This window comes from Pristiophorus japonicus, chromosome 14 (genome assembly GCF_044704955.1).
Source record: "Pristiophorus japonicus isolate sPriJap1 chromosome 14, sPriJap1.hap1, whole genome shotgun sequence".
Lineage (NCBI taxonomy): Eukaryota > Metazoa > Chordata > Chondrichthyes > Pristiophoridae > Pristiophorus > Pristiophorus japonicus.
This window is the reverse complement of record NC_091990.1, coordinates 136,731,573-136,803,661: the sequence shown is the minus strand read 5'-3', so window position 1 is coordinate 136,803,661 and position 72,089 is coordinate 136,731,573.

Below are 72,089 nucleotides of genomic sequence, written 5' to 3'. Positions count from 1 at the left end.
CTCCCCCCCCCACCCCGGGACCCACGCTCCCCCGAGCCATTGCGCAGGTGCACATGCTCCAACGCGCCTGAGCAAGGCTGCCGGCACTGAGAAGAAGGCATGATCCCTAGCCCCGCCCCCCTGCAGGCTGCGATCGGCTTGCTCCTCCCCAGGGAGACTACGCTGTGCCACGCCACGCTCCAGGAGGACCGGAGAATTGCTGCAGAATATTCCGGCGCACCTTCGAGCCCAGGCAGGTCACGTAAGTCTCGGAGGTGTGCCGTTTTCATCAGATGCCGAAACTTGGGCCCTCAGTCTCAAAATAAGGGGCCGCCTATTTAAAACTGAGATGAGGAGGAATTTCTTCTTGTAAATCTGTGGAAATCTCTGCCCCAGAGAGCTGAGGAGGCTGGGTCATTTAATATATTAAAGGTGGAGATAAACAGATTTTTGAGCGTTACGGGAATAAAGGATTATGGGAAGCAGGCAGGGAAGTGGAGCTGACTCCATGATCAGATCAGACATGATATTATTAAATGGCGGAGCAGGCTCGAGGGGTCAAATGGCCTACTCCTGTTCCTATTTCTTAGGTTCTTATGTTCTTTTGACGCTTTGAAAGAGCTATCCAATTAGTGCCATTTCCCTGCTCTTTCCCATATCCCAGAAAATGTCTTCTTTTCAAGTTTATATTTGATTCCTTTTTGTAAGTTACTGTTGAATCTGCTGCCACCACCTTTTTAGGCAGTGCTTTCCAGATCATAACAATTTGCTGCATAAAAAAATAAATTCTCCTCAACTTCCCTCCACCCCCTGGCCTTTTTGCCAATTATCTTTAATCTGTGTCTTCCAGTTACCAACCCTCCTGCCAGTGGAAACAGATTCTCCCCACTTACTCCATCAAAACCCATCATACCAGCCATGGATATAGGATCAGAAGTGGTAACAATTCAGGTATTAAATAAAAATGGTATTGGAGGTCTTGACAAGGTCATTTGACCTCATTTTGAAAATGCTCGCTAGGCCGCTCCCCCCCACTTGTTTAAAGCAGGAGCTCGGGCCAGCTAAATCTCGATCCACTCAAAAATGGAAATGGGCAGAGAACTACTACTAAATTAGATCCCACTGCCTCTCCATTTTGAAGCACAAATGAGATGGAGGTCCCAATATGTTTCAACCACACATAGAATAGAAAGGTGCCTCCTTTTTCAGTATAGTTCTATAATGGGAACATTTTAGACGAATGTCATCATTCTGTAAATCGCAGTGAACAATAAAAGGAATGCAATGGATGTACTATCCGGTTTATAGAATTTGACGAAGTCTCAGCTCGTATTTTGTATTTTGTAGTCACAAATATATGCCTGTAGACAGTAGCCTTCAGCAGTTCACATTGTATGCTCTTATTAATTTAACATCACTCAGGCGTAGTCCAAAGCAAAAGCATTTAATATACAGGGTCAACAATATTCATACCTGACAGCTCGCAATGACTACATAAAAAGCAAACAGAATTGTGGCCTCTGTTTTTCGGTGTGGATTACTGCACATTTGCAAAATTGCCTAAAGTGTCAGTCAATCAGTGTTGTGTATGCAATAACTGTTAGACTGAGTACTGTTTAACTCCAAGAGGTATAACCTTGGCTCTGCTTTATTAAGGCCCAAAGTGACTAATATACAAAATGGCTGGCCTTTTATACATGGGCTGCACACATGTGCATGCAGCCCAATGGCTTTCAACAGTGACTCCATCTAATGGCTAGTGATCCCAAAAGTACATACATGACAAGATCCCCCTCTGAGATATTAACACAGTCTTTTACAAATTGAGAAGGTCCTGGGTTGACCGGCTCAGTTCAACTCCAGCCTTGGGTGAGTGTTCAGAGTCTGCTGTGACTGGTGGCTGGGTGGCTGACCTGGTGGGAGTGGCAATGGCCATGTCAGGGATTGAAAATCTATTTTTATTGAACATGTCAGTGATTGAAAGTCCCAATTCACTGATGACCACTGAGTCCTCTGATGAGTAGGGGTAGGTTGGTTGGTCATCAATTGTCTCTTCCTCCAACTGTTCCAGTTCGTCTGTGTGCCGCAGGTTTGTCTGATCCATATGTTTCCTGCATGTTTGCCCATTTTTGAGCTTGACAATAAATATTCTGTTGCCCTCCTTGGCCATGACAGTACCAGCGATCAACTTGGGACCATGATCATAATTCAGAACATATACAGTATCATTTACAGAAATATCATGTGACACAGCTGTGCGATTATGGTACCCTTGCTGACTTTGTCTTCTATAGTCAATATGATTATTCAAGTCAGGGTGTACAAGAGATAGCTTGCTCGTAAGACCTCTATACAGCATTAGTTCAGCAGGCGAGACTCTGGTAAGTGTGTGTGGTCTTTTCCTGTAACTAAGCAGTATGCATGACAGGCAGATCTGCAGTGATCCCTGGGTTACATGCTTCATATTCTGCTTTATGAATTGGACAGCACATTCTGCTTGCCCATTGGATGCAAGTTTGAACGGTGCTGACCTTACATGTTTGATACCATTGAGTTTCATGAACTCTTGAAACTCCTGACTGGTGAAGCACGATCCGTTGTCGCTAACAACGATGTCAGGCAAACCATGTGTCACGAACATGACACTGAGATTCTCAATGGTAGCTGTGGATGTGCTGGATGACATGATTATACACTCTATCCACTTCAAATATGCACCCAACACAACTAAAAACATCTTCCCCAGGAAGGGACCTGCAAAGTCTTTCTTGAGCATAACAACATGATTGCCCCACAGTATACAATCCAACTGAATAGACAGTTCATCTTTGCGACGAATGTAAGGTTTGGTCTCCTCGCACATTTGATTGGGTATGGCAGACCAATCACCTTTGAGGATGCAACTCTTCACCACTGATAAAATCGGGTCCTGGCTGGTCCAGGTTTTAACTTGTTGAGCCAATGCAGGGGTTCCTTCACTCAAAAGCATCCATAACTAACAATAGGTCCGCCGATTGTGGCGTTTCCACCTCCAGTGTGGGCAACGGCAGGCGGCTCAAAGCATCGGCACAATTCTCGGTGCCAGGTCTATGGCGAATGATATAATCATAAGTGAATAATGTCAGCACCCACCTCTGGATGCAGGATGAAGCATTGGTGTTGATACCTTTGTTTTCAGAGAACAGTGAAATGAGCGGCTTGTGATCTGTCCCCAGTTCAAACCGAAGACCAAACATGTGCTGATGCATCTTTTTAACCCCATACACACAGGCTAGTGCTTCTTTCTCTAACATGCGGTAGGCTCTTTCCGCTTTAGACAAACTTTTTGAAGCATACGCGACTGGTTGAAGTTTAACCAACGCATTAGCTTGTTGGAGTATGCAAGCAATTCCATACGACGAAGCATCACAGGCCAATACTAAACATTTACATTGGTCATAATGTACCAGCAGCTTATTAGAGCAAAGCAGATTAGAGGCTTTCTCAAAAGCTCTGTCTTGAGATGCACCCCAAATCCAGTCGCCTTTTCTTAGCAGCATGTGCAGTGGTTCTAATAAGGTGCTCAATTTCGGTAGGAAGTTACCGAAGTAGTTGAGTAGACCCAGGAACGAATGCAGCTCCGTCACATTCTATGGCTTGGGTGCATTCTTGATGACCTTGGTTTTCGCGTTCGTGGGCCTGATGCCATCAGCAGCAATTTTCCTCTCCAGGAATTCGACCTCTGGTGCCATGAAGACGCACTGCGAGCGTTTCAGTCTGAGTCCCACTTTGTCCAGACAATGTAGAACCTCTTCCAGGTTGTTCAGATGTTCCTCGGAGTCATGACCTGTGATCAGGATGTCACCTTGGAATACGACGGTTCTGGGAACGGATGTCAGTAGACTCTCCATGTTCTTCTGAAATATTGCTGCAGCCGAGCGAATTGCAAAAGGGCACCTGCAATAAATAAACAGCTCTTTATGCGTGTTAATGCACGTAAGTCTCTTTGACGTCTCGACCAGCTCCTGTGTCATGTAGGCCAATATCAAGTCCAGTTTGGTGAACGACATCCCCCTGGCTAGCATTGCAAACAAATCATCAGCCTTCGGTAACGGGTACTGATCCTGTTTCGAAACCCTGTTGATCGTAGTCTTGTAGTCTCCACAGATTCTCACAGTGCCATCACTTTTCAGCACAGCAACAACGGGGCTGGCCCATTCATTAAATTCAACTGGTGATATGATCCCTTCATGCTGGAGTCGGTCCAGTTTATTTCGACCTTCTCCCCCATCATATATGGAACTGCCTGAGCTTTATGATGGACGGGTCTTGCATCCGAGTCCACGTGGATCTGCACCTTGGCTTCCGTGAAGTTGCCGATGCATGGTTCGAACAGCGAGGGGAACTTGCTCAGTACTTGGGCACATGTATCTTCCTCCGACGACAACGCCTTCATGTCGTTCCAATCGCATCTGATTTTTTCAAGCCAGTTCCTGCCGAACAGCGTTTGGCCATTGCCTAGGATAATCCATAGTGGTAACTCGTGAACCACACCATCATATGACACTTTAATTGTGGCACTGCCAATCACCATTATGAGTTCTTTGGTGTACGTGCGCAACTTGGCATTGACTGGACTCAGCCTGGGCCTCACAGCCTTAGTATCCCACAGCTAGTCGAATGCCCTCTGGCTCATTATCGATTTTCTCGCCCCCGTGTCGAGTTCCATCGATACCGACACGCCATTAAATTTCCGGTTGTTCATTATCGGTTTGCTCTTAGTTAGGAATGTGTACAATCCATACACTTTTTCCTGTGGTATCTCGGATTGCGTATCTAGATCCACACTAGTCTGACCATCATCCGCCACATGGTGTGTCGCAGCACACTTGCTCATCTCCGGACACTTGCGCTGGAGATGCCCCACTCTCAGACAGCCTTTGCAACTATATTGCTTAAATCAGCACTGCTGGCACCGGTGATTTCCCCCAAAACATCAACACAGAGAAATTGGATCCATTCCCGCTGGCGGACTTTGGGCAGCCATAGGTTTTGCGTATGCAGTCAGGAAGACCCTACCATGTGTCACTCTGCCGAACGCCGAATCAATCATATTTACAGTACTTGCCAAGTTTCGATCTTTCACTGATATCTGCTTGAGACTTCTATCCGTCGTCATGCATGACTGAACGATCATGATGGCCCTATTCAAGTCCAACGTCTCCACCGCCAGTAGCTTATGCAGGATCACCTCGTGGTTGATGCCAATTACAAAGAAGTCCCGCAGCATGTTTGCCAACACAGCCCCGAACTTACACGATCCTGCTAGATGTCTCAGGTCGGCAACGAATTCCACCACATTCTGGCCCTATGAGCGAACGTGTGTATAAAATCTGTATCTCGAGATGATGATGCACTTCGTCTGGCTTAAGGTGGTCCTGTACACAATTCTTCATACGTCTTCTCTGTTGGACTCACAGGCAGAAGTAGATTCTTTATCGGACCATCAATTTTTGGACCGCAAACCGTGAGGAACACCACCCGGCGCCAATCTGCATCGCCGACCTCCTCCATTTTGTTGGCCATGAAGAACTGGCTCAAACAGCTCAAAAAGGCTTCCCAATCTTTTCCTTCCACAAATCGCTCCAACAATCCATTTGTGTTCATTTTTGCATGCAAAGGTTCTTGTTGCTTCGTCGCCAAATGTTGTGTATGCAATAACTATTAGATTAAGTACTGTTTAACTCCAAGAGGTATAACCTTGGCTCTGCTTTATTAATGCCCAAAGTGACTAATATACAAACTGGCTGGCCTTTTATACTTGGGCTGCACACATGTGCTTGCAGCCCCATGGCCTCCAATAGTGACTCCATTTAGTGGTTAGTGATCCCAAAAGTACATACATGACAATCAGTATCCAGCTGAAACCTCTGAACATTAAGAATCGCAAAACTAGCATGGCTTCCTCCCCATAATCTCACACAAACCAATGAAGTCTAAGTTAAATGGACTAAACTACAAAAGGACTAAACTTTATTGCTGGAATAATGGCTGATAAATATGATGGTGTTGCGCCCATTTTTCAGGTGTCAAACAGGTGCCTAAGCCTCTAATATGGCAGGCAGGAAGCGTGCACTCATTTCAAGCCAGAAATACACCACCTGCCATATTGGATCAGGCTTCTCTGTGGATGTCCAGAGCACAGGTCAGAACTATTTAAAGTAATGAATAATCTATTCAAACTAGGGTCCTGGGTTTCTTGGAGGACCCTTTTCTGATTTTGGTCTGCCCCTGGTTATGGTCCAACTAGGTCATCAAGTTTCAGGCTGGCGACTGGGCGACAGGGATATCTCCTCCAGACATGGCTCATGACTTCTGTCTGTAACCCGGGCACAACTACAGAGCTGGCTTACAATGTGAGCCATGCCACCATAAGAAAAGACATCGAACAATCGGCAGACTCGAGCAATGCTTCCGCTGCGCGGACCACTCCAGAGAAGCTTAGCAATACAGCCCTGAGCTGGGAGCCAGATTTGTGGTCATTTTCTGCATGTCCCATAACTTTGCCATCATGACGGACCAGCCCTTACCACCACTTGGGCAGCAAGAAATACAGCAGGAGGAGGAGGAGCATGAAAAGGAACTGCAGCATTGACCATCAGTTCCCTTAGCTGCCGAACTCTCAGTGAGCAGCTCATCCAAGAGCACATCACTTACCCATCCTTCCCATCCCCAATACACTAACAGTCCCACATTCCTTATCACCACCATCCCATTTCCTTTCTTTCAAACCAGCCTTATGGGTCTTATCCTCACTTAGCTACAAATATGAACACCAACACCAAATCCAGAAGAAAAAACAATTCCATTTCATCTGTAGCTAATCTTGAACAGAAATAATGATAAATCATCTTCATGCAAGCCCTTAGTGCCTGTTCTCTTCATGCTCCTGGGAAGTGTTTCCCCAGCTGCCACAGCTTATGAGGTGGAAGAATGTTGAGGTCACGTTAAATGGCCATGGAGGGTGACCTCAAGCAGCTGTGGGCCTTCAGTGCCCGGCTGCAGACTGCAGCATCTCGGCGTGGGCCAGAGAACTTTGACCCAGCTGGCTGTGTGGCACTAACAAGGGCACTGCTGGAGTGGGTGCTGGGGGATCAAGCATGCTGTCATCCTCAGAGAGGATAACAGGTGGCTCTCCCGTAGACCCAGGCCAGTCTCCCGGCATTGCACCTCAGCACTCTAGTGGCTCTGTAGAATAGAGTGCAGAAGTGAGATGACGCTCTGGAAGCTAATGTCAACAGTGGCCCCCGAAAGCCAAGATGGCAGTTGTCTGAGCTTCCATGGCAGCTGTTGGAGCTGTCAGGAGAGGCTCCAGGAAGTGGGGGGTCACTGTCATGTTGATTGAGCTGACCGCACAGTCCATGCTCTGTGCATAGCTTTAAAAAAACTGGAGCTGGAGTACTGCTTGTTAAGTGACATTGGGCAAAAGCTCGCTGTCAGTTTGCACAGTGCTCTTGGCATATCCTGGTATATTTCCATCAGCCATCTTTGGTAGCCTGGGCCTTCAGAGTCAGCAGCCGAGTCCTCTGCAGCAGAGCTAGTATGCGATCTTGCCCTCCAGTGAGCTGGCACCTGTGGTGCCTTATCCCTCTGCCCGAGCTGCAGCACACTTGCGGCTGGTGATTCACCACCAGAACCCCTCCACTGGCCTACTTTCTAAAGTACACATGATGTCAGTATAGAAACATAGAAACATAGAAAATAGGTGCAGGAGTAGGCCATTCGTTCCTTCGAGCCTGCACCACCATCCAATAAGATCATGGCTGATCATTACCTCAGTACCCCTTTCCTGCTTTCTCTCCATACCCCTTGATCCCCTTAGCCGTAAGGGCCATATCTAACTCCCACTTGAATATATCCAATGAACTGGCATCAACAACTCTCTGCGACAGGGAATTCCACAGGTTAACAACTCTCTGAGTGAAGAAGTTTCTCCTCATCTCAGTCCTAAATGGCCTACCCTTTATCCTAAGACTGTGTCCCCTGGTTCTGGACTTCCCCAACATCAGGAACATTCTTCCCGCATCTAACTTGTCAAGTCCCGTCAGAATCTTGTAGGTTTCTATGAGATCCCCTCTCATCCTTCTAAACTCAAGTGTATAAAGGCCCAGTTGATCCAGTCTCTCCTCATATGTCAGTCCTGACATCCCAGGAATCAGTCTGGTGAACCTTCGCTGCACTCTCGCAATAGCAAGAACGTCCTTCCTCAGATTAGGAGACCAAAACTGAACACAATATTCCAGGTGAGGCCTCGCCAAGGCCCTATACAACTGCAGTAAGACCTCCCTGCTCCTATACTCAAATCCACAGCTATGAAGGCTAACATACCAGTTGCCTTCTTCACCGCCTGCTGTACCTGCATGCCAACTTTCTGATGAACCATGACACCCAGGTCTCATTGCACCTCCCCTTTTCCTAATCTGCCGTCATTCAGATAATATTCTGCCTTCGTGTTTTTGCCCCCAAAGTGGATAACCTCACATTTATCCATATTATACTGCATCTGCCATGCATTTGCCCACTCAACCTAACCTGTCCCGGTCACCCTGCAGCCTCTTAGCGTCCTCCTCACAGCTCACACCGCCACCCAGTTTAGTGTCGTCTGCAAACTTGAAGATATTATACTCATTTCCTTCATCTAAATCATTAATATATATTTTAAAGAGCTGGGCTCCTAGCACTGAGCTCTGCGGCACTCCACTAGTCACTGTCTGCCATTCTGAAAAGGACCCGTTTATCCCGACTCTCTACTTCCTGTCTGCCAACCAGTTCTCTATCCACATCAGTACATTACCCCCAACACCATGTGCTTTGATTTTGCACACCAATCTTTTGTGTGGGACCTTGTCAAAAACCTTTTGAAAGCCTAAATACACCACATCCACTGGTTCTCTCTTGTCCACTCTATTAGTTACATCCTCAAAAAATTCCAGAAGATTTGTCAAGCATGATTTATCCTTCATAAATCCATGCTGACTTGGACCGATCCTGTCACTGCTTTCCAAATGCGCTGCTATTTCATCCTTAATAATTGATTCCAACATTTTCCCCACTACTGATGTCAGGCTAACTGGTCTATAATTATCCGTTTTCTCTCTCCCTCCCTTTTTAAAAAGTGGTGTTACATTAGCTACCCTCCAGTCCATAGGAACTGATCCAGAGTCGATAGACTGTTGGAAAATGATCACCAATGAATCCACTATTTCTAGGGCCACTTCCTTAAGTACTCTGGGATGCAGACTATCAGGCGCTGGGGATTTATCGGCCTTCAATTCCATCAATTTCCCTAACACCATTTCCCGCCTAATAAGGATATCCTTCAGTTCCTCCTTCTCACTAGACCCTTGGACCACCTAGTACTTCCAGAAGGTTATTTGTGTCTTCCGTAGTGCAGACAGAACCAAAGTATTTGTTCAATTTGTCTGCCATTTCTTTGTACCTCATTATAAATTCACCTGAATCCGACTGCAAGGGACCTACGTTTGTCTTCACTAATCTTTTTCTCTTCGCATATCTATAGAAGCTTTTGCAGTCAGTTTTTAAGTATCTAAGGTGGTGATTGCGAGGGTGAGATCAATTTGCATGGCATCTAAACAAAGGTAGGCCTTCTCTTCCTCCACTGGCAGAAGGGTGTATACTCAGCTAATGACATGAAAGAGTGAGACAAGGGTTGGTGTAAAGGGAGAGCAGAAAAAGAAGTGGCTGGGGAAAGTATCTGCAGTTTGTCATGCAGAGTGGGTAGGGTGAGATAGAAGTAAGAAAAGAGGATACGGTGTGAAGAAGCCCTGCACAACATCTCCTCCAATGTTGCCAATAGCCATGGCCATGACTTGCCCCTTACCTGTAATGGCAGGCACATTTTGTTCAAGGGGGAGAGGCTGTGCAGGCACGCCAAGCCTCCTCTGTGGCATCTTCCTTTCTGGAGTTGTGCGTGATCTTCTCTTGGTGAGCCAACTTCTTGACAACTGAGTGGCTTGCTAGGCCATTGCAGAGGGCATTTAAGAGTCAACCACATTGATGTGGGCCTGGAGTCACATTTGGCCAGACCAGGTGAGGATGGCAGATTTCCTTCTCTAAAGGACATTAAAAGAAAACAGGGTTTTATGACAATCTGATAGATTCATGGTCACCATTACTGACACTACCTTTATATTCCAGATTTATTTGATTAACTGATTTTAAATTCCCCAGCTCCTGTGGTGGGATTTGAATTCAAGTCTTCAATTCATTAACATAGGCATCTGGATTATTAGTTCATTAACATAACCACTGTGCTACCATTCCACTTCAGCAGCCTCTGCTCAATGGTGACAGAGTTGTTGCCTGGACGTTTTCTCCCCGTGAGGTGGAAGAGAATCTCACTTGTCCTGACCTCTGCCTGCAACCTGGGTCTCCAAGTCAGCATCATAGAATTTTGGTGTCATCTCAATGCTTTCTGCAGCCGCTTCTGACATTATAACAGTCACAACATTTCAAAAAGTATTTCATTGACTGTAAAGTGCTTTGGGACATCCTGAGGTCATGAAATGAACTATATAAATGCATTTGCTTCCTTCCTATTTCTCTTCCTCCAAGTGTTTGCGTGGTGTCTGCAGCTCCCCTTTAAGCGGTGCTGGCCGCCTTTAGGTTGCATCAGAGACGCCCGATATCTGGCCTCCCAAATAGGCGTGCATCCTAGGAATAGCATGGGTAGCCATGATAATTAGCAGGCTACACAAATATGTGCTGCCTGGGACAACAGTAACAGGCGTGTGCAGAGTTATGCTCCACCTCTGCATGCTGCCCTCCATTGCATCTCTCACAGATGTCTCTACATTTAATGCAATGACTTTTCTCACCTATTTTCTTTTAATTCCTCTGGCTGAAGTACATGATTATCATATAAGTTTGCTGAAGATAAAAAGATGGGAGGAAAAGCAATGTGTGAGGAGGACACAAAAAATCTGCAAAAGCACATAGACAGGCTAAGTGAGTGGGCAAAAATTTGGCAGATGGAGTATAATGTTGGAAAGTGTGAGGTCATGCACTTTGGCAGAAAAAAATAAAAGAGCAAGTTATTATTTAAATGGAGGAAGATTGCAAAGTGCCGCAGAACAGTGGGACCTGGGGGTACTTGTGCATGGAACACAAAAGGATGATATGCAGGTACAGCAAGTGATCAGGAAGGCCAATAGTATCTTGGCCTTTATTGCAAAGGGGATGGAGTATAAAAGCAGGGAAGTCTTGCTACAGCTATACAAGGTATTGGTGAGGCCACATCTGGAATACTGCGTGCAGTTTTAGTTTCCATTTTTACGAAAGGATATACATGCTTTGGAGGCAGTTCCGAGAAGGTTCACTAGATTCATTCCGGGGATGAGGGGGTTGACTTATGAGGAAAGATTGAGTAGGTTGGGCCTCTACTCATTGGAGTTCAGAAGAATGAGAGGTGATCTTATCGAAACGTATAAGATTATGAGGGGGCTTGACAAGGTGGATGCAGAGAGGATGTTTCCACTGATGGGGAAACTAGAACTAGAGGGCAGGATCTTAGAATAAGGGGCCACCCATTTAAAACAGAGATGAGGAGGAATTTCTTCTCTCAGAGGGTTGTAAATCTGTGGAATTTGCTGCCTCAGAGAGCTGTGGAAGCTGGGACATTGAATAAATTTAAGACAGAAATTGACAGTTTCTTGAGCGATGAGGGAATGAGGGGTTATGGGGAGCGGGCGGGGAAGTGGAGCTGAGTCCATGATCAGATGAGCCATGATCTTATTGAATGGCGGAGCAGGCTCGAGGGGCCGTATGGCCCACTCCTGTTCCTATTTCTTATGTTCTTGTGTTCTATCACATATTTATATAATTATCTCTCTATTAGCAAAACCAACTAATGCATGTGGAATATTTACACAGGAGCGATCGGTCTTCAATTAAAATCTGTTACCCATATTTATTAGGAAGGGAGTTGGAATAACAAACCAAGGGACCTATATTAATGAGTGCAAGAAGAATTTAAAATAATCTTGGTAATGAACTCTTATTGTGCCATGGATGAGTTGTCTCATCCCGACATAATCCAGTTTCTGGCAGTGCGAACGGCATAACTCATCCTGAAACAGCTTTCCTGTTTAAGGAACATAGGAACAGGTGTAGGCTGCTCGAGACTTTTCCGCCATTCAGTTAGATCATGGCTGATCTGTATCTGGACTTGAGCACAAAAAATCTAGGCTGACACTCCAGTGTAGTCCTGAGGGAGCGCTGCACTATTGGACATCTTTCAGATGAGACGTTAAACCTATCCATTCTCTTAGGTGGACGTAGAAGATCCCATGACACTATTTCGAAGAAGAGCATGCGAGTTATCCCTGATGTCCTGGCCAATATTTATCCCTCAATCAACATAGCAAAAACAGATTATCTGATCATTATTACATTGCTGTTTGTGGGAGTTTGTTTGTGCACAAATTGGCTGCCGCGTTTCCCACATTGCAACAGTGACTACACTCCAAAAGTACTCCATTGGCTGTAAAGAATTTTGAGAAATCCGGTGGTCGTGAAAGGCGCTATATAAATCCAAGTCTTTCTTTTTTTCCTCTTTTTATCTCAAATCCAATTATCTGCCGTTAATTCATATCCCTTGATATCTTTACCCAACACAAATCTATCAATCTCAGTCTTCAAAATTTTGATTGACCCAATCTTGAAAGCCTCTTGGAGGAGAAAGTTCCAGCAATCTATTACCCTTTGTGTAAAACAGTGCATCCAGTTTTCACTCATGAATGGCCTATCTCTAATTTGACAGATCCGTCACTGATCCTTGTGACACAACCTGCTCAGCTTTTAAGTTCTAATACTCGATTGGCTGAAAAACTGTTGAAACTGTGTTTCAACCAATTATGGACTAAATAGGGTAGATCTCGACTTCGGGGATTGTTTAAAATGGGCAATAGTGAGTCAGGTGTCCATTTTTTCTCTCACGATTTTTATTTCCATTGAAGTCAAGTTAGCAACGGGCCGACTTTGGTTTGCTCTCCGCTGGCAGGCTCCAGCCGCCAGTCAGGCTTAATGTTAATGAGGCCTGAGTGCCAATATCACGGGATCCTCTGACCTCACCATTTCAGGTATAAGGACCATACCCTGCGCTCCACCCCGCAACACACCCCACCCCGTGTGCTGATAAATGGAAGTCCCTGAATTTCTAGGCCAAGGTCTTAGGCTTGTAAGTGACTATTGAAGTATTATTTCATTGACTCCAGCATTCTGCAGATTCTTATCCATTGATTTAAATTCATTGCCATTGCACACCAGAGTTCTATTGTTCCAGAATGTGAAAGCATGTTTTACCAGCCCAATAACATTCGCCTACAATATGTGATTGGAGGCACTTTAATTGCTGCTGCCTCATACCTAGTACAGAGTAGATGGATTGCACTCATTTAAGAACATGAGTAAGCCTAGAACATGACAAGGCCATTTGAGTACCAGGCGCAGACCCTCTGCAAACCATGAATAATCTATTGCATCACTGTCCCGAAGTCATCTATTTATTTGCCTGAAGGAAAATATTTCCAAGATAAACAAATTCCAGAATGTTTGTCCATTTTTAGATTTCCACTCTTCAACTTTTCCCTACATCCCTTCAGAGGCAATATTCACACACCTGGTCTTAGCAACTGCGGAGTGTCCTATTGAGCTTTTGGTCATCTCTACTCCTATAACCTCTAATCTAATTTTCAAATATTTATCCATTTTTAGAAGGAATTAGATAACAGTATTATCTGATTTTGCTATTCCACATAGCAGATATTCTGTGTGTGTGTGGTTGGGGGGGGGGGGGGTGCGCGCAGGGGGGTAGGGGGGTGGGACTGCCAAATCCATAGCATTGGTTGAGGTTTGTTAATTTTAAGTATGTGGTTTCTGGTTCCATGCTTACAGTCAAAGCCTGCTTACATGTATATCACCTGTGTTTGTATTACTTCGTTATTGGATACTCTAATGTATTTGCTTCATGGGTTCTTTGCTACTAAGAACTAGTTAGTTTATTAACAAAGGTTATACAATACTTTTAAGTCTTTATCCAACCCAGGCCAATAAACAAAACTTTGGGCCACCGCTTTCATGCCTATGATTCCAGTATGCTCACCGTGAAGTTTCGTCAAGACTTTGGCCCGTAGTAAACTGGGTATGACTACTATCAGGCCCCATTTTAGACATGCATGTACACATGATAATTCATGCCGACGATGATAACAGTGCTTTATCACCTCTGTTATATATGTAAATTTGCATTTACTCTGTACAGCCACCAGTGGTCTCATCCCCTGGAGTCCCAAGGGATCCCATAATCCCTCAGGAGCACAGGTATTTAAAAGGCCTCACAGGTCAGAGAGGCACTCTGGAGATCTGCAATAAAAGATTAAGATCACACTTTACTTTGAGCTCACAGTGTTCAGACTGACTCTTTCTCCATACATAACAACTGGCGATGAGATACAGATAGCGAACTCAAAGATTCAGAGAACAGTGGGCATCCTGGAGAAATTCTCGGAGGGAGGTGATTGGGAAACTTTTGTGGAGCGACTCGACCAATACTTCGTGGCCATCGAGCTAGATGGGGAAGAGAATGCTGCCAAACAAAGGGCGATCCTCCTCACTGTATGTGGGACACCATTGTATGTACTCATGAAGAACCTGCTCACTCCAGCGAAACCCACGGAGAAATCATACGATGACTTGTGCACACTGATCCAAGAGCATTTGAACCCGAAGGAAAGCGTTCTGATAGCGAGGTACCGGTTCTACACCTACAAAGGGTCTGAAGGCCAGGAAGTGGCGAGTTATGTCGCCGAGCTAAGACACCTTGCAGGACATTGCGAATTTGAAGGACATTTGGAGCACATGCTCAGGGACTTTTTTGTTCTTGGCATTGGCCACGAAACCATACTTCGCAAACTTTTGACTGTAGAGACCCCAACCTTGAGTAAGGCCATAGCGATAGCCCAGGCGTTCACTGCCACCAGTGACAATACGAAGCAAATCTCTCAGCACACAAGTGCTGCTACAAGTACTGTGAACAAAGTGATGTTGTTTTCGAATCATAACGTACAGGGCAGGTCACACATATCTGCAGCTGCACGTCTGCAGATGTCTCAGAGTCCACCATCAAGGGTGATGAATGCGAGGCCATTAACACCTTGTTGGCGCTGCGGGAGTGATCATCGTTTCCATTCATGCCCATTCAAAGGGTATGTTTGCAAAGGCTGTGGAACAATGGGAAACCTCCAACGAGTGTGCCAGCGAGCTGCTAATCTTGTTAAACCTGCAAACCACCATGTTGGAGAGGAGGATCACGACGAACCAGAGCCTCAGACCGAGGAGGCAGAGGTACATGGGGTGCATACATTCACCATGAATTGTCCCCCGATAATGCTGAATGTTGAACTCAATGGACTCCCGGTGTCAATGGAGCTGGACACGGGCGCATCATGGGCAAAAAGACTTTCGAATGATTGTGGTGCAACAAGGTCTCAAGGCCAGTCTTAACTCCAGTTCGCACGAAACTAAGAACTTACACTAAAGAATTAATTTCTGTAATCGTCAGTGCTACCGTAAAGGTCTCCTATGATGGAGCGGTACACAAGCTACCACTTTGGGTGGTACCAGGCAAATGGTCCTACGCTGCTCAGCAGGAGCTGGCTGGGACAGATACGTTGGAACTGGGATGACCTCCGAGCGCTATCGCCCACTGACGACGCTTCGTGTGCCCAGGTCTTAAACAAATTTCCTTTGCTGTTTGAACCAGGCATCGGGAAATTCCAAGGAGCAAAAGTGCAGATCCACCTAATACTGGGGGCATGACCCATCCATCACAAGGCGAGAACAGTACCGTACATGATGAGAGAAAGTGTAGAGATCGAGCTAGACCGGCTGCAAAGAGAGGACATCATTTCACCGATCGAATTCAACGAGTGGGCCAGTCCTATCGTCCCAGTCTTCAAGGGAGACAGCACCATCCGAATCTGTGGCGATTACAAAGTAACTATCAATCGTTTCTCCCTGCAGGACCAATACCCACTACCAAAGATAAACAACCTCTTTGCAATGCTGGCGGGAGGAAAGACGTTCATGAAGCTGGATCTGACTTCAGCCTACATGACGCAGGAACTGGAGGAATCATCGAAGGCCCTCATCTGCATCAACATGCACAAAGGTCTTTTTGTTTATAACAGATGCGCATTTGGAATCCGATCAGCGGTGGCAGAAAAACATGGAAAGCTTACTGAAGCCGGTCCCGCACACTGTGGTCTTCGAGGACAACATTTTGGTCACAGGTCGGAACACAGTCGAGCATCTGGAGGAGGTTCTTAGTTGACTCAGCCACGTGGGGCTCAGGTTAAAACGCTCGAGGAGCGTTTTCCTGGCACCTGAAGTGGAGTTCTTGGGAAGGAGGATTGCGGCGGATGGCATCAGGCCCACCAATGCGAAGACAGAGGCAATCGAGAATGCACCGAGGCCACAGAATGTGACGGAGCTTCTGGGACTCCTGAACTACTTTGGTAACTTCTTACTGAGTCTTAGCACACTGTTAGAACCACTGCATGTCTTACTATGAAAAGGGGGCAAATAGGTTTGGGGCAAAAGCAAAGAAGATGCCTTTGGAAAAGCGAGAAAATTGTTATGCTCAAACAAATTGCTTGTGTTGTATGATCCACATAAGCATTTGGTACTAGCAAGTGATGCGTCGTCATATGGCGTCGGGTGTGTATTGCAATAAGCTAATAATTTCGGGAAACTGCAACCGGTTGCTTATGCATCCAGGAGTCTGTCTAAGGCTGAGAGAGCCTACAGCATGATTGAAAAAGAAGCGTTAGCATGTGTCTATGGGGTAAAGAAAATGCATCAATACCTATTTGGGCTAAAATTCGAATTGGAAACTGAGCATAAGCCACTTATATCCCTGTTTTCTGTGAGTAAAGGGATAAATACCAACGCATCGACCCGCATCCAGAGATGGCCGCTCACGTTGTCCACATACAGCTATGCCATCCGCAACAGGTCAGGCACAGAAAACTGCGCTGATGCTCTCAGTAGGCTGCCATTGCCCACCACGGGGGTGGAAATAGTGCAGCCCACAGATCTAGCCATGGTTATGGAAGCATTTGAGAGTGAGCAATCACCCATAACTGCTCGGCAGATCAAAACCTGGACAAGCCAGGACCCCTTATTATCTCTGGTCAAAAGCTGTGTGCTTCACGGGAGCTGGTCCGGTGTCCCAGTGGAAGTGCAGGAAGAGATAAAGCCGTTCCAGTGGCGCAAAGATGAAATGTCTATACCAGCAGACTGCCTTCTGTGGGGCAATCGAGTAGTGGTCCCCAAGAAGGGCAGAGACACCTTCATCAATGACCTCCACAGTACCCACCCAGGCATCGTAATGATGAAAGCGATAGCCAGATCCCACGTGTGATGGCCCGGTATCGATGTGGACTTAGAGTCCTGCATTCACAGATGTAATACATGCTCGCGGTTAAGCAATGCACCCAGGGAGGCGCCGCTAAGTTTATGGTCTTGACCCTCCAAACCGTGGTCCAGGGTATATGTCTACTATGCAGACCCGTTCTTGGGTAAAATGTTCCTTGTGGTTGTAGACGCGTATTCCAAGTGGATTGAATGTGAGATAATGTCGGCTGGCACATCCGCTGCCACCACTGAAAGCCTGCGCACCACGTTTGCCACTCACGGCTTACCCGATGTCCTGGTGAGCGACAACAGGCCATGTTTTATTAGTGCTGAGTTCAAAGAATTCATGACCCGTAACGGGACCAAACATGTCACATCTGCACCATTTAAACCAGCGTCCAATGGTCAGGCAGAAAGAGCAGTGCAAACCTTCAAGCAAGGCTTGAAGAGGGTAACTGAAGGCTCACTGCAGACTCGCCTATCCCGAGTCCTGCTTAGCTATCACACAGGACCCCACTCGCTCACTGGGATCCCCCCTGCTGAATTGCTCATGAAAAGAGCACTTAAGACAAGGCTCTCATTAGTTCACCCTGATCTACATGAACAGGTAGAGAGCAGGCGGCTTCAACAAAGTGCATACCATGATAGCGCAAATGTGTCCCACGAGATTGAAATCAATGATCCTGTATTTGTATTGAATTATGGACAAGGTCCCAAGTGGCTTCCCAGCACTGTCGTGGCCAAAGAGAGGAGCAGGGTGTTTTGGGTCAAACTTTCAAATGGACTCATTCACCATAAACACTTGGACCAAATCAAACTCAGATTTAAGGACTGCCCTGAGCAACCTACCTTGGACCCTACCTTTTTTGATCCCCCAACAGACACACCAATGGCAACCGGCAGCACGGTTGACCACGAAGTAGAACCCATCATCCACAGCAGCCCAGCAGAAGCAACACACCAGGCAGCCCTGCAAGACCAGCTGCACAGCATCCTAGCGAGGGCCCAACAAATGATTCAACAACACCAGCTTTCACATTGAGACGATCAACCAGGGCCAGAAGGGGCCCCAAATCGTCTCACATTGTAAATAGTTACACTATTGACTTGGGGCGGGGGGGGGCGGGGTGGGGGGGCGGTGGAGTGCTGCGAGGGAGGGGGTGGATATGTAACCTTGTACAGCCACCAGAGGGCTCATCCCCTGGAGTCCCAAGGGATCCCATAATCCCTTGGAAGCACAGGTATTTAAGAAGGCCTCACAGGTTGGAGAGGCACTCTGGAGACCTGCAATCAAAGACTAAGGTCAAACGTTACTTTGCGCTCACAGTGTTCAGTCTGACTCTGTCTCCATACTTAACACCCTCTAAATGCGTCTGATCTTGAGACCATCCTCACAGCGTGTGCTCATAGGCCCGCTGTAATGTGGCATCTTTCTGTGTGTGCTCTGCAATAACAGAGGCGGTGACTGGAATGTCCTGATCAACGACATCTAGAGTGAAGATTGACTGTTTGTTGCCAATTTCAGAAACTTCCTGAGGCAACCTTGAAAGGGCATCTGCCACTGCATTCTGCATCACTGTACGATACTTGATTTTGCAATCATACTGAGACAATAAAATAGCCCATCTTTGCATCCTGGAAGCCAGCATAGATGGAATTGCCACATTTAGGCCGAGGATAGCTAGTAACGGTTTGTGATTAGTTACTAGCGTGAATTGGCATCCTAAAAGAAACTGATTAAACTTCTTAATACCAAATATAATTGCCAAAGCCTCTTTCACAATCTGGGCATAATTTTCTATGCTGTTGTTAAGTGTACGCAATGCAAAGGCAACCGTTTTTTCCTGCCCATCATTCATAATATAGCTGATCACTGCTCCAACACAATGCCCAGAGGCTGATCACTGTTCCCACATTATACCCAAAGGCATCACATGCTAGTCTTAGTTCACGAGCCAGATTATAATGGACGAGAAGAGCACTATTACTCAAGCATCGCTTGCATGTGTCATATGCATTCTGTTCCTTTTTGTCCTATATCCAACGCACACCTTTCTTTAATAAAATAAAACAATGAGCACCATTGCTAGTCCAGGAAGGAAATGAGCATAATATTGGACCATGTCTAAAAAAGATCGTAATTCAGTAACGTTTTTCGGTTCCAGAGCCATCATTATGGCTTAGACTTTCTCCTTAACTGATTGGAGATCATTTTCATCAATCCGTTATCCTAAATAAACCACCTCACACAGTATGAATGCACATTTACTCCTCTCCAGCTTCAGATTATGGTCATTGAACCGTCTGAATACTTCTTCTAAGATTTCCAGGTTTTCCCTCTCTGTGCCGATGGCTGTCAACACATCATCTTGATTTCACAAACAGTGATTTATTCCCTGTAAGATCGAGCAGCGCGGGTCCGGGGTCGGAGGCCAGCTGGTGCAGCTGCAGCAGGGAGGCAAAAACAAGTAGAAAGAAATCGAAAGGTGACGTCACAGCCAAGGGGGTAAGTGATTGGCTGGTGATTGGTAAGAAGTTTTTCTTTTTCTTTTTTATATCAGTAAGTAACCTTTTAACATTGTTGTTGCCAATTTAAGTGTATCTAAGAGTTAAATCATGGCAAGAGAGCTCGGACACGTGTTATGCTCCTCCTGTGGGAAGTCAGGGACGCTTCCGGTGTCCCTGACGACTACGTGTGTGGGAAGTGTATCCGCCTCCGGCTCCTGACGGACCGCATTGCGGCACTGGAGCTGTGGGTGGATTCACTCTGGGGCATCCACGATGCTGAGAATGACGTGAATAGCACGTTTAGCGAGTTGGTCTTACCGCAGGTAAAGGGTCCACAGCCAGATCGGGAATGGAAGACCAACAGGAAGAGCAGTGCTAGGAAGGTAGTGCAGGGGTCCCCTGCGGTCATCCCGCTGCAAAATAGATACACCGCTTTGGGTATTGTTGAGGGGGATGACTTATCAGGGGAGGGCAGCAGCAGCCAGGTTCATGGCACCATGGCTGGCTCTGCTGCATATGAGGGCAGGAAAAAGAGTGGGAGAGCGATAGTGATAGGGGATTTAATTGTAAGGGGAATAGATAGGTGTTTCTGCGGCCGCAACCAAGACTCCAGGATGGTATGTTGCCTCCCTGGTGCAAGGGTCAAGGATGTCTTGGAGCTGGTGCAGGACATTCTGAAAAGGGAGGGTGAACAACCAGTTGTCGTGGTGCATATAGGTACCAAAGACATAGGTAAAAAATGGGATGACGTCCTACGAGATGAATTTAGGGAGCTAGGAGCTAAATTAAAAAGTAGGACCTCAAAAGTAGTAATCTCAGGATTGCTACCAGTGTCACGTGCTAGTCAGAGTAAGAATCGCAGGATAGCTCAGACGAATACGTGGCTTGAGGAGTGGTGCAGAAGGGAGGGATTCAAATTCCTGGGGCATTGGAACCGGTTCTGGGGGAGGTGGGACCAGTACAAATTGTACGGTCAGCACCTGGGCAGGACCGGAACCAGTGTCCTAGGGGGAGTGTTTGCCAGTGCTGCTGGGGAGGAGTTAAACTAATATGGCAGGGGGATGGGAACCTATGCAGGGAGACAGAGGGAAATAGAATGGAGACAGAAGCAAAAGCTAGAAAGGAGAATAGTAAAAGTGGAGGGCAGAGAAACCCAAGGCAAAAAACAAAAAGGGTCATATTACAGCAAAATTCTAAAGGGGCAAAGTGTGTTAAAAAGACAAGCCTGAAGGCTCTGTGCCTCAATGCGAGGAGTATTTGGAATAAGGTGGATGAAAAAACTGCGCAGATAGCAGTTAACGGATACGATGTGATTGGCATCACGGAGACATGGCTCCAAGGTGACCAAGGTTGGGAACTCAACATCCAAGGGTATTCAGCATTTAGGAAGGATAAACAGAAAGGAAAAGGAGGCGGGGTGGCATTGATGGTTAAAGAGGAATTCAATGCAATTGTAAGGAAGGACATTAGCCTGGGTGATGTGGAATCGGTATGGGTGGAGCTGCGGAATTCCAAAGGGCAGGAAACGCTAGTGGGTGTTGTGTATAGACCACCAAATAGTATTAGTGAGGTTGGGGACAGAATCAAACAAGAAATAAGGGATGTGTGCAATAAAGATACAGCAGTAATCATGGCCGACTTTAATCTACATATTGATTGGGCTAACCTAACAGGTAGCAATGCGGTGGAGGAGGATTTCCTGGAGTGTATTAGGGATGGTTTTCTAGACCAATATGTCGAGGAACCAACCAGGGAGCTGGCCATCCTAGACTGGGTGATGTGTAATGAGAAGGGACTAATTAGCAATCGTGTTGTGCGAGGCCCCTTGGGGAAAAGTGACCATAATATGGTAGAATTCCTTCTTAAGATGGAGAGTGACAAAGTTAATTCGGAAACTAGGGGCCTGAACTTAAGGAAAGGTAGCTTCGACGGTATGAGGTGTGAATTGGCTAGAATAGACTGGCAAAGGATACTTAAAGGGTTGATGGTGGATAAGCAATGGCAAACATTTAAAGATCACATGGATGAACTTCAACAATTGTACATCCCTGTCTGGAGTAAAAATAAAACGGGGAAGGTGGCTCAACCATGGCTAACAAGGGAAATTAAGGATAGTGTTAAAGCCAAGGAAGAGGCATATAAATTGGCTAGAAAAAGCAACAAACCTGAGGACTGAGAGAAATTTAGAATTCAACAGAGGAGGACTAAGGGTTTAATTAAGAGGGGGAAAATAGAGAGGAAGCTTGCAGGGAACATAAAAACTGACTGCAAACGCTTCTATAAATAAGTGAAGAGAAAAAGATTAGTAAAGACAAACGTAGGTCCCTTCCAGTCAGATTCAGGTGAATTTATAATGAGGAACAAAGAAATGGCAGACCAATTGAACCAATATTTCGGTTCTGTCTTCATGAGGGAAGATACAAATAACCTTCCGAATGTACTAGGGGGACAGAGGATCTGGTGAGAAAGAGGAACTGAAGGATATCCTTATTCGGCGGAAAATTGTGTTAAGGAAATTGATGGGATTGAAGGCCAATAAATTGCCCGGGCCTGATAGTCTGCATCCCAGAGTACTTAAGGAAGTGGCCCTAGAAATAGTGGATGCATTGGTGATCATTTTCCAACAGTCTATCGACTCTGGATCAGTTCCTATGGACTGGAGGGTAGCTAATGTAACACCACTTTTTAAAAAAGGGGGGAGAGAGAAAACGGGCAATTATAGACCAGTTAGCCTGACATCAGTAGTGGGGAAAATGTTGGAATCAATCATTCAGGATGAAAGAGCAACTCATTTGGAAAGCAGTGACAAGATCGGACCAAGTCAGCATGGAATTATGAAAGAGAAATCATGGTTGACGATTCTTCTGGAATTTTTTGAGGATGTAACTAGCAGAGTGGACAAGGGAGAACCAGTGGATGTGGCGTATTTGGATTTTCAAAAAGCTTTTGACAAGGTTCCGCACAAGAGATTGGTGTGCAAAATCAAAGCGCGTGGTGTCATGTATCTCACATTACTGTATATAACTGTATCTTACCATGCTATACATGACTATAACTGGATATGACCAGTAACAATAAGCATACCTTACCACCAGGGGTGCACTTGCAGGAGACACTCCATAACCTGACCCACTGTGGTATATAAAGGGAGGTCTCAGGCAAGTGCGGCACTGGAGAGCTGGAATGAAAGGTGCAGGTCCTGAGTGACCTTGACATCAGCATGTGTCTCGTGTAAGTCAATACATTAGATCAGGACTTAACAGTGGCGATGAGTTATGGGATAACAGAATCCACAGAATGGCTACCAACAGCTCAGATGAGAAATACAATGCTGGAGACAATTGGGATGACTTTATAGAAAGGCTCCAGCAAAGCTTTGTAACCAAAGACTGGCTGGGCGACGATAAGGCAGACAGGAGAAGAGCCCATCTCTTGACCACCTGTGGCTCGAAAACATACGCTTTAATGAAAGACCTGCTGGCACCCGAGAAACCTGCAAACAAGTCGTTTGAGGAGTTGAGCACACTGGTGGGAGACCACCTGAAGCCAGCGAGCAGCCTACACATGGCCAGACACAGGTTCTACAACTACAGACGCTGTGTGGACCAAAGCATACCCGACTTCGTGGCGGAACTTCGGAGGCTGGCTCGTTCATGTGAGTTCCCCGATTAACTAAGGAGAGAAGTACTGAGAGACTTTTTTATTGAAGGAATAGGCCACGCAGGCATATTCCGAAAGCTTATAGAGACTAAGAACATGACTCTAGAGGCAGCAGCACTGGACGTTCTTGGCAGGCGAAGAAGAAACGAGGCTGATCTATACTTCGGGTACGACAACCAACGAGGCATCGGAACAAGGGGTTCACATTGTGAAACAAACCGCTACCCCCACACACAGACAAAGGCAGGAGAGCAGGCCTTCAACAGCAGACAGTGGCGCCAGAAGCCATCAAAATCAAGGGCCACATGAACGGTCGATCACACCTCATCAACCCACAATGCAAGCAATCAACAACAGATTGAGAGAAGCTCAAGGGAGATCAGCCAGACACAGCTCATCCTTCGGAAACAATGGTCTGTTTTGGAAATGTGGGGGAAGGCACTCAACCAGGGTGTGTCAATTTCAGCATGCCATTTGCAGAAACTGCAACTATACAGGGCATCTGGCTCGCATGTGCAGAAAAACAGCAGCTCGGCTGGTATACGAATCGGAAGGGTCAGAAAGCGGACCAGAAGACGGTTGGAACAGTGCACGGGACGCCAAGGTACAATGGGTAAACACGATCAATGTCCACTGTTCTTACACCAAGACGCCTCCAATTACGATGAGGGTTCTACTCAACTGGATACCCGTCAACATGGAACTGGACACGGGGGCCAGTCAATCCCTCATGAGCGTTCAACAATTTGAACATCTGTGGCCGCACAAAAGCCAACAGACCAAAACTCACAAAGATCGACACCAAACTAAGGAGCTATACTAAAGAAATCATCCCAGTCCTTGGCAGCGCCATGCTCTCAGTCACACACAAAGGGATGGTGCACCAACTTCCCCTGTGGATTGTCCCCGGGGATCTCCCAGCACTGTTGGGGAGAATCTGGCTAGCAGAACTTAATTGGAAATGGGATGATGTTCACGCCATGTCGTCAGAGGAACAGACCTCCTGCTCAACAGTTCTAAGCCGTTTTGAACATCTCTTTCAGCCAGGTGTGGGCACCTTCAAAGGGGCTAAAGTTAGAATCTACATCACACAGAATGTCAGACCGGTCCATCACAAGGCTAGAGCTGTGCCTTATGTGATGAGGTAAAAGATTGAAAACGAACTGGACCGGCTTCTGTGGGAAGGCATAATTTCTCCCGTGGAATTCAGCGACTGGGCAAGCCCCATCATCCCCGTCATGAAGCCTGATGGATCCGTACGAATCTGTGGGGATTACAAGTCTGCCATAAACAGAGTCTCCCTACAGGACCAATAACCGCTGCCCAGATCGGAGGACCTATTTGCCACGTTGGCTGGAGGAAAACTTTTCTCGAAACTTGACCTCACATCTGCGTATATGACGCAAGAACTGACCGAAGAGTCTGAGCTACTCACCACCATCAACACACATCGAGGCCTTTTTGTGTACAATCGATGACCATTCGGCATCAGGTCGGCAGCTGCCATATTCAAGCACAACATGGAAAGTCTGCTCAAGTCCATCCCGGGGACGGTTGTGTTTCAAGATGACATACTCATCACGGGCAGGGACACCAACTCTCATCTCCGCAATCTTGAGGAAGTGCTAAATCGATTGGATCGGGTAGGCCAAAGAGTTAAGAAATCCAAGTGTCTGATTCTCGCGCCTGAGGTTGAAATTTTGGGCAGAAGGATTGCCGTTGATGGAATCTGTCCAACCAAATCCAAAACCGAAGCGATTCGCCTGGCACCCAGGTCCCGGATTGTCTCGGAACTGTGCACCTTTCTCGAGCTACTCAATTACTTTGGGAGCTTTATGCAGAACTTGAGCATGCTGCTGGAGCTTCTCCACGTGCTACTCAGAAAGGGGTACGATTGGTTTTGGGAGGACGCCCAAGAATGTGCCTTCAATAAGGCACACAACCTTCTATGTTCCAAGAGTGTTTTAGCCTTTTTTGACCCAGGTAAAATGTTCGTCCTTATGTGTGATGCGTCAGCGTACGGGGTCAGGTGCCTTTTACAGCACGTCAATGATGCGGGTAAATTGCAGCCCGTTGCTTATGCTTCCAGGTCACTTTCGCAAGCAGAGCGCGGGTACGGTATGGTTGAGAAGGAGGCGCTCGCGTGCGTGTACGGTGTCAAAAAGATGCACCAATACCTTTTCGGGGCCAAGTTTGCATTAGAAACTGACCACAAACCCCTCACGTCCCTACTAACTGAGTGCAAGGCAATCAACGCCAACGCCTCGGTGCGCATTCAGCGTTGGGCACTCATGCTGGCGGCTTACGACTACACGATAAGGCACAGACCTGCACAAACAACTGTGCCGACGCGCGTAGCAGGCTACCCCTGGCAACCACAGAAGGGTCCGACAAACAGGACTGTGAGATGGTCATGGCAATCAATGCCTTTGAATCTACAGGTTCGCCCATGACGGCTTGCCAAATCAGAGCCTGGACGACCAGCGACCCCACGTTATCTCTAGTTAAAAGATGCGTTTTAACCGGTGACTGGGCAGAGGCTCACGATGCCTGCCCCGAGGAGGTCAAACCCTTCCATAGGCGCATGCATGAACTCTCACTACAGGCAGACTGCCTGATGTGGAGCAGCCAAGTAGTTATGTCTTTACGAGGCAGGGAGGTGTTTGTCCGGGAGCTCCATCACGAGCACCCGGGGATCGTCCTTATGAAGGCCATAGCCAGATCTCATGTCTGATGGCCTGGCATTGACGCGGACCTGGAGCTCTGCGTCCATTGGTGCACCATTTGTGCCCAACTCAGTAATACCCCCAGGGAGGGCCCCCTAAGCCCCTGGCCCTGGCCCACCAAACCGTGGTCGCGGGTACATGTAGACTATGTGGGCCCATTCATGGGCAAAATGTTCCTCATAGTCGTTGATGCATTTTCAAAATGGATCGAGTGCACCATTTTAAACTCGAGCACCACCTCCACCACTGTGGAGAGCCTCAGAACCATGTTTGCAACACATTGCATTCCTGACATATTGGTCAGTGATAATGGTCCGTGCTTCACCAGCGCAGAATTTCACGATTTTATAGTTGACCACGGTATAAATCACATTAAGACGGCACCTTTCAAGCCAGCCTCCAATGGCCAGGCGGAGCGAGCAGTGCAGATCATTAAACAAGGCATGCACAGAATCCAAGGTCCCACGCTGCAGAGCCGCCTGTTGCGACTGCTGCTGGCATACAGATCTTGTCCGCATTCATTGACTGGGGTTCCCCCTGCGCAACTATTGATGAAATGAATCTTAAAGACCAGGCTCTCGTTAATCCTCCCAGACTTGCATGAAATTGTTGAGGCTAAGCGTCAAAAGCTAACTGAGTACCATGACCGAAATTCGAGGGGGAGGTGGAATGAGATAGGGGACAAAGTGTTTGCGCTAAACTATGGCCGGGGTCCCAAATGGCTTGCAGGGACAGTAACAGGCAAAGAGGGAAACAGGTTATTGGTTGTACAAATGGACAATGGCCAAACCTGCCGGAGGCATGTAGACTAAGTTAAAAGTAGATTCACTGATAACACTGAAAAACCAAAGGAAGATTACAATGTGGAACTCACACCACACCTGGTGGACAGACAGGTGGAACAACCTGAGGAAAGGGCAGTCTCAACAGACAGCCCAGGCGAGATACCAGCAATCACACAAAACGAAACAGACAGCCCAGGCGAGATACCAGCAATCACACCGAACGAAAAACAGGCACCAAGGTAAACAACTGAACCACAACTAAGATGCTCCACGCGAGAGCGCAGACCACCTGAGAGACTGAATCTATAAAGGCAATAAGACCTTGGGGGAGGGTGATGTCATGTATCTCACATTACTGTATATAACTGTATCTTACTATGCTATACATGACTGTAACTGGATATGACCTGAAACAATAAGCATACCTTAACACCAGGGGTGCACTTGCAGGAGACACTCCATACCTGTCCCACTGTGGTATATAAAGGGAGGTCTCAGGCCAGTGCAGCACTGGAGAGCTGGAATGAAAGGTGCAGGTCCAGAGTGACCTTGACTTCAGCATGTGTCTCGTTTAAGTCAGTACATTAGAGTCAGGACTTAACACATGGTATTGGGGGCAATGTATTGGCATGGATAGAGAACTCGTTGGCAGACAGGAAGTAGAGAGTTCGGATAAACGGGTCCTTTTCAGAATGGCAGGCAATGACTAGTGGAGTGCTGCAGGGCTCAGTGCTGGGACCCCAGCTCTTTACAATATACATTAACGATTTAGATGAAGGAATAGAGTGTAGTATCTCCAAGTTTGCGGATGACATTAAACTGAGTGGCGGTGTGAGTTGTGAGGAGGACGCTAAGAGACTGCAGGGTGACTTGGGCAGGTTAGGTGAGTGGGCAAATGCATGGCAGATGCAGTATAATGTGGATAATTGTGAAGTTATCCATTTTGGGGGCAAAAACACGAAGGCAGAATATGAATGGCAGCAGATTAGGAAAAGGGGAGGTGCAACGAGACCTGGGTGTCATGGTTCATCAGTCACTGAAAGTGGGCACGTAGGTACAGCAGGCGGTAAAGAAGGCAAATGGTATGTTGGCCTTCATAGCTAGAGGATTTGAATATAGGAGCAGAGAGGTCTTAATGCAGTTGTACAGGGCCTTAGTGAGGCCTCACCTGAAATATTGTGTTCAGTTTTGGTCTTCTAGTCTGAGGAAGGACGTTCTTGCTATTGAGGGAGTGCAGCGAAGGTTCACCAGGCTGATTCCAGGGATGGCTGGGCTGTCATATGAGGAGAGACTGGATCAACTGGGCCTTTATTCACTGGAGTTTAGAAGGGTGAGAGGGGATCTCATAGAAACATATAAGATTCTGACGGGACTGGACAGAATGTTCCCGATGTTGGGGAAGTCCAGAACCAGGGGACATAGTCTTAGGATAAGGGGTAGGCCATTTAGGACTGAGATGAGGAAAAACTTCTTGTTAACCTGTGGAATTCCCTGCCAGAGATTTATTGATGCCAGTTCATTGGATATATTCAAGATGGAGTTAGATATGGCCCTTATGGTTAAGGGGATCAAGAGGTATGGAGAGAAAGCAGGAAAGAGATAGTGAAGGAATGATCAGCCATGATCTTATTAAATGGTGGTGCAGGCTCGAAGGGCTGAATGGCCTACTCCTGCACCTATTTTCTTTGTTTCTATGTTTCAATGATCCATGGTATCCTGAAATATCTTTGGTGAGGACTTGATATCATAGAGCAACTTAGTGTATGAATATAAACCTTTGTGTGTGTTGACTGTCAGATAGTGTTGACTACCCTTGTCAACGTGAAGTTGAGCATAGGCGGCTGGGAGAGATCCATTTTTTTAAAGAATTTGTCTCCCGCCAGTTCTGCATACAGGTCCTGTGATGGCGGTAAAGCGTATTGTTCATCATCAACTGCTCGATTCAGAGTAATTTTATAATCCCCACAGAGCCGTACTGTTTTGTCTGCCTTTGGAACTACAACTAGGGGTGGCCCAGTCACTCCTATCAGTCTTCACTAAAACTCTGTTTTTCTCCAACTTATCAAGCTCTCGCTCATCTTGCGATTTTAATGCATATGGTACCGGTCTTGGTCTACAAGTAATAGGTTTAACATCCGACCAAATCCAAATATTTGCATTGTATTCTTTGAGGCTCTCATATTAGTCTTCAAACATGTTAAACTACTTCTCCAGCCGAGTATCTAGCTGAGACTTAACTATTTCTGTGCTAGAGACACTGTACCAATCCAAGCAAAGCACTCTTAGCCAATCTTTGCCAATAATTGTCGGCCGATTGACGTATTTCGCTACAATAATATGGTGGTATGGTTGCCATTATAATCTTGCTTGTTGCCCCTGGTATTGTACTATATCCTCTATTTGTCTAAGCATCTGCAGTTTATCCCCTGAATATGTTTTCAGCTTTGCTGAGCTTGCCTTTAGTGGTATGACCCTGAAATTCTTGTAATACCCATCCTAACTCATTATTAAGCAATCGGCCGCTCTATCTATTATCATATTAATCCATTGATTATTAATCAGTACTAATGTCCTGAAATCCTGACATAAGGAATGTACTGTCTTGCTCTTCACTGCATAGACACCAAAACCTACAACTTTCTGATCAGTTTCCACCCAGTGAAGTCTTTGATTATCATTGGGCCTGTGCTTGGATTTACATGCAGCTGCAATGTGTCCCCTTACTTAGCACCAATAGCATCTTGCCCACTTGAACCAACACTGTTATGTGGTATGGCTGCCATTATACCTGTGACATCTATTCTTCTTGGTTTCATAACTCTCCCTCCGACTGTGGCTTACCCTCCTCTGCATTTCTATAGCCGGTAATGGGTGAAATTCCTTAATGTTTTTTTCTGCCATCTCCATGGAAGTGGCTATTTTGCAAGCTTTCTCAAAAAAGAGATCATCCATACCTAACAATTTTGATTGGATACATTCATCTGTTAGTCCACATAAAAATTTATCTCGAAGAGCCCTATCTAGGAATCCTCCAAAATTGCAGTGTAGAGATAATTTTCTTATGACAACAATGTATTCACTGATGGTTTCATCTGGTCTTTCATTTCTCATTGCAAACTTATAGCTCTCCGCTATTTCTAAAAGCTGTGGATCAACATTATTCTCCAATATTTGTAGTATGTCTGAGAACGAAGTATCCTTAACCTTTCTCGGGGTGAATAAATTCACTAATGTACGAGATATCTCTGCACCAATCATGACTGACAGAATAACTTTCATCTTCCCCTGAGCTGCTTGATAGCTTAATTGCGAATCTGCCACACTTGCTGAGATGTCATTGATGTCATTAGCTTTAACAAACATTTGCAGTCTTTCACTGTAACATCTAAATGATTCCTTATTCTTGTCAAAAACTCCCAAATCACTGACATAACTCATTGTCATATCCATATTGCATTCTTAGCTTAATAGCCGTTAATCACTCTCAATGATCTTGAATTGCTTTTTAATGACTCTAAATGACTTTCCACAAGCACTTTTTATGAGTTCAACACTGTCCAGCACTCACAAAAAAAAATGGTATTACAGGTGCAGTGTCCAAAATCCAGAGTTCCGGAATCTGGAATGTTCTGGAATCTGGACTCCAGGACGATCTGTGGCAGGGTCGTCCAGCATCCGTAAAATGTTCTGAAATCTGGACCGAACAACCCAGCCGACCTCGGGGCCTCACCACTGCCTGACCTCGGATCTCACCTCGCCGCCGCTTGACTCGCCACCCTTATCTCGGGGCCTTCTCGCCGGCCCGCCCAAACACATCCTCGGTGGGGCTGGCCCACCCGAACACCTCTTTGGCAGGGCCGACTCATCTGACAACCTCCTTGGCGGGGCCCTGCCCAATGATGACCTCCTCGACAGGGCCCACCTGACAAACTCCTTGGCGGGGCCCTGCCCAATGATGACCTCCTCGACGGGGCCCACCTGACAAACTCCTTGGCGGGGCCGGATGGTCCAAATAGTTCTTCGGTGGGAATCGCACCCCCCGCCCGCCCTGCTTTTTGATGTTCCGAAATCAGGAAATACCCCAACCTGAGCTTGGGTGTTTCCGGATTCGTGATGTCAGAAAACAAATCGAAAATCCGGAAAAATCAGGAATCCGGAATGGCCTCGGTCCCGAGGGTTCCGGATTTTAGGCGCTGCACCTGTACCAGACTCTCATTCGGGAATCCCACTGCCGGTATATCTCTTTGCTGTGCTTCACTTGCATTTGCCTTCACATAAACGGAAATTCAACCAAAATATTTTCATGAAGAAAATCCCATCCTCGTTGGCATTTTGTAATATATTTGCTTCATGGGTTCTTTGTTTAGGCATTCACAGCAACACATTGCTATTAGGAACTAGTTCGTTTATTAACAAATTTTAACAATCACACTCCACATTACCAGTTCATCCACTAGGTTCACAACCACATGTGGATGACCTCGACCCAACTGGCTGGGGTTTTATTGAGTCTTGTGAACATCATGTGACTGGCTAAGCTACTCACAACGCGACAGTGCTACAACTATTTTGTTGCAAACATTAATACAAGTGCCCTCTTATTAAAGGGGGGGCAGTAAAACTGACACATTAAACAAATTAAACTTTTGCAAGGTAAACTTAAATCAAATGAAAATTTGGTTGCCGGGGGTGATGATACACTCCAGTCCCTCCAGCGCCCACCTCTCGCGGAAGGCCGTGAGCGACACCACGTGCTCCATTTCCAGGGATACCCTGGCTCGGATGTAACCGCGGGAGAGAGGCAGGCAGTCGGGCTGTCGACAGCTCTACAACTATTTTTGTAGACACCATAATCAGTGCCCCCTGATTAAAGGGGGGGGGTCACACTCCAAAATCTTTTCAAGTGCCCCCTTGTTTTTTTTTTTTTTTTTGAGGACACCAAAAATACAAATTATATAAGTGCCCCCTGGCTAAAAGGCGGGGGGGGGGCACTAAAACCAACAAACTTCGACAAATTAAACTTTAGACATGTGGTTCAAATTAAAATTTGGTTGCCGGGGGTGATGATGCAATCCAGTCCTTCCAGCGCCCACCTCTCATGGAAGGCCGCGAGCGTACCGGTGGACACTGCGTGCTCCATCTCCAGGGACACCCTGGCTCAGATGTAACCGTGGAAGAGAGGCAGGCTGTCGACAGCTCTACAACTATTTTATTGTAAACAATAATCAAGTGCTCCCTGATTAAAGGGGAGGGGGGGGCCACATTCCAAAAACTTTTCAAGTGCCCCCTTGTTTTTTGTTTTCTTTGAGGGCACCAAAAATCACAAATTATACAAGTGCCCCCCTGGCTAAAAGGGAGGGGGGACACTAAAACCCAGCACAATAAAACAAATTAAACTTTAAAACATATAAAATCAAATTAAAATTTGGTTGCTGGGGGTGTTGATGCACTCCAGTCCCTCCGGCGTCCACCTCTCGTGGAAGGCCGCGAGCGTACCGGGGACACCGCGTGCTCCATCTCCAGGGACACCCTGGCTCGGATGTAACCGCGGAAGAGAGGCAGGCAGTCGGGCTGTCGACAGCTCTACAAACCTGTGAGCCTACTCACGGGTGCATACATTCCAGATACCGCATTTTTGGGATGGCCAAATATCCTGAAGAGACTATGTACAGAAAACTTTGATATCCCTTGTTTTTCCAAGTGCAAGCGGGGAGAGTACAGCTGTATTATAGATGCAAATTTGAAATCTGAGGGATAGGAAGCTTTCCATCAACAGACAGTAGTGTCTGTTAAAGTAGCTGCTGATTAGCTATTCTGCCATAGTTAGCATGAAAGCCATTTATTTTTTTCCTCAACTTTATCATTGTTAGGATGCACCATTAATAAAACAGCCATCTGAATTATAGTCATTATTTTGGTTGGTTCAGCTGATGCAGTCACTTCAACTTGTGCAGGTGCAATATTGAATCAAGCATTCGCTGAAAAGTTACTCAAAATAATAGGCACATTCCAAAATAGAACTAACAAGGAAGTCGAGACGATAAGCTAATTGTTCTCTATTGCTGTGGTGCCTTGTCCTCAAAAAAGGGTTATGTGAAGTCCTGCAATGTCGAAACATTTGAATTGTTCACATTGATGACTTGTCCTGAACAGGGAGTTCAACAGCATCCTATAATGCTGTAACATTTGAAATATTTACAACAGGATACTTTGAACTTTCTGTGGATTTTCTTGTCGAGCCCAGAACGATTTCTTCAATTTTTTTTGAAAGGATGCTGTTTTTTGCAAACCATAAGGAAATAAATTTGAAATTACTATCAGGACCGTTCTCCTTTAGTGTTTGTCATGATCAAACACAATCTTGTATTGGGTAAGTTAAAAAACACAATTATTTGGACAAAAGAGCCCTTCAATAAAAGCTAGGGATTAAATTAAACTTCTAATTCACATTATTTCACATCAAAAAGTACAACGACAAAATAAATGAGCAGTAACCACAATTCTCTATAAAGGTCACTTAAAGATTGAAAAGTACTGTATCTTGTTCATGTTACCTGTCATGCTCAAGATAGGTTTCCATTATTCACAATAATTAAATCAAATATATGACATTGGCTTTTGTGTATGGAAAGGATTAGTGTCAAGCAAACTATCAATCAGAGGGTATCATTTGCTATGTAATCAAGTCAACTGGCATAATAAGACAAAGCATGCCTTATTGCTCTCTATTTCACCCCAGTGATTGCTGTAACTTGATAAATGCATGTTAACTCTTTGCTGAAATTTTAAACATAAAAATGTAAAAGTTGTACTGCATTTCAAAGATATGGTGAATAAATTAATGTTTGATGAATGTGTATTTTCCCATCTCTGCTCTATATCACTGAAGAACATCTAACATCATTTAAAGCTGACTAAATTACTAACCTTTCTGACTATGTTTAGTTTCATTTACAGCAACAATAGTTTCTGACTATGCACAGCAGATCAATCAGCATCTAAAGAAAAGCAACTGCATATAGTGAAGCCATTATTCCAGGCCAGAATGAAGAAAATTCCCCCATCAATGATGCCTGGAGACCGCACTGCTGTAAGCGACTGGGATTGATTTTACACACATAATTTGCATTATGTAACGATCCTCCACTCACTGCATTTTGCTGGAGAAATCACCCTGCTTTTATCGGGAGACATTGCTGTAGTTTCAGTCACGAGTTCTATTTCGTCTAGTTTATAGAGACTCTTTTTAAATAGACTCTGTAGTTGGTTTGTCGTAGTCTGCTGTTTAAACAGATTTTGTCTGCTATTAAATAGACAGTTTGCCGTGTGTCCTGTTATAAATCTCGTCCGACCTCAAATTCATTGGTGTCCATAGAAACTCTGAAGAAAAAGATATGTTAATGCTTTGAGTGTGAGCCTGCACTTTAGAAGTTTTATTTTGCTTAAAATCTGTCAAAAGACTAATTTTCATGAAGTAACACTAGATTGTACAAGTCAGGCAACATTTGTGGCAAGAATTAAAAAGTTAATATTTCAGGTGTTGAAATGCCCACACATGAAATGTTAACATATCTGTTTTCTCTTGAAATGCTGCCTGACCTGCTGAGTGTTTTCAGCATTTTCTCCTTTCGTTTCAGATTTCCAGCATCTGCAGTCTTTTGCTTTTAATTCAATACATTGGACAGCTTTACATAACCAGAGATTAATAGAGAGAAAGCTCGATATATAACTGACATAACTCAAATCTCGATTGATTTAGGAGAGTATTCCATCCGTGAATGTAGTTATAAATTTGATACCACCCAGTTTTCTTCTAATCATAAAAATAAATTCATGATTGTTACATTTGATGTACATTCCAAGATTTGTTATTTGCTTTTTTCAGACCAGTTTTCTTCCTCAAAATGCATTCAGGAGCTATTAGTGAATCAGAACTGAAAGTACTGCCTTGAACTTTGATAATGGAATCTCTGAATGGGACAGAGAACAGAAACAAAAGATACAATGCTAAACCCTTAAATGTTCAGTATCACAACTTATCCTCTTCAAAGAACTTTCCACAAACACCCATCATCATCATCATCATCATAGGCAGTCCCTCGGAATCGAGGAAGACTTGCTTCCACTCTTAACGTGAGTTCTTAGGTGACTGAACAGTCCAATACGAGAACCACAGTCTCTGTCACAGGTGGGACAGATAGTCGTTGAAGGAAGGGGTGGGTGGGACAGGTTTGCTACACGCTCTTTCCGCAGCCTGCGCTTGATTTCTGCATGCTCTCGGCGCCCTCCCGGATGCACTTCCTCCACTTAGGGCAGCCTTTGGCCAGGGACTCCCAGGTGTCAGTGGGGATGTTGCACTTTATCAGGGAGGCTTTGAGGGTGTCCTTGTAATGTTTCCACTGCCCACCTTTGGCTCCTTTGCCGTGATGGAGTGCCGAGTAGAGCGCTTGCTTTGCGAGTCTCGTGTCTGGCATGCAAACTACATGGCCTGCCCAACGGAGCTGATCAAATGTGGTCAGTGTTTCAATGCTGAGGATGTTGGCCTGGTCGAGGACGCTAAGGTTGGTGCATCTGTCCTCGCAGGGGATTTGTGGGATCTTGTGGAGACATCGTTGGTGGTATTTCCCCAGCGACTTGAGGTGTCTCCTATACATGGTCCATGTTTCTGAGCCATACAGGAGGCTGTACAAAGGAGGATCCAAAAACACGATTCAGTTACTGTACACAATCGCATGGGGTTGGAGGGGGGGTGGGGGGGAGCACTAGGAACTGTATCATGACATAACTGTATCATTAAGCCCTGTTCAGCCAGTGCCTCACAACCAACCTGACGACTTCCAGTGAAACGGAGACGCAGAGTGTCCACAGTGCCTGGTCTGCCCTCAAGGCCTCCATAATTAACACCTGTGAAGAGAGGCTTGGTCACTCCACCAGGAAACATTAAGACTGGTTTGACGAGAATGACCAGGAGATCCAGGAGCTGATAAGCCGCAAGCACAAGGCATTCTTGGACTGGAAACAGTAACACAACTCGAGAGCAAGGAAGAAGCTCTATAGGTGACTGAAGGCCGAGGTCCAACATAAAACTCGCAACCTAAAGGACAGATGGAGATCCAGCAACTAGCCGACAACTACGGCTTGCGTGGATTCTTTAGCGCAGTCAAGACCACCTAAGGCCCAAGCACTCAAGGTCCTACCCCAATGAGGGCCAGCAATGGAGAGGTACTCATCAAGGACAGAGAGGCAGTCAGTGTCGGCTGGAAGGAGCACTTCAAAGATCTCCTTAACTGAGATTCTGTCTTCAACGCGAGCATCCTCGACTCCATCCCGCAGCATGCTAAATGCTACCACCTCAGCACAACCGCAGACCGGCATGAGTTTGAAAAGGCCATCCAGCAACTGAAGAACAACAAGGCCTCGGGAGCAGATGGAATCCCTGCCGAAGCAGTAAAGCATGGCAGAGAAGCACTATTGGCACAAATCCATGCACTCATTTCTCTTATTGGAAGGAGGAGACCATGCCAGGTGCTCTCAGAGATGCTTTAATCGTGACCATCTTCAAAAAAGGTGACAAATCCAATTGCGGTAATTACAGAGGAGTTTCCCTGCTGTCTGCCACAGGGAAAGTCATCACAAGAATCCTCCTCAATCGCCTTCTCCCAGTGGCTAATGAGCTCCTTCCGGAGTCGCAATGCGGATTCCACCCACTAAGGGGCACAATGGACATGATTTTCACTGCGCGTCAAAAAAAATGCAGGGAGCAGCACCAGCTTCTGTACATGGCCTTCTTTGACCTCACAAAGGCCTTCGACACTGTCAACCGGGAGGGATTATGTAATGTCCTCCTCAAATTCATCTGCCCTCAAAAATTCGTCACCATCCTCTGCCTGCTTCATGATGACATGCAACCGTGATCCTGGCCAACGCACCCACCACAGACCCAATACATGTGAAGACCGGGGTCAAGCAAGGTTGTGTCATTGCACCAACATTCTTCTCAATCTTCCTTGCTGCAATGCTCCACCTCTCTCTCAGTAAGCTCTCGGCTGGAGTGGAGTTAATTTACAGAATAAATGAGAAACTGTTCAACCTCCGTCGCCTCCAGACCAGATCCAAGGTTGTCCCATCCTCTATCATTGAATTACAGTATGCAGATGACGCTTGCGTTTGTGCACACTCAGAGGTCGAACTCCAAACCATCGTCAACACCTTCACCGAAGCATACAAGAGCATGGGCCTTACACTAAACATCCGTAAGACAAAGGTCCTCTACCAACCTGCTCCCACCACACAGTACTGCCGCCTGCTTATCAAAATCCATGACGAGTCCTTGGACAACTGGACCATTTTCCATACCTTAGGAGACTACTCTCAACAAGGGTAGAAGTCGATGATGAAGTCCAACACCGCCTTCAGTGTGCCAGTGCAGCCTTCGGTCGCCTGAGGAAGAGAGTGTTTGAAGACCAGGACCTCAAACCCGGCACCATGCTCATGGTCTACAGAGAAGTAGTGATACCTGCCCTCCTATAAGCTTCAGAGACATGGACTATGTACAGCATATTGTGTTCCTAACACAGATGAGGCTGCACACAGGGAAGTTAAGGTAACAGTAACCTCAGTCTTTAATAAGACACTCCAGAGTGAGGAACAGGCCTTAGGGGCTGGCTTATATACAGTGCTCCCAAAGGTGCTGGGATCCCTTGGGACTTCAGGGGATGAGCTCCCTGGCGGCGGAACATGGGAGTGCATGCTTTACAGATACACAACATCACTCCCCCTGCAAAGTCAAAGTGAAAACTATTTACAAGGTGAGGCGGTCAGGAGCCTTTCTTTCCCTGGTGGACTGCCTCGATACAAATGTCTGTTCTGGTGTGTTGGCTGTGCCCTTGCTGGGCTGGCGTGTTGTTGGCCTTGCAGTGCTGCTGGGTGAGCCTGGCCTTGCTGGGCTGTTGGGCGTGAAGGGTTCGATTTCCTGGTCCAGCGTGGTGTCGTTGATCCTTTGGGTGTGTGTTGTGGGCTCGAAAAAGGTGGTGCCTGCTGTGGGTTATTCAGGGCAGTCTGTGAACCGCAGCCTCGTTTGGTCCAGGTGCTTTCTGCAAATTCGTCCATTGTCGAGCTTTCTGCAAATTTGTCCATCGTCCAGTTTGACGACAAACACCCTATTCCCTTCTTTAGCTATCACCGTGCCCACGATCCACTTGGGACCATGTCCATAGTTTAGCACATACAGAGGGTCATCCAGATCAATTTCCCGTGACACAGTGGCGCGACCATCGTTTACATTTTGTTGCTGCCGCCTACTCTCTACCTGATCATGCAGGTTGGGGTGAACCAGCGAGAGTCTGGTTTAAAGTGTCCTTTTCATGAGTAGCTCAGCCGGGGGCACCCGTGTCTCGTGCGGTAGCTGAGCAGTACTCGGGACAAGCGGGTTTGGAGTGAGCCTTCTGTGACTCGTTTAAGGCTCTGTTTGATGGTTTGTACTGCCCACTCTGCCTGCCCATTGAAGGCTGGTTTAAACGGGGCCGAGGTGACATGTTTGATCCCGTTGCGGGTCATGAATTCTTTAAATTCGGCACTGATGAAACATGGCCCGTTGTCACTGACCAGTATGTCAGGCAGGCCGTGGGTGGCAAACATGGCCCTCAGGCTTTCAATGGTGGCGGTGGCGGTGCTTCCCGACATTATTTCACATTCAATCCATTTTGAAAAAACATTCACCACCACCAGGAACATTATACGAGAAATGGGCCTGCATAGTTGACATGGATCCTCGACCATGGTCTGGAGGGCCAGGACCACAAACTTAGTGGTGCCTCTCTGGGCGCGTTGCTCAACTGAGCACATACTCTGCATTGCTGTACACAGGACTCTACGTCAGAGTCGATACCGGCCCAGCACACGTGGGATCTGGCTATCGATTTCATCATTACTATACCCAGGTGTGTGCTGTGGAGATCCGAGATGAACGTCTCCCTGCCCTTTTTTGGAAGCACTACGCGGTTACCCCACAACAGGCAGTCTGCCTGAATGGACAGCTTGTCCTTTCGCCGCAGGAACGGCTTGATTGGCTCTTGCATTTCAACGGGCTTGCTGGCCCAGCTCCCATGCAGTACACAGTTTTTTACGAGGGACAGCAGAGGATCTTGGCTGGTCCATGTCCTAATCTGGCGGGCCGTGACAGGTGATTTATCATTTTCAAATGCTTCCATGACCATCAACAAGTCTGCGGACTGCGCCACCATCAATAAGTTTGCAGGCTGCGCCATTTCCACCCCCGTGGTGGGCAATGGTAGCCGACTGAGAGCATCCGCACAGTTCTCGGTGCCTGGCCTGTGGCGGATGGTATAGTTATATGCTGATTGTGTGAGTGCCCACCTTTGTATGCGGGCTGAGGCATTAGTATTTAACCCCTTGTTTTCAGCGAACAGGAATATGAGGGACTTGTGATTGGTTTCCAGCTCAAATTTGAGGCCAAACAGATACTGATGCATTTTCTTTTCCACGAACACATATGCTAATGCTTCTTTCTCAATCATGCTGTAGGCCCTCTCGGCCTTAGACAAGCTCTTGGAAGCATAGGTGACAGGTTGCAACTTCCCCGCAATGTTAGCTTGTTGTAATACACACCCGACTCCGTACGACGATGCATCACATGCTAGCACAAGTCTTTTACACGGGTTATACAATACAAGCAGCTTGTTGGAGCATAAAATGTTTCTGGCTTTCTCAAAAGCAATTACTTGTTTTTTTCCCCATACCCAATTCTCACCTTTGCACAATAACAGATGTTGGGGCTCTAAAAGAGTGCTTAACCCCGGTAGGAAGTTACCAAAATAGTTGAGAAGTCCCAGGAACGACCGCAGCTCCGTGACGCCTCTGTCTTGGCGTCTGTGGGCCAAATGCCATCCGCCGCGAACTTCCTCCCCAAAAACTCAATTTCTGTTGCCATGACGATGCATTTCGACCTCTTCAGCCGCAGCCCTACGCGATCCAGTCGCTGGAGGACCTCCTCCAGATTTTGTAGGTGCTCAGTGGTGTCTCGACCCATGACCAATATGTTGTCCTGAAAGACCACCGTGTGTGGTACCGACTTGAGTAGGCTCTCCATGTTTCTCTGGAAGATCGCTGCAGCCGACCGAATTCCAAACGGGCATCTGTTGTCGATGAACAGTCCCTTGTGCGTGTTGATGCTTGTGAGGCCTGTCGAAGACTCCTCCAGCTCCTGTGTCATGTAGGCCGAAGTCAGGTCGAGCTTGGTGAGCATCTTGCCTCCTGCCAGCGTCGCAAATAGGTCGTTTGCCTTAGGTAGCGGGTATTGGTCCTGTAGCGAGAAACGATTAATAGTTACTTTATAATCGCCGCAAATCCTGACTGTGCCATCACTTTTGAGTACTGGAACAATCGGGTTTGCCCACTCACTGAATTCCACTGGGGAGATGATGCCCTCGCGTTGCAGCCTGTCCAGCTCGATTTCCATCATGTGAGGTACGGCTCGCGCCTTGTGGTGAATGGGTCATGCCTCTGGGACCAAGTGGATCCGCACCTTCGCCCCGGAAAAGTTTCCAATGCCTGGCTCAAAAAGGGAAGGACATTTGTTAAGAACCTGGGTACATGAGGCCTCATCGACATGTGATAGCGCTCAGATGTCATCCCAGTTCCAGCGGATTTTGCCCGGCCAGCTCCTTCCAAGCAGTGTGGAGCCATCGCCCGGGACAATCCAGAGTGGCAGTTCGTGCACCGTACCCTCATAGGTGACCTTGACCATGGTGCTGCCCAGGACAGTGATAAGCTCTTTGGTGTACGTTCTCAGTTTCGTGTGGATGGGGCTCAGGGCTGGTCTGAATGCCTTGTTGCACCACAGTCTCTCAAACATCTTTTTACTCATGATGATTGGCTAGCGCCAGTGTCCAGTTCCATGGCTACGGGTAAGCCATTCAATTTTACATTTAGCATTATAGGTGGACATTTTGTGGAAAATGTGTGCACCCCGTGTACTTCAGCATCTGCCTCCTCTCTCTGAGGCTCGAAATTGCTTTGATACACCATGGACCGATCTTCCTCTGCCACGTGGTGGTTAGCAGATTTTGCAGAGCTTGCAGCTCATATGCAAGCTCATTGGAGGTGCCCCATTGTTCTACAGCTCTTGCAAACATACCCTTTGAAACGGCATGAATAGGCTGAATGGAAGCCTCCACAATGCCAACAAGGTGTGAATTGCCTTGCATTCATCCTTTGTTGGGGATTCTGAGTCATCTGGGTCACCTGAGGCCTGTTGGCAGTTGCAGACTCGTGGGTTCTGCCCTGTACATTTCTGCTCGCAAACACAGTTCCAGTTAATTTATGAACATTGCTGGCACTTGTTTGCTGAGAGATTTGTTTAGTGTTATCACTGGTGGACATAAACGCCTGTGCTATCGCAATGCCTTACTGAGGATCGGTGTCTCTACAGTCAAAAGTTTTCATAGGATGGTCTCATGGCCAATGCCCAGTACAAAAAAGTCTCTGAGCATTTGCTCCAGGTAGCCATCAAACTCACATTGTCCTGCAAGTCGCCTTAGCTCAGCGACATAGCTCGTCACTTCCTGACCTTCAGATCGCTGGCACGTGTAGAACCGATACCTCGCCATCAGTACGCTCTCCCTCGGGTAAAGATGCTCCCGAGCCAGTGTACACAGCTCCTCATACGACTTATCTGTGGGTTTCACCGGAGCCAGAAGATTCTTCATGAGGCGACAGGTCGGTGTTCCCGCAGACTGTGGGGAGGATCGCTCTCCTTTTTGCAGCACTTCCTTCTCTGTCCAGCTCATTGGCTACAAAGTACTGGTCTAGCCATTTGATGTAGGCTTCCCAGTCCTCACCCGCCAAGAACTTCTGCAGGATGCCCACATTTTGTTGCATCTTTGTGTTGGATTCGTATTCTCGTCGCCAGTTATTGTGTTCCTAACACAGATGAGGCTGCACACAGGGAGGTTAAAGTAACAGTGACCTCAGTCTTTAATAAGACACTCCAGTGTGAGGAACAGGCCTTAGGGGCCGGCTTATATACAGTGCTCCCAATGGATGCTGGGATCCCTTGGGACTTCAGGGGATGAGCTCCCTGGTGGCGGAACATGGGAGTGCATGCTTTACAGATACACAACACAGCAGGTACCTCAAAGCACTGGAGAACGTTGCTTCCACAAGATCCTGCAAATCCATTGTCAGGATAGGCACACCAATGTCAGTGTTCGCGCTCAGGCCAACATCCCCAGCATCGAATCATTGACCATGCTCAATCAGCTCTGATGGACGGGCCACATCATCCGCATGCCCGATTCAAGACTCCGGAAACAAGCGCTCTACTCGGAGCTTCGACACGGCAGGCGAGCCGCAGGTGGGCAGTGGAAACGCTTCAAGGGCATCCTCAAAGCCTCCTTGAAAAAATGCAAAATCCCCACCGACACCTGGGAATCCCTGGCCTAAGGCTGCTGAAAGAGGAGGAGAAGCATCCGGGAAGGCGCCGAACACCTCAAATCTCTTCACCGGGAACAAGCGGAGGCCAACCACAAACAGCGGAAGGAGCGTATGACAACCTAAGCACCCGTCCCTTCAACCACCGTCTGCCCCACCTGTGACAGATACTAGATGTCCCGCATCGGACTCATCAGTCACCTGAGAACTCATTTTTAGTGTGGAGGCAAGTCATCCTCGACACTGAGGGACTGCCTAAGAAGAAGAAGAAATTTTATTACATAAAAAGCTAAAATATTAATATTAATCACAACTGAATGCCTAATATTTTGAATTTAAGCCTGCCTGTGGATAATCCCATCTACTGCCTGGCTCCTATTATATTTGCAGACCCAATTTAGAATACTTCAAGACTTGAGCTGTAAACTTTAAAACTTGAACAAATAACTAATGAAGACTCCAGGACACGGACATGCATCGTGTTACTTAGAATACACATGCAACTTAAAAAAGTGGATTACGATTTGCTAATGGGTTGTGTAGATGCATACTTAAGATCAATCAGTCGGTTATGTGATCACATAAAATTAATACTAACGAGTGAAAACATTGTCCAGAATTAACAGCTATAAATAAAACTGTATTGAATCAAAAATGAACAAGAGAGAAAGAGAGAGAGAGAAAGAATGAGAGAGTGAGAAAGAAAGCAAAGAAGAAAAGAAGCATTAAGCAGTCCTGAAGCATCTTGTCAGGGTGCCAAATTGGATAAATCAAAATTGATACTGTGCCAGTTAATCTCTGGACATTTTGTCATTTTACAATATCATCCATATAATTAAGGGTATCTTAACAATGCAGACTGTTCCATCCCACACTGTCACCAGACAGAATTGACAAAATGTATTTTTCAAACAGAAATTACAGGTAGATTTTTCAAAAAAGCTGACAGGATTTTTTACAACTCTTCAAGATCCTGGCACAATTCTTAATTAACTCCCCACCCCTTTTCTTTCTCAGACAGTTTTATTTAAGTAGGTTAACTGATGGTACCAGTAATGTGGAATAACATTTATGAACTTTACTGCTAAACTTTCCCTCAAAATGAGAGTTAAAATGGACTTCAAAATGGTAATTTACAACAGTATAATCAAATAGCAGTGTGTATTGAAGGAAGGAGAGGTCAGTCAATTACAATGGGCCACAATTTGCTGTCAAAGTAACAGCAAAGCTAATGACACTCGCTGTTATTTATGACTAAATGGTACAGCAACTTCAGGCAAGGAGCAGATGCACAGTTAAATGTGAATATAAAAGTTACTGTCAAATTGTGCTGCTCCACTGTTAGCTTGGTGAAAGCGCCATTTTGCCTTGAGCCTCCACGGTCCTTTTTAGGAATTTGCTGCATTTGCCCATTAATTGCCCATTAAACTCACCACAGAAAGTTAAATCTTGTCATTCCAAGCACAGGTACTCTTTTAACTACGAGATAAGTGTTAATAACTCCCAATGAACCTCTGTGGCATTGAAAATTAACTATTACAGGGGTGGCGTCTCATTCCTTCAGGTTTTTGAATTTTTGGGAGAAAATTTTAAAATATCAAATTTTAAATTTAATTTTTGTTTCGTACTTTTCCTTTTTGTCTCTCTTTTTCGCTCTGCTTAATTCAATCTTTCTTTCCCTCTCTATGTTTATCTTTCTGCACCTGATTTGACATTGAATTCACCTCCTTTAATTCACCCTCCTTCTCAGGCCTTCCTGTGTCTCTTTTGCCAATTCTTAAATCCCATTAGTTAAGTAAACCCTGTTGCTTGCCCCGTTCACTCAGGTCCCGAATGCCCTGTTACCTTCGCTGCAACATTTTCAGCTCGCACTTTCAGTAACTTTGCAGACAAAAATCTTTTGAGCTGAATGGTGCAGGGGCAGTGCCTAACTAACGGCAGATGTCATTAGATGCCCTGCTACAGCAAAATTTGGCCCAGTACAGTATTTAATTTACAGCCAATAGAATCTCCATTTTAGTTTTAGTACACATGCCTATATAATATTGCTTGTTTAAATTGCCTGAGACAATAGTATTGGCTGATTTCTCTTAAAAAGGAAGACCTGTATTTATATTGTGCCTTGTTATCTATCAAAAATGTCATAAAGCAATTCACACATAATATTATGACTGTTGTTTTGTAGGGAAATGAAACAGCTATATTGTACACAGCAAGATCCCATGAACAGCGAGGAAATAATTAGCGTTGATCTGTTTAGTTGAGGGAGTAAGATTGGCCAGTCACCAGGAGATGTGGTTAACCAATTATAAGGAGAACTTCCTGTACTTCTTTGACAAAAGCCCTATGATCTTTAATGCCCACATGACCCAATGGAACAGGCAATAAAGACCTTAATTTAGCATCTAATGTGAAGGACAACATCTCTGACAATGCCGCACGCTAAGAATTGCACTGAAGTGTCAGGCGACCTCAAATCCTCTTTACTGTTGTATTGACAAATGATTCTAATGAATGCCATTGAATGTTTCATACTTGCATGTTGAATTGTTTTTATCATCCCTCTGACTCTTATTTCAATTTGTATAATAGGTTTGGTCTATCACAGTAGTTTATGCAACCTCCAAACAACTGGTAGATTCTTTCATAATCGCTGGAACAGTAGCAGTTTAATTTCTCTTAAATTGCCCTGCTCTCAATATTTATTCGATATATTCTGGCATGCATCAGTTAGAAAGAGAAAATTTACATTGATTTTCCCATTTTCTCTTGGATAATTTCAAAATGTTTCACCTGATATTACTATGTTTTTCCATTGACATCAATTCAATGCTTCACACTGGTATGTCTAGCTGTGGCTGAACCGGATCAATTGTCAAGTGTGCCTCGAAATGGATGGCCAGCACTCTCACCGGTAACAGGCAGGAACCTTATTTAAATACTTAAGTCAGGGCCCTGCGCAAGTTGTACGACCCCAATCTAATTTTCATGTACCAACAGGTGGAGCATGTGCTGCCCAAATGCCGAAAAGACCTGTGGCACTGAATTTGTGAGGCCAGGAGGAGCACGAATGTTCTTCCTGATCCCATAAGCATCTGACTGCTCATCGCACCCTCCAAAGATTACTTCCCCCTTTATGGTTTTGATTTCCAGTTTGGCTCAGCAGAGGTCATTGGATTTTGCACCCTCTGCCCCAATCAGCGCGTTTCCTGTCAGCACTCATTGAGCACTGGCAACTCGCCAATTCTGTTCAAATGAGATTGGACCATGAAAGTAGTTCAGACCTTCACTAAAGCCATCGGGTCTTTGACTAATTTTAACTACAACTCATGTCCTTAACTATCCTAGCGTTATCTGTCTTAATCATCTTCTTAACTTATCAGTCATATTTCCTCTTGAGCTTGTCGCTAAACGACCAGAGCTGTGTTTACCTGAACTATTTTAATTTTCTGCAGACAAAGATAATCAATTCTCAAAAGTTATCCACATAATGATGCTGTGACTGTTGAGATGGTCTCTCTTGATAGTCTGTCGTATCCATCAAAGACATTGGTATGTTAATCATCAATGGCATGTGTTTTCAAGTGGCTGTATAGGCCAATTCTGGATGCACATAGTCTCTTGCACGTCAGACAAGGGAAGTTCGATGTGCCTGATGCTGACAGTACTGCCACCTGATGTCATCTATCTCTAGTGTCCCGCAGGCGCTGACATCGGCTTTCTTCGAAGGTCTGACAGGCAGTCCTCGTGAGGGTTCGCCACTGGATTTTATTAGCTGCTGTATTCTCGAGGTCCTTTGGTTGGATGCCACAGTACTGGAGGTTAGCCTTGATGCGGGGGTGCCCCTGGTGTCTTTGACCTTCACAGAGCTCACCGTGAAGAAGCTGACGAGGGATCCTTGACTCATCCATGCGGATGACATGTCCAGCCCACCGGAACTGGGCTCGCATGATCATCACCTCGATGCTAGTTGATTGTGCTCTCTCCAGAACCTCAAAGTTTGACACCCGGTCTTGCCAGCGTATGTGGAGTATAGATCGGAGACTGCGCATATGGAAAGCTTCCAACTTTTTGATGTGACGCCTGTAGGGTGTCCAGGTCTCACATCCATAAAGGAGAGATGAGAGAACAACTGCTCTGTACACCAACAGTTTAGTTGACAGTCGGATGTGGTGGTGACTCAACACCTTTGAGTGCAAGCGACCAAGTGCCTGGCTGGCTTTACAGATCCTTGCATCAATCTCCTTGTCCAAGGACCCATCACTTGATATGGTGCTGCCGAGGTACTTGAAGCTGTCCACTGACTTTAGTTGTATACTGCCGATGGAGACTGGGAGCAGGTGCTGTGGTGCCAGGGGCAGGCTGATAGAGAACTTCGGTTTTACTAAGGCTGATGGTTAGGCCAAACAATTCTGTTGCCTCAGCAAATTTGCTGAGTATGAATTGTAGGTCACTCTCCTTGTGTGCCATAAGGGTGCAGTGGTCAGCAAAGAGTGCCTCTAGGATGAGTCGTGTCCATACTTTGGTCTTTGCAGCAAGGCGACGGAGGTCGAACAGTGAACCATCTAATCGATATTTCAGGTAGACCCCAAACTCCAAGTCTTTTATGGCATAGTTCAAGACGCAGGTAAAGAACAGGTTGAACAGAACTGAAGTGAGTACACAACCTTGTTTCACTCCATTTCAGATGGCAAATGGGGCCGTCTGAGAGCACTTCACCGGCCATGTTGTCATGAAACAGCTCGATGATGTGGACAAACTTCCTTGGGCACCCAAGTTTCGTCAAGATTGACCACAGCGCTGCTCTGTTGATAGTATTAAAGGCCTTGGTGAGGTCAATAAATACAGCGTACATGTCCATGTTCTGCTCAATGCACTTCTCCTGCACTTGTCTGAGTGCAAAGATCATGTCCGCTGTGCTCCGACCAGATCGAAAGCCACATTGTGTTTCTGGAAGATTTACTTCTGATACACTAGCTATGAGTCGGTTCAATACTATGCGGGCGATGATCTTCCCAGCAATGGGCAGAAGCAATATTCCTCTGTAGTTGCCACAGTCTGCTTTGTTGCCCTTGTTCTTGTAGAGGGAAACTATCATAGCATCACGGAAGTCCTGTGGCATGTCTTCATCTTCCCAGATGCTAGTTATTATTGTCATGAAAGACCTCGAGAGTGGCTGGGCCTACTGCCTTGTCGATTTCAGCAGGGATTCCATCCTTTCCTGGAGCCTTTCCAGTACTCATCTGGTTGATGGCTTTCTTTACTTCGTCCATGCTGGGAGGAAGATCAAGATAAAGAAATTAAAAAGTAGGACCTCAAAGGTAGTAATCTCAGAATTGCTACCGGTGCCACGTGCTCGTCAGAGTAGGAATTGCAGGATAGCTCAGATGAATACGTGGCTTGAGCAGTGGTGCAGAAGGGAGGGATTCAAATTCCTAGGGCATTGGAACCGGTTCTGTGGGAGGTGGGACCAGTACAAATCGGACGGTCTGCACCTGGGCAGGACCGGAACCAATGTCCTAGGGGGAGTGTTTGCTAGTGCTGTTGGGGAGGAGTTAAACTAATATGGCAGGGGGATGGGAACCTATGCAGGGAGACAGAGGGAAATAAAATGGAGTCAGAAGCAAAAGATAGAAAGAAGAATAGTAAAAGTGGAGGGCAGAGAAACCCAAAGTAAAAAACAAAAAGGGCCACATTACACCAAAATTCTATAGGGGCAAAGTGTGTTAGAAAGACAAGCCTGAAGACTCTGTGCTTCAATGTGAGGAGTATTCGGAATAAGGTGGACGAACTAACTGCGCAGATAGCAGTTAGCGGATACGATGGGATTGGCATCACGGAGACATGGCTCCAGGGTGACCAAGGCTGGGAACTCAACATCCAAGGGTATTCAGCATTTAGAAAGGATAGACAGAAAGGAAAAGGAGGTGGGGTGGCGTTGCTGGTTAAAGAGGAAACAAATGCAATAGTAAGGAGGGACATTAGCCTGGGTGATGTGGAATCGGTATGGGTGGAGCTGCGGAATTCCAAAGGGCAGAAAACACTAGTGGGAGTTGTGTACAGACCACCAAACAGTAGTAGTGAGGTTGGGGACAGCATCAAACAAGAAATAAGGGATGTGTGCAATAAAGGTACAGCAATTATCATGGGCGACTTTAATCTACATATTGATTGGGCGAACCAAACTGGTAGCAATGCGGTGGAGGAGGATTTCCTGGAGTGTATTAGGGATGGTTTTCTAGACCAATATATCGAGGAACCAACTAGAGAGCTGGCCATCCTAGACTGGGTGATGTGTAATGAGAAGGGACTAATTAGCAATCTTGTTGTGCGAGGCCCCTTGGGGAAGAGTGACCATAATATGGTAGAATTCTTTTCAAGATTTAGAGTGACACAGCTAATTCAGAAACTCGGGTCCTGAACTTAAGGAAAGGTAACTTCGACGGTATGAGGCGTGAATTGGCTAGAATAGACTGGCAAAGGATACTTAAAGGGTTGACGGTGGATAAGTAATGGCAAACATTTAAAGATCGCATGGATGAACTTCAGCAATTGTACATCCCTGTCTGGAGTAAAAATAAAACGGGGAAGGTGGCTCAACCATGGCTAACAAGGAAAATTAAGGATAGTGTTAAAGCCAAGGAAAAGGCAAATAATTTGGCTAGAAAAAGCAACAAACCTGAGGACTGGGAGAAATTTAGAATTCAACAGAGGAAGACAAAGAGTTTAATTAAGAGGGGGAAAATAGAGTATGAGAGGAAGTTTGCAGGGAACATAAAAATTGACTGCAAAAGCTTCTATAAATAAGTGAAGAGAAAAAGATTAGTAAAGACAAACGTAGGTCCCTTGCAGTCGTATTCAGGTGAATTTATAATGGGGAATAAAGAAATGGCAGACCAATTGAACAAATACTTCGGTTCTGTCTTCACAAAGGAAGACACAAATAACCTTCCGATTGTACTAGGGGACAGTAGGTCTCGTGAGAAGGAGGTACTGAAGGATATCCTTATTAGGCGGGAAATTGTGTTCGGGAAATTGATGGGATTGAAGGCCGATAAATCCCCGGGCCTGATAGTCTGCATCCCAGAGTACTTAAGGAAGTAGCCCGAGAAATAGTGGATGCATTGGTGATCATTTTCCAGCAGTCCTATGGACTGGAGGGTAGCTAATGTAACACCACTTTTTAAAAAAGGAGGGAGAGAGAAAACAGGTAATGAAAGACCAGTTAGCCTGACATCAGTAGTGGGGAAAATTTTGCAATCAATCAATAAGGATGAAATAGCAGCGCATTTGGAAAGCAGTGACAGGATCGGACCAAGTCAGCATGGATTTATGAAAGGGTAATCATGCTTGATGAATCTTCTGGAATTTTTTGAGGATGTAACTAGCAGAGTGGACAAGGGCGAACCAATGGATGTGGTGTATTTGGACTTTCAAAAGGCTTTTGACAAGGTCCCGCATAAGAGATTGGTGTGCAAAATCAAAGTGCATGGTATTGGGGGTAATGTACTGACATGGATAGAGAACTGGTTGGCAGACAGGAAGCAGAGAGTCGGGACAAACGGGTCCTTTTCAGAATGGCAGGCAGTGACTAGTGGCGTGCTGCAGGGCTCAGTGCTGGGACCCCAGCTCTTTACGATATACATTAACGATTTAGATGAAGGAATTGAGTGTAATATCTCCAAGTTTGCGGATGACATTAAACTGGGTGGTGGTGTGAGCTGTGAGGAGGATGCTAAAAGGCTGCAGGGTGACTTGGACAGGTTAGGTGAGTGGGCAACTGCATGGCAGATGCAGTATAATGTGGATAAATGTGAGGTTATCCATTTTGGGGGCAAAAACACGAAGGCAGAATATTATCTGGATGGCGGCAGATTAGGAAAAGGGGAGGTGCAATGAGTCCTGGGTGTCATGGTTCATCAGTCACTGAAAGTGGGCCTGCAGGTACAGCAGGCGGTGAAGAAGGCAAATGGTATGTTGGCCTTCATAGCTATGGGATTTGAGTATAGGAGCAGGGAGGTCTTACTGCAGTTGTACACGGCCTTAGTGAGGCCTCACCTGGAATATTGTGTACAGTTTTGGCCTCCTAAGCTGAGGAAGGACGTTCTTGCTATTGAGGGAGAGCAGCGAAGGTTCACCAAACTGATTCCAGGGATGGCTGGACTGTCATATGAGGAGAGACTGGATCAACTGGGCCTTTATTCACTGGAGTTTAGAAGGATGAGAGGGGATCGTGTAGAAAAGTATAAGATTCTGATGGGACTAGACAGGTTAGATGCGGGAAGAACGTTCCCGATGTTGGGCAAGTCCAGAACCAGGGGACATAGTCTTAGGATAAGGGGTAGGCCATTTAGGACTGAGATGAGGAGAAACTTCTTCACTCAGAGAGTTGTTAACCTGTGGAATTCCCTGCCGCAGAGAGTTGTTGATGCCAGTTCATTGGATATATTCAAGAGAGAGTTAGATATGGCCCTTACGGCTAAGGGGATCAAGGGGTATGGAGAGAAAGCAGGAAAGGGGTACTGAGGGAATGATCAGCCATGATCTTATTGAATGGCAGTGCAGGCTCGAAGGGCCGAATAGCCTACTCCTGCACCTATTTTCTATGTTTTTATGTTTCTTTGATAGGTTGCTGGGGTATGGAGTCAAGTGCTTCTTCGATCACTGTTGAAGGTCGATTAAGAAGATTACTGACGTGTTCTCTCTACCTCTCATTTATTCCAGTCCTGTCTTTGATCAAAGTGCTGCCATCTGCTGAAAGGAGTGTAGTAGTGCTGGGTTTTGATGGTCCATAGACTGACTGGTAACAGCTGGCTCAAGGCATAGTTGGAGCAATCTTCATGTAGAACACGATGGCATCCTACTAACATTTAACCTTTCTCTCAGTTGGAACTACGTCAGAAACTGTGGAGTAGATAAATTAATACAAGCACAAAGTTGTCTTTCCAGAGTAAATAAGTTGAGGACTAGGGGCCGAAATTGCCCCTTCCCTTATGGCCTGTTACCACTAAAAATTCAGCTGCCAGTGCAATAACACTCAATAACGCTCCACTGCTGCTGATCCATCCTAAGTCTGTCATCAGAGTGTGCAGCGCCAATGTTCCCCCCCTCCCCAACGCGAAATTCTGCTGGGAAAATCTTGCTGTCGCTGCTCAATGCCACTGACAGCTTTTTCTGTCAGTGCACTCTGCTGAGAGTGCTTCTAAAATGGCGGTGCGGTTGACATTAAAGGGGAGGGCGCATTGCCGCGGCCACCATCTTTTTTTTCTGACAGCCGACTGCCAAGTCTGGCTGACGATTATACCGGCAGGTTTGGCCGGGCCGCCAACGGGCAGCCTGGCACCCCCTCTTGGGTGCCAGGCCGCTGGCCCGGCCAAAATCCTCCCTGGTGGCCCAGTGAACCTAACTTAAAGAATTGCAGCGGCTCTCCCCTTTAAGTGAAAGGGAGAGACGTGATGACGTGCCAGCGTGATGACATCATCAGCGCTACATTGATGAGTGACAGCGGCGGACACTCCGCCCGCACCCCACTTCCACCCCTCTAGTGTGCTCACCGCCGTACATCCGCCCCCAGCATGACCGACTTCCGGGCCGCTGGAAAAAAAAGGCCAAAGAGCGGAATTTCGCTCAAGAGGCCACTGCATCCACCGCGCCAGTAAAAACAGCTGAAACAGTGTAAGTGCGCCATGTTTTCGGCCGGGGGCAATTTCGGCCGCATATTTCTTCAAAAACTAAATGAGAGAAACAAAAGCAATAATTATACTCTGTATTTAAGTCGGCTTTGTACTGTGGAAAAGCAGAGGGATTTAGAGTTAGAGGTTCACAGGACATTAAGGACAGGTTATACAGAAAGCCAATGGAATGAAAGGTTTCATCACAAGAGGTATAGAATATAAAAGCCACAAAGTAATGATGAGCCCATATAAAACCTTAAAAACACCTGAGATAGAGTATTGCGGGCAGCATTGGGATCCACACTGTAGGAAGCGTATTGAGGTTTCACAGATGCCACAATATTGATGCTGTTCCTTATGAGGAAATGCAAATACAAATAGAAAGAAAAATTTGACTTTTTTCAGTTGGAACCAAGCAGATTGTACAATGCAGTGTGATATAATAGAAATGTTTTAAATTATGAAAGAATGGGACAAGATAGATAAAAGCAGATGGTTTCTAGTATTTGAGGGCTTTAAAATGAGGAGCCATGGATACAGGATTAAGGGGTTGAAATTCAGTTGTGGACACCGCATGTTACCGTGAGCGGGAGGTGGCTAATAGGCGGCAAAGGCTTACCTTCGACGGTAAGCGGCGTTCATTCCCCGGCTGAAATTCAGTCGGCTCTTTGGCAGAGGCCGCCGTTCTTACAGCCTGGAAAAAGTGGTGAATAAACAGTGGAACTCGGGCGCAATCGGCCAGAGAGCAAGGTAAGGTTTTTTCTTTGTTTAATTCTTCATTTTTTCATTAGCTGTAACAGTGGGGAAGTTTGTGTGCGGGTCGGAGAAGTTTGCGGTTTTCCCGATTTCCAGCGAGCATGGCAGCAGGCTCCTGATGCGAAATGCAGTCGGCCTCCTGAGCTCCCGCCAGAGGATGAGTGCACAACCCTACTTTCTAGTGCTGCTCTCTCATCTTTGGGCGTAAAAACTAAATTTGGCAGTTGGAGCCTGCAACTAACGCCTGGCGGTAAAATCAGCACTCAGGCGGTGACACCGATTCAAAAATGGCAGCACCTAATTTCGACCCCTAAATGTAAATAATTTAAGAATAGAGAATAGGAGAAACCTCTTTACGTAGAGAGTAGATTCACATCCAGGGTTAGTGCATGAACAACAACAACAACTTGTATTTATATAGCACCTTTAACGTAGTGAAATGTCCCAAGGCCCTTCACCCGAGTATTATGAGATAAAAATTTGACACCGAGCCGCATAAGTAGAAATTAGCGCAGGTGACCATAAGCTTGGTCAAAGAGGTATGTTTTGAGGAACTTATTGAAGAAGCAAAGAGAGGTGGAGAGGTTTAGGCAGGGAGTGCCAGAGCTTGGGGCAACAGAAGGCACGACACCGATGGTTGAGTGATTATAATCAGGGATGCTCAAGAGGGCAGAATTAGAGGAGCACAGACATCTAGGGGGGTTGTGGGGCTGGAGGAAATTACAGAGATAGGGAGGGGCGAGGTCATGGGGGGATTTGAAAATAAGGATGAGAATATTGAAATCAAGGCGTTGCTTAACTAGAAGCCAATGTAGGTCAGCGAGCACAGGGGTGATGCTTGAGCGGGACTTGGTTCAAGTTAGGACACAAGATCAGCACAGGAGGGGGGAGAAGACTGGAGATCATGGCTTGGGGGCGTGGGGGGGGAAGCCATCAGCTGCAACCATGGCACAAAAAGGTCATCAATGCTTGGGGGGAGGAGGGGAGGTCTGCGATCGCGGCAAGGGAGCAAGAGAGGCCGCGATCAGTGGGGCCAGGGGGAGCTGTACTTACCCAGTGGAGCCTGCAGCTACCAACTGTGTTTCACAGCCAGGTTTTCCGAGCCCTTGCAAACCCACACAGCAACTGTAACATTTATATCAGGCTACCAATTGCACTGTGGGAGCCTGATTTAAATATATTAATGAAGTGTCCCACCTGTCCATGGCCGGACACTCACTCACCATGAAACCTGCCAGCGTGAAAATGGCAGCAGGCGCATATGCGCTAGGTTGGGGTCACATTCCCTGTTTTCTTTCATTTCTAATTCTCTCCCTCTACCCTCTTCTGCCTGACATAGGGGATTATTATCAAGGCCATAACCCTCTGTCTTGTCCTGGAGTAAGTGTGAACTCAACTTTCTCCTTGTTTGGTATTGATTGTGTAGGGAATATGAACCCCATTTTTTTTGCACCTTGCATTGGATTTGAATCAATTTAACTTTGGTGCTCCACAGCTGGTCACTTTGGTTTTTGCTGAATGTTTTGCAATATTTTGCATTCCATAAATTAATCATACTTCTTCGATTCTGGATGTTTGTTTTTGATATTGTGCATTTTTTTCCATTCAGTTTTTGTTGATGTTATTTTGGTGAACTATAATTCTGGTTCCAAATTGGACCTTTCATTGTGAAAATCAGACAAAATTAAATGGTGCCAGTATTTAAATTTGTTGGCTCATCCCATCTTTGCTGAATCACACTAAAATAACAACCCATTTATTTTCAGTATGTTTGTCTTTTGACTTGGTTGCAGACACACATGTAATTAATGTCATTCAGGAAGGCCAGCAGCTCCATCACAACCTACCACTTTCATGTTCAAAGTTTGTATGAAAATTTTGCAACCCTTAAGGCTTCCTTCATAATTCATTTTTAATCAAAATACAATACCTGGGATAAACGAGCTGCCTGCAGCATTGTGCATTACAAATTCCGGCATTGTGAAAGTCACATCATAACATTGAAGGGACAATGGGAGGACTTTTAACATGGGTGAGCATGTGGGATTGGGAAGTGGTGGAATGTTAAATCAGGCAAAACTCCGAGCCTGTCGGGATACCGGCTCTAACCCGCCGATTTTCGCCATTTACGGCAGCGCGTTGCGCTGCATGCGCGCAACCCCTTCGGGAGAGACGGTTTGTCAATTGAGACATGTTAATTGCTCAATCAGAGCGATATATTGACATGAGTTTTGCACTTTAACTTTGGTTCGTGGTTTCCCGGGCTTCCTGGAACTCGCCAGTGAAAGCAAGGCAAGAACACAGCAACAATTGAGGGAGCCGAAGCCATGTCAATGAAATATGCCAATAATACTCAGAACTCACAGCTGCTCTCTTATGTGAAAAGGTTTGTTCACAGTACTTGTGGTGAGGGGTTACTTTATACACTTTGGAGGAAATTTAATACACTTTGGAGGTGTCATCTACACTTTGGAGGTTTGAAGGTCTGATTTGCAATTTGAAGCTCTGATCTATCAGATCAGCATGGGTTTCACATACATTGTGCCACTTTGGACTTGTGATGAGGACCAAGATGACCAGCAGCAGCAGAAGCAGCAACAACCTGCTGCTCACAGATCTGCAGCTCCACAGGCGAGGGTGGAGCAGCAGAGAGGGGCAGTTTGAAGGAGGCCATACCCGGCACACAGGGTCTACAGGCAAAGGATAAGCTGCCTCGACATGTCGGACCACCAGTGTCTCAAGAAGCTCAGGGTGTCGGGTCAGCAGGTGGCAGACATTTGCAGCCTGCTGGAACAAAACTTTCTGCCTGCTGGATCTGGTGGCTATGTTTTACCAGTGGCTGTCAAAGTCACCATCGCCCTCGACCCTTTTGTCTCTGGATCCTAAAAGGGCTCTGCTGAGACATTTTCAGGATCTCTCAGTTGGTGGCCCACAAATGCGTAAGACAGGTGACTGATGGTTAGTTTTCCAGGGCTGGCAATTATGTCAACTTTTCCTGCGATGTCACCAGTCAGAATGCACAGGTGCTCGGGTTTGTGGCTCTGGCTGGCTTCTCACAGGCGCAGAGCATCATCAACTACACACATGTGCCAAATAAGGCACCCATTGATTATCCAGGAGTGTTCGTCAACCACATAGGCTTCCAGTCCATCAATGTGCAGCTGGTGTGTAACCACAAAAAGATGTTTATGCAACTGTGTTCAAGATTCCTGGGCAGCTTTTGTCCTCCAGCAGTCCACCCTCCCTGATCTCATCACACCTGGAAGCAGAGTTATCAGCTGTCTGCTTGGAGACAAGGGATACGCATGCAAAAAGTGGCTGATGGATCTCTCAGAAACCCAAGGAATGAGGCCCAGGAGTGATATAATGAGTGCCATACGATCATCAGATGTGTCATCGAACAAGCCATTGGCATGCTTAAGATGCACTTCAAGTGTCTGGAAAGATCTGGAGATGCCCTTCAGTACGCAACAGTCAGGGTCAACAGAAATATCGTGGTGTGCTCCATTCTGCACAACATTGCAGTAGCGAAGTTTGGACTTGCATGAGGAATAAGGCGCAGAGCAGACAGCCTCCGGACGATTCCAAGGAGAAAGAGGAAGAGAATCACAGGGCGGAAGGGGAGGAGGAAGTGGAAGGTGATGCAGGCAATGCACCCCCAGCAGCGCATATTGCTGCCCGGGATGCCCTCATTATTGCGAGGTTCACTTGGGTTCCTCCAATGCACGCATCTAGCAACCACATGCAAAAGCCACTTTTGCTGCACCCCACCAGTCCCCTCTCCCCCATGACACTAACACAAAGCAGTCCTGCAAACAATCACGCCTCCCATTCACAGCCCCTCATTGCTCACTGTCAATTCATGTATTCCCATTCATCATCACACAACTGAAAAGGCCACTTGCCAGCCAGCAACCAAGAATGGACAAGACAGGAAAGTGGTGCAATAGAATAATATTTACGTGGCTCAAATAGAAAACAGAAACTTACCACTCTAACCATGTGTAACACACTCATGTGCACATCCTTATGAAACTACAAATCTTTACACTTCCCTTTCCTAGCACTTCTATGTTGTGTAACACCTGTGGCTCCAGCAGAGGTAGACACTGGCTCTGACTGCTGAGATACTCTTGGCTGATGTCATCTGGGTTTTGGAGCCCGTGAGGGCCCCGCCAAAGACTGCTCCACCTGCACCTGTACAGGGATAGAATCAGTCATCGGGACGTGGGGCAGCATTTGGGGTACAGATTGAGTGGTGGGGCAACAGATGAAAAGTGGAAACGTTTTGAACCGAGTCCCCACTTCACACCACACATCATCACCCTTATGTCCCAAAGACACTTCCCTGCTAGCACGGTGCTGGAGAACATGTTGCTGCAGATCAGTGGGGTGATGAAATGCCAAGGCTAGAGTATCATTCATCCTATTTACGGTGGAATTCAGAGTGTGCAAGCCTTTAGTGAAGGCCTGCATGCACTCGTGTGATTGCCGTGTTTGATGCTCCATGCACATGGCCACTTTTTCCATGAAGATGACATCACCGCAAAGGCCTGCGACATCATGCCACTCATGCATGAGACGGACTCCTCCAATCTCTCTGCAATGGTGCACAGTGCGGTTGGAACGCCTGTCAGTGCATTACACATTCTCTGCTGCTGCTCAAGAAGTATCCTGTTCATCAACAGCCCCCGAGGTACAGTAACCGCATCCAGCTGAGTAACGCTTGGAGAGTCCTGACGTAGACTCTCCACTATTGTCCCTGACTCCTGTAGGTAGGTGAACCTGCACCTTTCTCTTCCCTCTAATTCTAGAAACCGACCTGAGCCCTTCTGGGTGGGATAAAAATGGTCAAGGCTCACAGCCCAGTATTCTTTAAACTGTTTATTATACTACGGATAACAAACATCACTGACTGTTAACTTTAACTTCAAACAGTAAATCTCTTTAACTTCAAACACCACTCACCTCGGCGGTCATTCAGAGGAGCATGTTTTCATAAGTGCGGTTGACCAAATCCGCCCATAGTTCCCTTGCAAGTTGCTGAGGTTTGTCCCTAAACATAACCTTTTTATAATAGAAAGATCCTACTTGTGACAATGAATGATGCAATCCCTCCTTTGATGTAACATTTGATCACCTCTCCATCCTAGTTCAGTGAATAGTCCATTATCACACAAAGAAATAGCCTCATTCTGTTCAATGTTCAACCATTATCACACAAAGGGCTAGAAGCCCCACTTTTTTTGCATGCTTAACATCCACTTAACGCCCATTTTACCGCTGAAATGACATATATCACCCATTTTGGCACAAAATGGAAACTGACGGGCATTTTTAGGAAACTTATCGCCGAGCGTTACTTTCCCCATGTGCTTAATGCCGGGAAAAAATATTACCGCCCAACCACATTTTTTGGGTGGAATCAGCAGAATGGGCGAAATCAACGTACATAATATCGCTCAGCATTACTTTCCGCACGGAATTAACGTTGAGATTCAATATGAACGCCCGTCCACTGTTTTTTGTCGTAAAGAGCATATTTACCCAAACTAGTGGCCATGGAGATTGCCCATTGTCAATTTCACCACCTCGCACACATATCGTCCACAATATCGCTTGCCCAAAAAACCGCCCACAAAAAGTGGAACTAACCGGAATGAACTCTAGTGGTGTGGCTGGCATTTGTTAAATCCCACTCTTAGGTGAGGAGCTGATATCTGAAAGATTTGCCTGAAACAGCGCTGATATGAGTGATAACGCTGACACACTGCTGTGTGTGTGCAGCTCAGACATCAATGGTGCCCATCAGCTTGGTGCCATTTAAAGTTTACATTGATTTTTGTTAAGTTGTATTTAACCATTTCATGTTAAGGAATCACCAGTGTGTAACGGTCTAGCTATCTGAGACAATGCGCAACAAGGTTATGTTCAATAACAAAAATTTAATACCAACATTGGTCTGAAATCATAAGTATCACAGCCAATAACACCCAAACCCCATCCACACCCCACTTTTTCCACCATTGACATAAATCACATGTTCAACATGTCCAGCAACACAGAATACAAAGGCAAAGCAGGAGCATGGTCCCCAGCCCCCATATATTGCAACAAATTACATATACCCACATGGAGATATAACACAGCCATCACCTGCGGACATGCACCTCACTTTCCTTCCCCCCTCTTCTTATTCTCCCCACCTCTATCCCTTCCCCTCCTCGCTCCACGGTGCCTGGCTGAGGAGCTCCTCAGACAGTGCCTCATTGGGGTGGGGATGAAGGCAGATGCGTTGGTTGCACAGGTACAGGAGTGGGGGGTGCCAAGGGGGCAACATTCTCTGATGCAGAAGCAGGATCTTGGTCCTTGTTCTCATCAATCATTCACAGTGGTGGTGCGGAGCCTCGAGGTGGAGTGCCGCGCTCGGGGGCCACTGGGAGGCCTGTGGCAGCAGTGTTCCTGGCTATCGCATCCAGGGCCTCCGCCATGCGTGGAACTTACTCAGTCATGGTGGACAGCTGTCGGGATATGCCCCCCAATGTTTCAATGAGCTGGTCACCAATGTCTACAGTCCTCCTGGACAACTGTGCTATCTCTTCGCTGTAATGTCACGCTCGTGGAACAGACCTGCTGCATCCATGAGGACTCCGTGGGGTCGGCATCATCCTGGGGACAAATGGGGTGCCCTGTGGCGAGGTGCTTGGGGCTGGTACTTCCAGAGTGAAGGCGGGAATGTCCGGAGGACTACTAGATGGCCTTGGGGTGGAATGGCTTCTGGAGTTTGGCAATGCAGGTTTCTCGAAGTCCGCGCTCTCATCCACAGAACAGACCCAGCAGATTGACGGGCGAGAATCGGAGCTCCTCAGCACCAGATGTAGTAGGATCTTCCGCCGACTCCTGCCTCGCGCCCCCACCTTCTGGCCTCTGTGGTCTTTCCTGGGGCCGTGCTGCTGACTGAGCTGCAAAACACAAATGAGGTTATTAGAGGAGAAAGGGGTGCTAGGTTCACAAAATGAGTCCAGCGCTACACACAGCATATTCATGACAAAAGCACCATCGCTATCAAAATCATCACAGACATAACATTTCATGACGATCAAAACATTGTGCATTGCAATGATTTGCATTAGGCCAGCATTATTTCGATGACAATTTTAGAAATCATCTGTCACATATGATTGTTCAGATATGAGTGGGTGTAGTGTTAGATCTCTTAATTTCCAATGAAATACGAACTCCGATGGTAGTTTTAACTTTTTAATCTTGGCAGAGAGTAACAAGCTGCTGGCTGATTGCCAATTCCTTTGTCTTACTGAGACACATGGTCAAAATGGCTGTATTTTATACCGGGTTCAATTTACAGAAAAGAACTCGCCTTCTTTGACCTTATTGGCTCAATCAATATTCTTTTAACGTTTTAATTGGCTCGCTACCCAAGGTCCAAAAATGTCAAGTTGATTGATGAGTTAATGCAACATGCTGAACTGCATGTAGCAGCTTTGACTTGGGGGTCTGTGAATTTTCACAGTCTGTCTAAATGAGCCTGTTTGAATACTCTATCAATCCCCCCTTTGATTCCTTCACAAACTGAATCATAAAACTTCAGGTATCACTGGTTAAACATTCCACAAAATAATTTCATACATGTTAATAGAGTTTCCTTCTAAAATTTGTTGATGTGTTTCGCCACATGTCCGGACTAGTAGCTTCCACGCAAATTTACACCAACCCGAATCCATCATGACCACAATGGAAGTCTGGTTTTAATAGGTTAATTAACCTTATTCCAATTTAATCCAAATCAATATCTTAATTCAACCAGTAAACAACCTTTCCTTAAGCATAACATACCTCTGTGCCACGTACAGATGGTCTGCTGGGACCTGCAAGGTGTCTCACCTTGGTCGCAACAACATTTAATCAACATAAACAAACAATATAAAAGTAAAAGGTATTTACATGTAATTCCCTTGGTACTCTACTATTTCCCTTTGGTGCAGAGGGTCGGCTAGTACGAAGTAGGCCTATGCCTAGAATATCTACAATCAATACTACAGTAAATTTATACATTAGATTTCAGCTTCAGTTACGGGTGCTCGTTTAACGTGTGAAGCGTGGATCCAGGCTTTCTTTCCTTGGACTTTAACAGCTGCTTGGGTGGTCAATAACACTTGATAAGGTCCCTCCCACTTGGCACCCAAAGGTTCTTTATGCAACTTTTTCACATACACCCAGACTCCCGGGATGATGTCGTGTCCTCCTTCGGGTGGATTACCCCAAGCTGCCGATACCTGTCGGGAAACAGAACTAATAGCTTTGGTTAGGTTCTGACAGTATGATAACAAAGTGTCACTCATTAAGTGAACATCAACTTTCCGTAAATCGATAGTTCCTGGCAGCGACATGGGTCTTCCTGTTATAATTTCAAATGGGCTTAGACCTGTAGTTCTGTTCGGGGTTGCCCTAATGCTACATAGCACTATTGGTAGTGCCTGGGGCCATGGTGTTCCTTCTTGGTGATATTTGGCAAGCCGTTGTTTCAGAGTTTGATTCATTCGCTCTACTTGTCCTGATGATTGTGGATGATAAGGACAGTGTAAATCCCACGTAATGTTCAGTAACCTGCAGACTTCTTGGCAGACAGCACCTGTGAAGTGTGTTCCCTGATCTGAGTCAATGCTACTCGGGACTCCCCATCGGGGAATATAATCCTTACACAAGACCTTTGCAGTGTGATTGGCTGTGGCTCTTTTAGTTGGGACAGCTTCTACCCATCTAGAGAATCTGTCGACCATGACAAGAATGTTAGTGTATCCTTGGCATGAAGGAAGAGATATATAATCAACCTGCAGATGCTGGAATAGTCCGACAGGGGCAGGGGGCCTCAGTTGGGGCATTACCGTGATGGGTCCAGAATCATTTTTCTGGCAGACCACACAGCGGTCTGTTACCAGCTGGGCATGTTTTTTAAATCCCCGACCCCACCAGCTTTTCTGGAACCGTGCCGTCATCTGTTGTGAGGCCAAGTGTCCCCACGAGTGGATCTGTTGGGCTAAAAAAGGCATAAGCGCTTGTGGCGCGACTAGCTTGGCGGTAACTCTTTGTCTCCAGCCACCATCTTCGCATAGCTTAATTCCTGCCTCAATCCATGTCCATTTTTCCTCTCGGGAGCACTCGCCTTGCATTGTTTGAAGGTCTCGTGTCAGAGTCCTGAGTGCTTTCAATCTGCACATCTGTGTTGGTTCTTCTGGAGGAACGCCCTGTGATGCGGCATCTTTAGCTGCCCGGTCGGCTAGGGCATTTCCCTGTGCTTCTGTGGTATTTTCCTTGGTATGGGCCTTACACTTCAGGATGGACACTTCCTGAGGTAATTGTATGGCCTCCAGTAAGTCTCGGACTTCTTTTCCATTTCGGATAGGTGTACCAGCAGCAGTGAGGAATCCTCTTTTCCGCCATAACATACCAAAGTCTTGAGCGACTCCAAAAGCATAACGCGAATCTGTGTAGACATTAGCTGTCTGTCCTTCTGCTATTCAACATGCTTCTGACAGGGCCTGTAACTCGGCCTGTTGTGCTGACGTTCCTGAGGGTAAACATCCTTTTGCCACTACCTCATATAAGGTTGTAACTGCCCATCCTGCTTTTCTGGTACCATTGTTAACAAAGGAGGAACCATCTGTAAACAGGATGAGGTCTGGGTTGTGCTGAGGCTCCTCTGCTGCTAAGGCTGCTTTTTCTGTTTCCTTTAAAATCTCCGCGCAGTCATGCTCTTCACATTCTCCCCCCTCTTGCTCCCTCGATTCTGACATCGGGATTAACCGGGCTGGCCCGGACGATATGGAGATTAGCAGCTTCCAAAACTGCTGTCCAGCGGGTCCATCTTGCTGCTGTCACCTGAGACATTCTATTCATAGACAACAAAACTTGTACGGTGTGGGGACACTTGACAATCAGCTTTTGGTCGAGGACTAGACCCGCAGTGATCATTACCGCTCGAAATGTAGCTTCCATGGCCCTTAGGCAACTTCCCCATCCGAGGGCTACCGCATCCAGTTTTGCCGAATAATAGCCAATAGGTCTTTGCCGATCCCCATGTTCTTGTGTCAGTATAGCTGTCATATATCCTTCTTTCTCATGAACAAACAGGGTAAATGGCATACCACTGTCAGGGATTCCCAGAGCCGGTGCCGAATACAAAGCCTTTTTCAAACTCAGGAAGGCCTCTTGCTGTTCTTTAGTGAGGGTGATGGCTTCTTTAGAGACACGTTTCCCCTTTAAAATCTCATTCAATGGCTGAGCAAGCTGTGTGAAGGAGTCAATCCAATTTCTGTTAAAGTTACACAATCCCAAAAAAGACCTTAGTTCCTGAATAGTGGTGGGTTTTTTAGCAGCCCAAATGGCTGCAGTTCTATCCTGGGTAAGTTCTCTCTTTCCTTGTGAAATCTTTTGTCCCAGGTATACAACCTCTTCTTGGGATATTTGTGCTTTGTCGATGCTGGCTTTATGTCCTTTCAGCCGAAGGTGATCCAGCAAAGCTCGTAAATCTTGTTCATGCTGTTCTTCCGTGTTTGAAGCTAGCAGGATATCGTCTACATATTGGATGACTGTGGATGACAGGGGAGGTAATTCTCGCAAATGGCTTTGTAAAGCCATGTGGAATACTGTAGGGCTGTTGTGGAAACCCTGCGGTAACCGGGTCCAAGTATACTGTTGTCCTTGGACAGTGAAAGCAAACCACTGTCGAAACTCCGGTGCCAGAGGCACCGACCAAAATCCGTTGGCCATATCTATAACCGAGAAATATTTATGTTCCGGTTTGAGGGCATTAAAAATGGTGGAGGGATCTGCGACCAAAGGAGCTTTTTGATCAATACACTGGTTAGCTTTCCTATAATCGACAGTCAAACGCTAAGTCTCATTAGATTTCTGTACCGACCACATGGGGCTATTGGAGGAGCTATGCGTTTTAATAAGCACCCCTTGTTTCTCCAATTGCTGAATAACCGGTAAGACTCCCGCGATGGCAGTTGGACTGATGGGATGCTGTTTAGTGCATGGAGGCTTGGTCCCTGTAAATGACGCAGGCTCCATCTGGAGTAGGCCACAATCGTTCTTATCTTTAGCCCATATCGGGTGTTCCTTCAATTCTTCTTTCTTCAAAGTTCTAATTGACCATGTCACCCGACCATCCTCGAAATGCAACAATGAATCTATTTGGATTAGAACGTCCATTCTCAAAAGGGGTTGATCTAATGGGCCTATCCAGACCGGCGTGGTTAGTTCATGTGGACCCAGCCCTATTAGTACCGGTGTTGTCCTTTTAATTTCCATTTTATGGCCCCCAACTCCATAGGCTGTATGTACCCTACCATGCAATGGCAAAAAGTCTCCATATTGTAGGGGTAAGCATGTTAATTCCACCCCTGTGTCTAAAAGACAGTCCACATCCTTATCGCCCACCCTCACAGTTATATATAGCCCATCTCCCCTTTGTTGTATTAGTGCGAGGAGGGGGGCCAGGGTGGGCTCTAATCGTTTTTTGCTATCCTAAGTAACTCCTTCTGTTGTTGTATTGTCAGTCGCTTAAATGCTTCTGAGGTCGTTATCTTGTGACAAGCCTGGCTTGTTGGCTGAATTGTATCCCTGGCTGCGTCCTCTTCCCCAGCCACGACCTTTCTGTTTTGCCCTGCACGTCTTGGCCCAGTGACCTTCTTTCCCACAATAATGACATTTTCCGGGTAATTTTCCTAATGACTGTTTATCAGAATCCTGGGATTTCCATCCCATAGCCTGTACAGCTCAGACTTTAGCTCCCATATCCCGATCTAATTGGTTACATCGATCCACCAATGCTGCAAAGGTAGTTCCTCTCCCTTCCCAGTCTGGTAACACTTCCTTAAGCATTTTGGACAGTTCTGGCTTTAGACCTGCCACGAAAGCTGCTTTCAGGGGTCCAAACACTTGTTTATCCATTTCCTCATCCGTATTATTCATACCCGAATGTTCTAGCCACGTGCATCTAAACCGCTCGTCATACTCCAGGACCTCCTCTGTTCCTTTCTGTTGGCAAGCTGCAATTTTTCCCCAGTCTGTCTTAGCTGAACTGAAGGCTTGCAGCCAGTGTTTAATCGCCTCCCATCCTGCGTCTAATTCTTGCTCATTCTGCCCCAAAGCTTTATCTACCTTGTCGTGCAATTTTCTTCCTTGTGTTTTTTGGCACCATTATGGTCAAAATTTGCACTCCATCCCAGGGATGAAGTTGATATATATTTCTTAAGCGGTCCAATTGATCCCACGTTTTTACTCCCCCTTTCTTTGGATTGGGCAATTCCTTGGACCATTCATCAATTTTCTCTGGGTCTGCCGGAGCCTGAACTAAGTATTCTCCATACACCCTTCTCTTTGTTTTTCTGGTTTCGCCCTCAACGGCAGTCTCTTCTGATTTGACTACAACTCGTCTTTTTTTAAACGGGACAAAGCGCACCCCTAATTCTTCATCATCCTCCGACACTGTATTGTCGGAAGATTCAGAAACCGTATCTATTCCTCGGTCGTGTCTTCGGGTTTGCGCTTTTAATTTATCCAAATATGGGTACCCTGGGAATTGATCAATACATTTTCCTTTTCCTATTACTGTCTCTTGACCTAATGATTTTTTCCATTCTTTAATTTCACCTTTAAGATCTTTAACTTCCGCTTCCAGCTTTTCAAGTTCAAGCTTTTTCTGTCGCAGCTGTGCACAAACTGCTTGCAATTGATCCTTTGTACTGGTCAGTTCTCGATCATATTGGGAACGCATTATAATTTCATTCCGGTTTCAAATCTGGCCCATAACCGCTAGGGACCATCTTGTTTGCTCTTTATTTTTCATACGGGTCGTTTTTCCCCAGACCCTTTTAATCTCGTCCAAGGACCATTGTCCTTTGGAGGTTCCGTACTTTTGTTCGATCTTAATACAGGTTTTAGATAAGTTGAATTGTTGCTCTATGTATTCTTTCAACTGTTCGAGAATTAAATCTAGCGAAACTTCAGGTGGTGCCTGCCCACCTTTAACAGTTGTAGGCAATTCTTTGTTCTTATCTCCTGCTGCTATTTCTTTACTGAGTTCTTTACTGGGGTCTCGAGTCATAGGCCTGCTAGCCGATCAATAGGTCGGTGATTAATTAACTAACACATCGCCGAAGTTTAGAAGTCTATGGGACCTCGAGCCGACTACCAACCGGAGGGTTCGCAAACCGGAGGCTTTCGGAATCACATAGAAGGAGAGGTGAATTTAGACTTTTGACCGAGGACTTTTTTAAAAAAGAGGAGTCCTTACCTCAATATGTCGGTCCGATGTCCAAAATTCAGTTTCTTTCCTCAGCAATCCTGTTCGCAGCGCCAAAATTGTTAGATCTCTTAATTTCCAATGAAATACGAACTCCGATGGTAGTTTTAACTTTTTAATCTTGGCAGAGAGTAACAAGCTGCTGGCTGATTGCCAGTTCCTTTGTCTTACTGAGACACATGGTCAAAATGGCTGTATTTTATACCGGGTTCAATTTACAGAAAAGAACTCGCCTTCTTTGATCTTATTGGCTCAATCAATATTCTTTTAACGTTTTAATTGGCTTGCTACCCAAGGTCCGAAAATGTCAAGTTGATTGATGAGTTAATGCAACATGCCGAACTGCATGTAGCAGCCTTGACTTGGGGGTCTGTGAATTTTCACAGTCTGTCTAAATGAGCCTGTTTGAATACTCTATCAGTGTAGCATCTATAGATTTTACATGACGCAATGGTGTAAGCTTTACTCACGTGGCATCACCTCAGGGTCTGCAGATGCGTCCGTGGCTTTCCGGGGGTGCTTCCGCACGAGTGCGAGAACACGCTCTTCTATGTCAGTGATGTCACTGAGGACTTGGGGCCCCCCACCCGTTCGCTGCTGTATGAGGAAACCTATCACATCTTTGACATCTTTTATGGTCAAAGTTTAATCCCCACTTATTTAAAAAAAACATTGTACCAGGATGTGGGCATCGCTGGCAATGCCAGCATTTATTACCCATCCCTAATTGCCCTTGAGAGGGTGGTGGTGAACCGCGTTCTTGAATGGCTGCCATGAAGGTACTCCCACTATGGTGTTAGGGAGGGCGTTCCAGGATTTTGACTCAGTGACGATGAAGGAACGGAAATATATTTCCAACTCAGGATAGTGTCTAACTTTGAGTGGAATTTGGAGCTGGTGGTGTTCCCATGTGTCTGCTGCCCTTGTCCTTCTAGATGGTAGAGGTCACGGGTTTGGGAGGTGCTGCCAAAGAAGCTGTGGCAAGTTGCTGCAATGCATCTTATAGATGGTACACACTGCAGCCACGATATACCAGTGGTGGAGAGAATTGATGTTTATGGTGATGGATGGGGTGCCAATCAAGTGGGATGCTTTGTCCTGGATGGTGTCAAGCTACTTGAGTGTTGTTGGAGCTACACTCAACCAAGCAAGTGGAGAGTAAATTAGAAACAGAGTAAATAGGTGCAGGGGTAGGCCATTCGACCCTTCGAGCCTGCATTGCCATTCAATAAGATCATGGCTGATCATTCCCTCAGTGCCCCTTTCCTGCTTTCTCTCCATACCCCTTGATCCCCTTAGCTGTAAGGGCCATATTGAACTCACTCTTGAATATATCCAATGAACTGGCATCAACAACTCTCTGCGGCAGGGAATTCCACAGGTTAACAACTCTCTGAGTGAAGAAGTTTCTCCTCATCTCGGTCCTAAATGGTCAATCCCTTATCCTAAGACTATGTCCCTGATTCTGGACTTCCCCAACATCAGGAACATTCTTCCCACATCTAACCTGTCCAGTCCCGTCAGAATCTTATACGTTTCTATGAGATCCCCTCTCATCCTTCTAAACTCCAGTGAATAAAGGCCCAGTTGATCCAGTTTCTCCTCATATTGACAGTCCAGCCATCCCTGGAATTAGTCTGGTGAACCTTCGCTGCACTCCCTCAATAGCAAGAATGTCCTTCCTCAGATTAGGAGACCAAAACTGAACATAATATTCCAGGTGAGGCCTCACCAAGGCCCTGTACAACTGTAGTAAGACCTCCCTGCTCCTATACTCAAATCCCCTAGCTATGAAGGCCAACGTACCATTTGCCTTCTTCATCGCCTGCTGTACCTGCATGCCAACCTTCAATGACTGATGAACCATGACACCCAGGCCTCGTTGCACCTCCCCTTTTCCTAACCTGCCGCCATTCAGATAATATTCTGCCTTCGTGTTTTTGCCCCCAAAATGCATAACCTCACATTTATCCACATTATACTGCATCTGCCATGCATTTGCCCACTCACCTAATTTGTCAAAGTCACCCTGCCAGCCTCTTAGCGTTCCCCTCACAGCTCACACCGCCACCCAGTTTAGTGTCATCTGAAAACTTGGAGATATTACACTCAATTCCTTCATCCAAATCGTTAATGTATATTGTAAAGAGCTGGGGTCCCAGCACTGAGCCCTGCAGCACTCCACTAGTCACTGCCTGCCATTTTGAAAAGGACCCGTTTATCCGGACTCTCTACTTCCTGTCTGCCAACCAGTTCTCTATCTACATCAGTACATTACCCCCAATACCATGCGCTTTGATTTTGCACACCAATCTCTTGTGCAAGACCTTGTCAAAAGCCTTTTGAAAGTCCAAATACACCACATCCACTGGTTCTCCCTTGTCCACTCTGCTTGTTACAACCTCAAAAAATTCCAGAAGATTCGTCAAGCATGATTTCCCTTTCATAAATCCATGCTGACTTGGACCGATCCTGTCACTGCTTTCCAAATGCGTTGCTATTTCATCCTTAATGATTGATTCCAACATTTTCCCCACTACTGATGTCAGGCTAACCGGTCAAAAATTACCCGTTTTCTCTCTCCCTCCTTTTTTAAAAAGTGGTGTTACATTAGTTACCTTCCAGTCCATAGGAACTGATCCAGAGTCGAAAGACTGTTGGAAAATGATCATCAATGTATCCACTATTTCTAGGGCCACTCCCTTAAGTACTCTGGGATGTAGACTATCAGGCCCTGGGGATTTATTGGCCTTCAATCCCATCAATTTCCCTAACACAATTTCCGGCCTAATAAGGATATCCTTCAGTTCCTCCTTCTCACTATACCCTCGGTCCCCTAGTACTTCCGGAAGGTTATTTGTGTCATCCGTCGTGAAGTCAGAACCGAAGTATTTGTTCAATTGGTCTGCCATTTCTTTGTTCCATCACATTCCTGACTTGTGCCTTTTAGATGGTAGAAATGCTTTGGGGTGTCATAAGGTGAGACACTCGCCGCAGAATACCAAGCCTCTCACCTGCTCTTGTGGCCACAGTATTTATGTGGCTGCTTCAGTTAAGTTTCTAATCAATGGTTATCCCCAGGATGTTGATGATGGGGGATTCGACGACGGTAATGCTGTTAAATATCAAGGGCTGATGGTTAAACTCTCGCTTGTTGGAGAGTGTCATTCCCTTGCACTTGTGTGGCACAAATGTTACTTGCCACTTACCAGCCCAAACCGAAATGTCGTCCACGTCTTGCTGCATGCAAGCATAGACTGCTTCATTTTCTGAGGAGTTGCACTGAACTTTGTGCAATCATCAGCGAAGATCCCCAATCTGACCTTATGATGGAGGGAAGGTCATTAATGAAGCAGCTGAAGATGGTTGGGCCTAGGACACTGCCCTGAGGAACTCCTGCAGCAATGTCCTGGGGCTGGGGTGATTGACCTCCAACCACCACAACCATCTTCCTTTGTGCTAGGTATGACTCCAGCCAGTGAAGAGTTTTCCCCCTGATTCCCGTTGACTTCAATTTTACTAGGGCTCCTTGATGCCACACTTGGACAAATGCTGCCTTGATGTCAAGGGCAGTCACTCTCCCCTCACCTCTGGAATTCAGCTGTTTTGTCCATGTTTGAGGTCTGGAGCCGAGTTGGCCACATGTTTTAATGATGTGGTGCTGGAGACATTGGTGGGGGCAGTTGAGAGAAAGAGGGAGTCACTGTTCCCGCCACAGGTTTTCAGCACCACATGGTGAGAGGTGACCCAGGAGGTGTCGGCCAGCACAGTGGTGGACAGAACCCTCACACAGTGCAGAAATAAATTCAGCGACCTCAGTTGGGTGGTGAAGGTGAGTACATGCTTCCACATGTCCTACATACCAGTCTACGAACATCTTTCTGTGCACACTGAGCCTCTGCAGATACTCACACACACATCCTCATCTCAAGCCTTGCCTACATTCACAGCTATTCAACCACGACAGGCATATATTCTGCAAGGTTCTGTGCTGGGGCCCCAGCTGTTTACACTGTACATTAATGATTTAGATGAGGGGATTAAATGTAGTATCTCCAAATTTGCGGATGACACTAAGTTGGGTGGCAGTGTGAGCTGCGAGGAGGATGTTGTGAGGCTGCAGAGCGACTTGGATAGGTTAGGTGAGTGGGCAAATGCATGGCAGATGAAGTATAATGTGGATAAATGTGAGGTTATCCACTTTGGTGGTAAAAACAGAGAGACAGACTATTATCTGAATGGTGACAGATTAGGAAAAGGGGCGGTGCAAAGAGACCTGGGTGTCATGGTACATCAGTCATTGAAGGTTGGCATGCAGGTGCAGCAGGCGGTTAAGAAAGCAAATGGCATGTTGGCCTTCATAGCAAGGGGATTTGAGTACAGGGGCAGGGAGGTGTTGCTACAGTTGTACAGGGCATTGGTGAGGCCACACCTGGAGTATTGTGTACAGTTTTGGTCTCCTAACCTGAGGAAGGACATTCTTGCTATTGAGGGAGTGCAGCGAAGGTTCACCAGACTGATTCCCGGGATGGCGGGACTGACCTATCAAGAAAGACTGGATCAACTGGGCTTGTATTCACTGGAGTTCAGAAGAATGAGAGGGGACCTCATAGAAACATTTAAAATTCTGACGGGTTCAGACAGGTTAGATGCAGGAAGAATGTTCCCAATGTTGGGGAAGTCCAGAACCAGAGGTCACAGTCTAAGGATAAGGGGTAAGCTATTTAGGACCGAGATGCGGAGGAACTTCTTCACCCAGAGAGTGGTGAACCTGTGGAATTCTCTACCACAGAAAGTTGTTGAGGCCAATTCACTAAATATATTCAAAAAGGAGTTAGATGAGGTCCTTACTAGGGGGATCAAGGGGTATGGCGAGAAAGCAGGAATGGGGTACTGAAGTTGAATGTTCAGCCATGAACTCATTGAATGGCGGTGCAGGCTAGAAGGGCCGAATGGCCTACTCCTGCACCTATTTTCTATGTTTCTATGTTTCTATACATTGCTGGACTCTTACGCCTACAAGTTCCTTTCTTTTGCATGCCAAGAAGGCACATAACAGAAGGGAACAGCTAAAGACTGCAGAAGGGGAACCTGAACTGTGGCAGCTGAGTGACCTTGAGGAACGAGTGCTGCAGCTCATTGGCCCCCTGGTCATGGGCGCCATGGTCAGCGGAGACATCAGACCCACTGGGGGCAACAACGGTATCTTTATCCTCTCTCCTTTTCTCATACCACTTTCATCTCACACCAGAAGGCTTTATCACTTTCCAGCTCCTGATACTGTCTGCATTCCTTACTCCATTCCTGCCCCACTGCCCTCACCATAATGTGAGTCTTGTGTGATTATGCTTTCAGATAACCAGCCAACAGCTTTGGAGCCTGCACCTGAGGTCTCCAACAGAGTCTGGAGGGAGAGCAAGAGCAGGAAGAGGAGGAGCCAAGCACTGCATCATTGCTTCTCTCACCCGCAGGCACCAGCTCAGAGACTGGCATTAGGCATTCATTAGAGGTTAGGTTAGTAGAAGGGATTGCACTGGGTGATGCACCAGGGCTGAGCGGGCTGCAGCAAGACCAAGGGGAAAGGGAACCTCGTGAGCCATCTTCCCAGAGGAGGAGTTCATGCACGAGCTCTGCTCCACAGGACTCAGATGAGGACATCGATGGGGAGGCATTCACACAAAGGGTGATGGCCATACACTCTGATATCATAGGTGCAATGGCTAGGGTGCGGAAAGCCTCCAGGCAG